The sequence below is a fragment of the Callionymus lyra genome, chromosome 15 (assembly GCF_982586985.1).
Source record: "Callionymus lyra chromosome 15, fCalLyr1.hap1.1, whole genome shotgun sequence".
Taxonomy (NCBI): Eukaryota; Metazoa; Chordata; class Actinopteri; order Syngnathiformes; family Callionymidae; genus Callionymus; species Callionymus lyra.
The window spans coordinates 4,235,037-4,307,125 of NC_141832.1; the positions used below are offsets into that span (position 1 = coordinate 4,235,037).

At 41.8% G+C, this 72,089-nt stretch overlaps 1 protein-coding gene and 2 long non-coding RNA genes across 3 annotated transcripts; all 3 read right to left on the reverse strand.

The window, feature by feature from the left end:
* Positions 1-5,446: 5,446 nt before the first annotated feature.
* Positions 5,447-5,868, reverse strand: LOC148064537 (uncharacterized). Its single transcript, XR_015713383.1, has 3 exons — positions 5,797-5,868; positions 5,546-5,709; positions 5,447-5,476 (listed from the first exon to the last, which is right to left on the reverse strand). It is a non-coding gene; the product is annotated as an uncharacterized LOC148064537 (long non-coding RNA).
* A 93-nt stretch (positions 5,869-5,961) lies between these two features.
* Positions 5,962-6,851, reverse strand: LOC148064538 (uncharacterized). Its single transcript, XR_015713382.1, has 3 exons — positions 6,790-6,851; positions 6,137-6,377; positions 5,962-6,034 (listed from the first exon to the last, which is right to left on the reverse strand). It is a non-coding gene; the product is annotated as an uncharacterized LOC148064538 (long non-coding RNA).
* A 39,375-nt stretch (positions 6,852-46,226) lies between these two features.
* Positions 46,227-63,026, reverse strand: LOC148064539 (NACHT, LRR and PYD domains-containing protein 3-like). The gene is made up of 13 exons (XM_087808551.1): positions 62,959-63,026; positions 60,054-60,132; positions 59,825-59,980; positions 59,628-59,741; positions 59,362-59,434; positions 58,862-59,081; positions 56,938-58,732; positions 55,711-55,887; positions 53,467-53,643; positions 47,965-48,141; positions 47,731-47,904; positions 47,376-47,422; positions 46,227-46,935 (listed from the first exon to the last, which is right to left on the reverse strand). The coding sequence occupies exons 1-13, from the start codon at positions 62,993-62,995 to the stop codon at positions 46,394-46,396; spliced, it is 3,768 nt and encodes a 1,255-aa protein (XP_087664677.1). The 5' UTR covers positions 62,996-63,026; the 3' UTR covers positions 46,227-46,393.
* Positions 63,027-72,089: the final 9,063 nt, after the last annotated feature.

The window sequence follows — 72,089 nt, forward strand, 5'->3', positions numbered from 1 at the left end:
TCACACCACCATTTGGAGAAAACCTGGTAAAAAAACATCTTAAGACTCTCACAGGTTCCAAAAGAGGGACTACAGCAGAGACGGCGTAGTTAAACAGGGGGAGTTTAGATTAAAACTAAAACTGAACTAGATTTAAAATAAACTGAAGAAGAAATAAAATATATATTAAAAGTAGAAATTAAAAAAAAAAATACAAAATATTAATAAGAACCAATATGGAAATAATAAAAATACAAAATAAACACGAACAACAAAACAAATGGGGTAAAAGAACATGTATTGTGGTCAGCTCATACTGCCAGATACAACACGTCCTCACACCCAAGGCGTCATACCGTCCTACGCCGTGCAATGTCCCCCTGGCGTCACTAAGGTAACGTTACAGGGGGGACAAAAACGGCGGTATTTGCCTACCCGGGTCACCCAGTAATATACAGAGCACCCCCCGACGTCGGATTCAAAACGACCCGGGTTACATTTCACGCGTCGCCCACCTCTTCGTTGCCATGGTAACGTGACGTGACTACCGTAATTCTACAACTATGAAGCGCACTTGAAATGTTTAATGTCAACAGTGCGATTCTAACCCTGATTGTGCTTACCGACCTCAAACCACTTTAAGGAGGTACAGAGTGAATATAAATCGGTAAAAATGCTTAATTTTAATTTTTTGAAGCTTGGATTGTTCACGCATCGCGGAAGTCAAGAGGCTCTCGCGGATTAATACATGCTTAAAAGGTCCTGTAAAAGTGACTATATTATATATTTGTAGGTGTTTCAACTCCATAATGTTGACATTGTTTTATGAATGAGTAAAATAAAGTATATTGCTATTTCGCTTGATCCTCTTTATAATCCGGTGCTTTTCTATGAAAATAGAACCTTTCATTGAGATTGCATGTATGGACATATGTTTTCTTTTTATTTAGCTTTAGTTTATTGAGCGTCTACGTGATGTTTGTCAACAGTAATCGCGATCCTGCAGAGGTGACGTAACACACCCTAATCAACGCCCCTTCCTCCAAACGCCGGATGATGACGTCACAATTGTTGACAAAGATCAATAGCATTTTGTCCACACGTTTGTTCAGTAAGTTGACGGAACCAGGTGCGCGTCACTCGTCTATTGAGGTAAGATATCATTATTGCTTTAAGTCGACTCAGAAATAAGGTTTCATTGCGTGTAATGTAACTTTCTGTGGTGCGTTAACACGAGAGCTAGTTCGCTAACACTTAGCTTTTTAAATTATAACGCAACTCACACACGTATTTTGTTTGTTATTTTGAAAGGACGAAAATATATTTAATATTCCAATAAAAAGTTTGCTATATTGGCAGGTCATGGTAGGCGATTTATTTTATTGATATTCAAGATATTGATTTCATTTATCACTTCCGCATATTAATACAGATAACATATTTATCGTATTTAAGTATATAAGTATACGTTTATTTTAACCCTTTTGGATGAGGGATTTGATCTTTTGTTGTTTTCTTTAAATGACAGAATATATATAAAATTATAATGAAAAGTATTTTAAATTCCAGCATAAATAGGTAAACCAGATGGAAACACAATCAAACAATGGATGAAGGAAACTTGGAGAGCTTATCTCTGAATGATCAAGTATACTTGCTTGTATTTATTGATTTATTATATTTAAAAGGGAGCACTAGTATGTTTTTGTTTTGTTTTTGCATGGAAGTGACCTGCAAGAACTGCCCAGAACTCCAGACCTGCTTGACATGAAACCTTTCTCTCTGTGGTTCCTGACAAATGATTTCAAATGTGAAGTAAGTGAGTAATATTTGTAACATAGTGAACACAAACTTGTAAACCTACAGCACATCCCATCATGGAAATAATCTAAAATGCAATTCTATGTTCTTTTCTAGGTGAGATGGAGTGCTGCATATCAGGTGCTGGACTAACCATCGGAGGTGGAAGGGGTCAACATGTCAAAAGCAGGTGAGGTGGTTTCATCATACACACTTTGGTCATTAAAATAGTCATGTTTGGTAATAATGATCAATACATTTCTGTGGCAGGACGCACTGACATGCTGACGCTTATGGTCAAGGTTTTCTGGCTTCTGTTGTTGGAAACACTTGGTCGTGCCTGTCAAGGTGGAAGGTACACTAGACTGAAGAGTCTTTTTCAATAGATTTTACACTTCAAATGATCAGAATCAAACGACTTCATTAATACAATGTTTTCCAGGTTCTGTTGACTTTCAGACAAAGAGCATTCAACGTTATTATGGCAGTAAGGAGACGGCAGGAAGTGTCAGATTCTTGAGAAGGAGATGAACCACCTCTGGTCTCTGTCAAGTCATTGTGATTCCCTGAAAGAGTTGTCTCGCATGGCAGCGTCACAGCAAGGTAAGAGTTCATTTAGCAAGTGAAGAACAGAAGTACAGCTGCTCATTCTTATTGTCTTATTCTTTTAAGATGCACCATGGGCTTGACTGGTGAGGCTTTGAAGGATCTTCAGAGCCTTTGAGGAGCAGCAGCAAGTCAGCATGACGTCACTCGAACCATGACTCGGACCAGAAACTACTACACACAAGTCTTCGATGAGGACGAGACCATCAACGTCGTGCAGATTCACTCTGATGGTTACTCGTGACATTTGTGACGATCTGTGAACAATTGTTTGATATGAAACCTGTAATAAAGCACAATTTGATTTAATTTTGAATAACATCCCATAGTATTCATCATCAGTGCAGGTAATGTGTTAAAAGTGTTAAAATGTGTTTGAGATCGACATAGAGTTCAACATGAACAATATTCAGGCAAAGCAGACATCATATGTTAATGAATCAATTAATTAATGCTTTATTTGAAACATGTTACATAAGAAAGTAAACTTAAGACAAACAAACAAAAACAATGACATTAGTCAAACAATAATTATAGTCAAAACAATAATATTTACCCAACATGTCCAAATTAAGAAGGATGAAGCATAAGCTCGTTTATACCTAACCCTTCACTACTCAATTATTAACCATCAACACCCAAAGTACATAAACAAAATACAAACATAAACAAACAAACATGCAGCAAAACACAGTGGAGATATTTAATATATAAATAGAGATAAACCACTGCTTTCTTGAAATCACCACACTTGCAATAACTTTCATAATGTTGTCATTCCATGTGATATGGGTAACAGTAAAAAATTGATTTAAATCATCAGTAATCATCATCGTTTAAAATAGAAACTGAAGAGCTATTTGTAAATTACACTCAAACTATGAAATAGAAGACAGCATGTCTAAAAGCTTTGTGAGACCCACAGTACATGTTTGAACTTTATAATATACATATTTATGTTATTGATAGGTGACTCAGGACTGCTGTTATACTATCAGAAAACTACACACACCAACATGATTCATTTGTTTGTAGTGGCCTGTGCTACATCAAAGGGTTAATTCTCTAACTTCAAGAGGCATGAAGGCCGTTGTAAAGCTGATATTTATATGACACATTCAGATGGTCTCCTACTATCCTGTGAGAAGTGTGGTTCAATGAGTCCAAAAATGAGGGAGAGGTTGTCATTCTTCTGTCAAGATGATCTCCAACAGAATGACGAGACCTGATCCTTCAGGAATGGACTTAGGCAACTTTTTTTCTAATCAGACCTCAGAGCTGATATTTGGATATGTTATTCTAGACTCCATTCTGAGTTGAGCTGTGGTGGTTTGATGTTGCTATGAACTTCCTGTGCCCCGTGGTATCATGGGAAACTTGGAGAAATCTGGACTTTGAAGCTCTATAAATCGACCATTGTTAATTTAAATGATCTGAAACTTTTAGAGGTTCTTCATGTTCCATTTGTACACATATATGTTCAAGAGTGTTTCTCTAGGTGCTTCCTGAAGCTACTTCCGGTTTGGGAGGGATTATCATTATGGTTCTACCAGTATATGATTTTACAGGTGTCAGAGGTCACACAGACCAAGTTTCATATAGCTGAGGGTCACAGAGGTCAAATTAGAGCAAAATAGCAACTGTTATGAAAAAATGTGCTTTTTGGCTCCTGTTTCTGGTTTGAGGCCCCTGGAGGTCTGAAAATTAGTGTGTGTGTTCACAATGAACTAAATATCAAACATGTAAATTTTGGTTTAAGTAGCTTTAGAAATCTCTGACCTATTGACCTATTTTGGCTATTGTGGCCTGTTGGACATGAAAGGGTTAATTCTATAACTTCAAGAGACTGTCACGTGGGCCCATGTGAAGCTAGTAAGATAAAATTTAATTTACAGAGTCTGACGGTCCCCTAGTATCTATGTAAGAAATCTGGTGTCCATTGGTGCAAAAATGAGGGAGAGGTTGTCATTCTTCTGTCAAGATGGTCTCTGAGTGTGACAGAATGACGAGACCTGATTTTCCAGGAATGGATTTGGGAACTTTTTTCTACTCAGACCTCAGAGCTGATATTTGGATATGTTATTCTAGACTCCATTCTGAGTTGAACTGTGGTGGTTCGATGTTGCTATGAACTTCCTGTGCCCCATGGTATCATGGGAAACTTGGAGAAATCTGGACTTTGAAGCTCTATAAATCGACCATTGTTAATTTAAATGATCTGAAACTTTTAGAGGTTCTTCATGTTCCATTTGTACACGTATATTTTTATTTTTCTAGGTGCTTCCTGAAGCTACTTCCGGTTTGGGAGGGGCTATCATTATGGTTCCACAAGCATATGATTTAAGAGGTGTCAGAGGTCACGCAGACCAAGTTTCATATGTCTGAGGGTCACAGAGGTCACATAAGAGCAAAAGAGCAACAGTCATGAAAAACACGTTTTTGGCCCCGGTTCATTCCCAGCGGCCCCTCGGGGTCTGAAAATGAGCATGATAGTTCACACTAGCCTCAATATCAAGCCTCTGTTAATTAATGTACATGTTATTGATTACTAATGTATGATTATGTTTGTACCTATGCAATACATATTATTGATTACATGTGATTATAGATGTACTTATTCCAATAGTAGTAAACTTTAAACTTTTGACACTGGATAAGCTATTAACTCCAATATGAATATTGTACATGAGCTGCTTTTCATCAACCTGTCATAATAAAAGATATGAACTGTTATCATAAAAACTTTATTTTAATTTTTTAAGCATTCATTGGTATCAATTATAGGCATATCTGAAGTTACAACTGCATTGATCATGTTGGGATGAATACTATGGGATGTTATTCAAAATTATATCAAATTGTGCTTTATTACAGGTTTCATATCAAACAAATGTTCACAGATCGTCACAAATGTCACGAGTAACCATCAGAGTGAATCTGCACGACGTTGATGGACTCGTCCTCATCGAAGACTTGTGTGTAGTAGTTTCTGGTCCGAGTCATGGTTCGAGTGACGTCATGCTGACTTGCTGCTGCTCCTCAAAGGCTCTGAAGATCATTCAAAGCCTCACCAGTCAAGCCCATGGTGCATCTTAAAAGAATAAGACAATAAGAATGAGCAGATGTACTTCTGTTCTTCACTTGCTAAATAAACTCTTACCTTGCTGTGACGCTGCCATGCGAGACAACTCTTTCAGGGAATCACAACGACTTGACAGAGACTTCCAGAGGTGGTTCATCTCCTTCTCAAGAATCTTTCACTTCCTGTCGTCTCCTTACTGCCATAACAACGTCGAATCCTCTTTGTCCGAAAGTCAACAGAACCTGGAAAATATTGTATTAATGAAGTCGTTTGATTCCGATCATTTGAAGTGTAAAATCTATTGAAAAAGACTCTTCAGTCTAGTGTACCTTCCACCTTGACGGGCACGACCAAGTGTTTCCAACAACAGAAGCCAGAAAACCTTGACCATAAGCGTCAGCATGTCAGTGCGTCCTGCCACAGAAATGTATTGATCATTATTACCAAACATGACTATTTTAATGACCAAAGTGTGTATGATGTAACCATCTCACCTGCTTCTGACATGTTGACTCCTTCCACCTCCGATGGTTAGTCCAGCACCTGATATGCAGCACTCCATCTCACCTAGAAAAGAACATAACATTGTATTTTAGATTATTTCCATGATGGGATGTGCTGTAGGTTTACAAGTTTGTGTTCACTATGTTACAAATATTACTCACTTACTTCACATTTGAAATCATTTGTCAGGAACCACAGAGAGAAATGTTTCATGTCAAGCAGGTCTGGAGTTCTGGGCAGTTCTTGCAGGTCACTTCCATGCAAAAACAAAAACATACTAGTGCTCCCTTTTAAATATAATAAATCAATAAATACAAGCAAGTATACTTGATCATTCAGAGATAAGCTCTCCATGTTTCCTTCATCCATTGTTTGATTGTGTTTCCATCTGGTTTACCTCTTTATGCTGGAATTTAAAATACTTTTCATTATTATTTTATATATATTCTTTCATTTAAAGAAAACAACAACAGATCAAATCCCTCATCCAAAAGGGTTCAAATAAACGTATACTTATATACTTAAATACGATAAATATGTTATCTGTATTAATATGCGGAAGTGATAAATGAAATCAATATCTTGAATATTAATAAAATAAATCGCCTACCATGACCCACCAATATAGCAAACTTTTTATTGGAATATAAATATATTTTCGTCCTTCAAAATAACAAAAAAAATACGTGCGTGAGTTACATTATAATTTAAAAAGCTAAGTTTTAGCAAACTAGCTCTCGTGTTAACGCACCACAGAAAGTTACATTACACGCAATGAAACCTTATTTCTGAGTCTTAAAGCAATAATGATATCTTACCTCAATAGACGAGTGACGCGCACCTGGTTCCGTCAAGTTATGCACAAACGTGAGGATAAAATGCAATCGATCTTTGTAAACAAGTGTGACGTCATCATCCGGAAGTTGCGTATGCGGCAATTTGAAAACTTTTTAGCTGACGCTAAATTTAAACTAAACTTAATTCGGTCTTTATACAAGCACGCATCTACTATTGTATTCATGGCGCTTTTAAACAAACAAGCACAATATCTCATTTTATTCCTGTGGTGTGACGTCACCGCTGCAGGATCAGTTGATTAGCATGTGTGACGTCACCACTGCAGGATCGCGATTAATGTTGACAAACGTCACGTAGACGCTTATAATCACAGCTAAATAAAAAGAAAACATATGTCCATAAACGCAATCTCAATGAAAGCTTATATTTTCATAGGAAAGCGCACCGGATTATAAAGAGGATCAAGCGAAATAGCACAGACTTTATTTTACTCATTCATAAAACAATGTCAACATTATGGAGTTGAAACACCTAAAAATATACAATATAGTCACTTTTCTAAACTTAGGAAAATGTTGTCGGAACATGATCTGGAGCTTGTAATCCATGCGTTTGTTTCTTCTCGTCTGGACTATTGTAACAGTTTGTTTTCATGTCTTAACAAGAAGGATCGTCTCGCCTGCAGTTAATTCAGAACTCTGCAGCGAGAATTCTGACCCGCTCAAGTAGAAGAACTCACATCTCTCCGGTCCTTAAAACTCTTCACTGGCTTCCAGTTTCTTTCAGGATCAACTTTAAAATTCTGGTTCTTACTTTCAGAGCTATTCATGGTCAGGCTCCTCCTTCCATCAGTGATCTGATCCAGCCTTACACCCCAGCTCGGGCTCTGAGGTCTGTGGACCATAATCTACTTATGGTTCCACGCACACGGCTCAGGACCAGAGGAGAGAAATCTTTTCAGGCTGTTGCTCCTAAGCTTTGGAACGATCTTCTCTCTCTTTGCGCTTGATGGAGTCTACTGACTCCTTTAAGAAACATCTTAAGACGTTTCTATTTGTTCAGGCTTTTCCTTGAATTTCTCGAACTCCTGTGTTGTTCTCAGTATTATCTTGATCTTTAAAGTATGTACTTTTTTGAGTATTGTTTTGATTGTTTAAGCGCTTTGTGACCCTGGTCTCGAAAAGCGCTATATAAATAAATATTACTTACTTACTTACTTACTTTTACAGGACCTTTTAAGCATGTATTAATCCGCGAGAGCCTCTTGACTTCCGCGATGCGTGAACAATCCAAGCTTCAAAAAATTAAAATTAAGCATTTTTACCGATTTATATTCACTCTGTACCTCCTTAAAGTGGTTTGAGGTCGTAAAGCACAATCGGGGTTAGAGTCGCACTGTTGACATTAAACATTTCAAGTGCGCTACATAGTTGTAGAATTACGGTAGCTAAAGGAGAAGAGCGACACGTCACGTCACGTTACCATGGCAACGAAGAGGTGGGTGACGCGTCAAATGTAACCAGGGTCGTTTGAATTCGACGTCAGGGGGTGCTCTGTATATTACTGGGTGACCCGGGTAGGCATATACCGACGTTTTTGTCCCCCCTGTAACGTTACCTTAGTGACGCCAGGGGGACATTGCACGGCGTAGCACGGTTGACGCCTTGGGTGTGAGGACGTGTTGGTATCTCTAGGTAATGTTTTTACATGTGTATCTCTAGGTAATGTTTATACATGTGTATCTCTAGGTAAGGTTTATACATGTGTATCTCTAGGTAATGTTTTTACATGTGTATCTATAGGTAATGTTTTACATGTGTATCTCTAGTTAATGTTTTTACATGTGTATCTCTAGGTAATGTTTATACATGTGTATCTCTAGGTAATGTTTATACATGTGTATCTCTAGGTAATGTTTTACATGTGTATCTCTAGGTAATGTTTTTACATGTGTATCTCTAGGTAATGTTTTTAACATGTGTATCTCTAGGTACATGTTTTTACATGTGTATCTCTAGGTAATGTTTTTACATGTGTATCTCTAGGTAATGTTTTACATGTGTATCTCTAGGTAATGTTTTACATGTGTATCTCTAGGTCTTGTTTTACATGTGTATCTCTATGTAATGTTTTTACATGTGTATCTCTAGGTAATGTTTATACATGTGTATCTCTAAGTAATGTTTTTATATGTGTATTTCTAGGTAATGTTTATACATGTGTATCTCTAGGTAATGTTTAACATATGTATCTCTAGGTAATGTTTATACATGTGTATCTCTAGGTAATGTTTTTACATGTTTTTACATGTGTATCTCTAGTTATTGTTTATACATGTGTATCTCTATGTAATGTTTATACATGTGTATCTCTATGTAATGTTTATACATGTGTATCTCTAGGTAATGTTTTTACATGTGTATTTTTTTCATTATTTTTTTTATTTTTTATTTTTTATTGATTTTCAGATATTAAGACATACATTTTGAAACACACACACAAAATAAGTAAAATAAAAGGTACAATACAAAGACAAAGGAAGATAACTCTTAAATGATGGTGGCTTGTCTGACTTCCACTGCAGAAGAACAAGTCTGCGTGCCATCAGTGAGGAAAATGCATTTGCGTTTGCATGTGCTGTATTTACAGAGAGGTCAGGTGGAGGTACTCCAAATATACAGATGTGTGGAGAAGGTGTTATTACTTTTTTACACATGTGGGAAATACATTCAAATATTGTACTCCAGAAACCTTTGAGTGATGGACAATGCCAGAACATATGACCCAAAGTAGCTGGGCTGTGAGAACATCTTAAACAATGTGGACTGACGTCTGGGTAGATTTTAGCAAGTCTCTCATTTGAATAATGCAAACGATGTAACACTTTAAATTGTATGAGACGTTGCTTTATGCAGTAAGATGACGAATGGATACACTCTAAGCTACGCTGCCAGAAACTTGCAGATCATTTAATGTTTAAATCTTGTTCCCAGGCTTAGTTTTGTCCCATGACAGAGGTTTGACATTTTGCATGATCCTATATATTTTGGAAATATTACCTTTTATGTGTGGATTTAAGGAAAGAATCTCATTGCATGTGTTGTTGGATTGCACAAGTGGAAATTTAAGATATTTATTGGCAAAACTCCTGACTTGGAGATATCTGAAGAAATTACTTTTATGAAGATTGTGTTTTTGTTGTAGATACTCAAATGTTAGAAAATGATTCTTTTGAATCAAGTCTTTTAGAAATACCAGTCCACTACTGTGCCAGACCTGGAAACCAGTGTCCATCTCGGACGGGGGGAAAAGATGATTATTCATTAAGGGAGAGAATGTAATTAAATCTTTTAAATAAAAATGTTTCCGAAATTGATTCCAAATCTTTATAGAATTTTTCACAACAGGGTTGAGATCTGGTGCTGGCATATTGGTAATGTAGCACTTAGCAGAGAAATGGCATTATTATTATTTATTTCCAAATTAGCCCAAAGTGGACCTCGTTTTTCCCACCATGCACCAACACAAAATGCAAATTTGCACACATTTGCTGCCCAGTAATAGAACATAAAGTTAGGAAGACCAAGTCCTCCCTCCAACCTCGGAATTTCCAGAAAACGTTTTTTCATTCTTGGCACAGATCGGTTCCATATAAATGCAGAAATTAAACTGTCACGTCCCTGAAAAACAGATTTGGGTAAATAATATGGAATAATTTGGAAGAAATCTTGGTATACATGTGTAATCTTTAAACCCAAGTAGGTACATTTGTTTGTTAACTGAAAGGGGAAGATATTATAGTCGATTGATTTTGCCAGATCATTGATTGGAAATACAGCACTTTTTGAAAAATTTAATTTGTAACCTGAAATGTGACCAAATATTTTTAATATTTCAATAACTCCAGGTATTGAAACTACTGGATTAGACAAATAGAGCAAAAGGTCATCAGCATATAGTGAACATTTATGAATTTCCTTGTTCCTCAACACTCCAAAGATTTCCTCCTCTTTCCTCAGAGCCAGAGGCTCAATAGCTAAATCAAAAAGAAAAGGTGAGACAACAACCCTGTCTTGTTCCTCTGTAAAGTTTAAAATACGTTGATGTTATTGAGTTAGTGTGTACTGCAGCCACTGGTGTGGAATAGATTATTTTGATCCAAGATATAAAGTTCGAACCAAAACCAAATTTTCCCAACACTGTAAATAAGTATTCCCACTCCACCGATCAAATGCTTTTTCAGCGTCAAGTGAGATAACGACTTCTGGCATTTCAGTGGAATGGGAATTATATAAAATATTAAGTCAACGTCGCATGTTAAAGAAAGATTGCCTACCTGGAGCAAAACCAGTCTGGTCAGGGTGGATTATTTTGGTCACTGTTTCCAGACGACGAGACAGAACTTTAGTGAGAATTTTATAGTCGCAGCAGAGAAGGCTTATGGGCCGGTAAGGTAAGGTAAGGTAAGGTAAGGGTAAGGTAAGGTAAGGTAAGGTGAGGTAAGATAAGGTAAGGTAAGATAAGGTAAGGTAAGGTGAGGTAAGGTGAGGTAAGATAAGTTAAGGTAAGATAAGGTAAGATAAGGTAAGGTAAGATAAGGTAAGGTAAGGTAAGGTGAGGTAAGGTAAGGTGAGGTAAGATAAGGTAAGGTAAGGGTAAGGTAAGGTAAGGTAAGGTGAGGTAAGATAAGGTAAGGTGAGGTAAGATAAGGTAAGGTGAGGTAAGGTGAGGTAGGATAAGTTAAGGTAAGATAAGGTAAGATAAGGTAAGGTAAGATAAGGTAAGGTAAGGTAAGGTAAGGTAAGATAAGGTAAGGTAAGATAAGGTAAGATAAGTTAAGGTAAGATAAGGTAAGATAAGGTAAGGTAAGGTGAGGTAAGATAAGATAAGGTAAGGTAAGGTGAGGTGAGGTAAGGTAAGGTACGAGCCACATTCTCGCGGATCTTTTCCTTTTTTAGGTATAACTGTAATAGTTGCCTGATTCATTGTTGGTGGTAGTTTTAAAGTTATAAGTGTTTCTTCAAATAATTTACTTAAAATAGGGGAAAGTTTATTGAAAACATTTTATAAACTTCAGTGGGGAATCCATCTGGACCAGGTGCTTTTACGCTTTGCATTGAGTTTATAGCTAGAGTTATTTCCTCTGTTGTTATTCTGGAGTCTATAACAGATTGTTCTTGTTTATTAATTTGGGGAATTTGCATATTTTATAAAAAGTCCTCAATCTCCAATGATGTTGCAGAAGTCTCAGAGGTATAAAGGTTGCTATAACATTTTCTGGTCATTAATAGTTTGTGGATGTACGGATGTCAAACCCTCAGCTGTATTAATTTCAGAAATGATTTGCTGCCGATTGTTTGATTTGGTGACAGTAGTCGAGCCACTTTGTCACTGTGTTCATAGTAGGTTTGTTTTGTTTTCAGGAGGAGTCTCTCAATTTGGACAGTGGTTAAATGATTGTATTCGGCTTGTAATAATTGTCTTTCATTGAATAAGGATGGATTAGGCTGAGATGCACATTTTTTATCCAATTGTAATAATTTCTGCTGTATCTCATTGAGGCGTTTAGTTCTTTCTTTCTTGACATTTGCTGAAAATGAAATAATTTGTCCCCTTAGATAAGCTTTGAGTGCCTCCCAGATTGAAGTGTAGGACATTCCGGGAGTAATATTGATGTCAAGAAAGAAATCAATTTGATCCGAGAGAAAATGTTGAAAGTTTTTGCTTGACAATAAGAGCGGGTCAAGACGCCATGTGCGTTGAACTGGTGCACTGTCTGGAAATGCTATGTCCAGTTGAACTGGTGCACTGTCTGGAAATGCTATGTCCAGTTGAACTGGTGCACTGTCTGGAAATGCTATGTCCAGTTGAACTGGTGCACTGTCTGGAAATGCTATGTCCAGTTGGACTGGTGCATGATGGGAAATCACAATACTGTGGTATTGGCATTTTGTTACACACGGCAAAATTCTGTTGTCTATCAGAAAAAAGTATATCCTCGAAAACGATTGGTGGACATGTGAAAAAAAAGAATATTGTTTGGTAGTGAGGTTTAATTTCCTCCAGGGGTCAGTAAGTGCATAAGATTGTTTAATGAGATTTACTGTATTTGCTGATTTTGATAAATTATTATGAAGTTTAGTGGAGGATCTAACGTTGGCTCAGGTACGAGATTAAAGTCACCTCCTAAAATGATGTTATATTTGTTAGGATCTGGAATAGTTGCTATTAGTCTAGAGAAGAAGTGAGGATCAGTTAGGGCCATAAACATTAACTAGTGCCGCCTCAGTTCCAGACAATCTACCCACGACTATGACATATCTTCCCTTGTTATCAGATGTGACATTGGTGAGTTGAAAACAGACTCCTTTTCTAATAAGTATGGCAGCTCCTCTTGACCTATCCCCATAATTAGAGTGATAAACATGTTCTATCATCCCCTCTTTAACTTTGAGTGTTCTTCTGGACGTAAGTGTGTCTCTTGTAAGAACATTATCTCTCCACTTAATGACTTCAGGTGTGTAAGAACCTTGTTACGCTCAATAGGATGTTCACTCCTTTTACGTTCCAGCTTATAAAAGGTGTTGAACCTAAAGACAGTGGGTTGTGACTCATATTTTAACATGGGTGTAAATACAGTATACAGTATACAGTAACTGTATGGAGTAAACAAAACAAACAACAACAACACATAATGCCCTTGAACAACAGAGAACAACACACACACACGTGACAATCTTCTCCAAAAAAAAAGGAGAGATCGCACAACCTACCGTAAAAGGTATCTGCACTAACATGCTCAGGAAGCTAAAGTTGCTCCAACAGAAGTTAATACAAGTAAGGCTCACTTCAATTATAGTATTATTTATCATAAACATCTAATGACAATAAGAAGGACTCACATGATTGGTATTTAAATAACCAGCATCAACAAGGATAAAGGAGAACATCAAAATAACATTAACTTGTATTAAACGTGTAGAAAAAGTTGAATCAGTTGCTATAATGTTGTTAAATCACTGTCTCACCGGAGTGTCTTCACGCGTCACGTGTCTCCACTGATGTTTTTGTTGACATACTCGCGCCTCTGCAGCAGTAGAAGGATTTCTACACGTTCTTGTACGTGATTCTGAAGCGCGCAGGATAAGCAAATCCGAACCGAACCCCGTCCACTCCACGTAGCTTTCATGGCGGAGAGTTCAGAGGTCGTGGACCTGTATTCTTTGAGCTGCGCTCGCGCTGCAACAATATCCGCTCGAATCACCGCCATCTCACTCTCCAACACTGCTCGAGCTTCTGTTTGAAGAAGCTAAATCCTTGCGCACCGAAGATAGTAGCTCCATCTTGAGCGACTCGGTGACGCGTCGGGTGTCGAGACACTCTTTCAGGAAAGCTACTTCAATGGAGCTCGAGGCTAAAGTCGAAGGCCTCGTGGCTTGAGTCGTTGTTTGCCTACCTTTGCTTGATTTACCAGCCATTTCGCAGTTTCCATTTTTAAGGTATATGGCTTAGCAAAGGTAAAATTCGAATATTTTCCAAAAAGTGCCCTGAAAAAATTACTTTTATTTACTCGTTCTGTGGAGCTCCAAAAAACTTGTCTAGTCCATTGCTATGCTCAGCAGCGCCCCAAAGGTTTATTTTTTAATATTCAATTATTTAATACAGTATTTATATAAAGGTTATTTTTTTTAATACTTTATTTATTTAAAGGTTTATTTGTTTAATATTCAATCAGTTAATACTTTATTTATTTAAAGGTTTATTTTTAAATATTCAATCATTTAATACTTTATTTAAAGGTTAATTTTTTAATATTAAATAATTTAATAATTTATTTAAAGCTTGTTTTTTTTTTTCATTTAATACTTTATTTAAAGGTTTAATTTTTAATATTCAATCATTTAATCCTTATTTTATTAAAGGTTAATTTTTTAATATTCAATCATTTAATACTTTATTTAAAGGTTTATTTTTTTTAATATTCAATCATTTAATACTTTATTTATTTAAAGGTTTATTTATAAATATTCAATCATTTAATATTTTATTTAAAGGTTTATTCTTTTAATATTCAATCATTTAATACTTTATTTAAAGGTTTATTTTTTTAAATTCAATCATTTAATACTTTATTTAAAGGTTAATTTTTTAATTTTGAATCATTTAATACTTTATTTAAAGGTTTATTTTTTAATATTTAGTCATTTAATACTTTATTTAAAGGTAATTTTTTTTAATATTCAATCATTTAATACTTTTTTATTAAAAGTTTAATTTTTAATATTCAATCATTTAATACTTTATTTATTTAAAGGTTATTTTTTTTAATATTCAATCATTTAATACTTTATTTATTTAAAGGTTTATTTTTTAAATATTCAATCAGTTAATACTTTATTTAAAGTTTTCTTTTTTTAATATTCAATCATTTAATACTTTATTTATTTAAAGGTTTATTTATAAATATTCAATCATTTAATACTTTATTTATTTAAAGGTTTATTTATAAATATTAAATTATTTAATACTTTATTTAAAGGTTTATTTTTTAATTTTGAATCATTTAATACTTTATTTAAAGGTTTAATTTTTAATATTCAATCATTTAATCCTTTTTTTTATTAAAGGTTAATTTTTTAATATTCAATCATTTAATACTTTATTTAAAGGTTTATTTTTTTTATATTCAATCATTTAATACTTTGTTTATTTAAAGGTTTATTTATAAATATTCAATCATTTAATACTTTATTTAAAGGTTTATTCTTTTAATATTCAATCATTTAATACTTTATTTAAAGGTTTATTTTTTAATATTGATTCATTTAATACTTTATTTAAATGAATCTCAGTGTGTGAAAGAACCACATTTCCCAGAGTGCACCAGCAGCAGCTGCTTCAGTCATTGTCACTAATGAGCAGCACCTGTGAACTGTGAGGTAATGGAGGGTCTCAGTCAGTCAGTCAGTCAGAGAGAGAAGACGCTCCAAGTTCACAACAATGGCTTCAGTCCAAAGACGCCAATGGTCGGTGAAATGTTTTCTTTACTTTGATTTAGTGCTTGTTATTAACAATAACATACAAACATATAGAACCTAGCTTCTCCACCAGCAACCACAGCAAGAGCAACACGAGGGACAGAAGTGTCAGAGAGCATAGAGAACCTTGTTCAGTAGTTAGTTCAGCAGCCACACCATCAGGACAACAAAAATGTCATCACAAGAGTCAAGTTCATGTTTGCGACCAGATCGTGCCATTTGTCTTCATCATCACGTTCATCATCATCCCAGACATAGTTCTTAGTGCAGTGTGGGGGGTCCAAAGGTGGATCATAGGAATGAAGTCTCATAAGTCTTTTCAAGATCAGAGAAATCAGATAATCATAATCATCTATAGACAGCCAGGTTTAAGCAGAATAAGTCAATGGTTTTATCTGACATGAGTTCATTAATTAGTGCAGCTTTTGAGGATCGGATATTCAACAATCCACACTTAATTCTCCTCTACAATGGTAGTGCAAGTATTTATTTGATTCAGATTTATTTGAATTTTCTTTAACAGCTCTTCTAGTGACATTTCTTCTTGTTTTTACTAAGTGGGTCAGATTGACCCTCTCTATGCGGTTAAAGGCAGGTGGCTGTTGTAGGAGCAGAAGAAGGTGAAGATGCAGTTCTTCTGATCTGTGCTCTGAGTCACGTTACACTAAAACTCTCAACACTGCTAGACAAGAGAGATGCTCCTTCCAACGTGGGATGGATCAGTCTCTCCTAAGCAGACCAGGTTTTCCCCAGAAGGTTTTCCAGTTGTTAACAAAGCCAACCCCATTTGCGGGGCAGCACTGCGACAACCAGCCATTAAATGATGAATAGCGACTAAACATATCATCATGTTGGGAAGAATCCAGAGAACACTACGGAGTCCGACATTGTTTGTGCGAACAAACACACCGACGCACTTCATCCAGCTGTGACGGAGAGAAACGAACGTGACGGAGCGAGAGAGAACGAGAAGGAAGACAGAAGAAGAAGTAAAGGAGGTCATTTAAGAACAAATAAAGAAGTGTTGAAGAAGAAATGACAAGAAAGAATGATAAGAAAAGAGAAGCAAGAATAAAAGAAAAATGAAGAATGATAAAGAAGAGAAATGGAACGAAGAAGAAGAAAAAGAAAAGGAGATGAAGAGGATGACGTCATAGAGTCTTCTCACCCTGGTTGAACTTTGACTGCAGCCTCCACACTGTTCCTCACGTCCTTCTCGCCTCCGTCAGGACAATACGCCACTGTGCCTGTGGCGCCCTCTGGTGCCTGCACCGCCACAGTGCAGCCGGACACGGACTGCAGGAATGACTTGGGAGCGCTGGAGAGAAAGTTTATTTATTCATTTTCAATCATTTAATACTTTATTTAAAGGTTTCTTTTTTAATATTCAATCATTTAATACTTTTGTTATGTCTTGTGTGTCTTTCTTGGTGTTTCCTGTTTTTATTTTGAAACCTGCTCCCTTCTGTGTCTTTGAGTTTCCTTTCCGGTCCCTTAACCTGCTGATTAGTTATTGTCTTCACCTGTCTTGTGTTCTCCTGCTGATTAGTTATTGTCTTCACCTGTCTTGTGTTCTCCTGCTGATTAGTTATTGTCTTCACCTGTCTTGTGTTCTCCTGCTGATTAGTTATTGTCTTCACCTGGTCTTGTGTTCTCCTGCTGATTGTTATTGTCTTCACCTGTCTTGTGTTCTCCTGCTGATTAGTAATTGTCTTCACCTGGTCTTGTGTTCTCCTGCTGATTAGTTATTGTCTTCACCTGTCTTGTGTTCTCCTGCTGATTAGTTATTGTCTTCACCTGTCTTGTGTTCTCCTGCTGATTGTTATTGTCTTCACCTGTCTTGTGTTCTCCTGCTGATTAGTTATTGTCTTCACCTGTCTTGTGTTCTCCTGCTGATTAGTAATTGTCTTCACCTGGTCTTGTGTTCTCCTGCTGATTAGTTATTGTCTTCACCTGTCTTGTGTTCTCCTGCTGATTAGTTATTGTCTTCACCTGTCTTGTGTTCTCCTGCTGATTAGTTATTGTCTTCACCTGGTCTTGTGTTCTCCTGCTGATTAGTTATTGTCTTCACCTGTCTTGTGTTCTCCTGCTGATTAGTTATTGTCTTCACCTGTCTTGTGTTCTCCTGCTGATTGTTATTGTCTTCACCTGTCTTGTGTTCTCCTGCTGATTAGTTATTGTCTTCACCTGTCTTGTGTTCTCCTGCTGATTAGTTATTGTCTTCACCTGTCTTGTGTTCTCCTGCTGATTAGTTATTGTCTTCACCTGTCTTGTGTTCTCCTGCTGATTAGTTATTGTCTTCACCTGGTCTTGTGTTCTCCTGCTGATTGTTATTGTCTTCACCTGTCTTGTGTTCTCCTGCTGATTAGTAATTGTCTTCACCTGGTCTTGTGTTCTCCTGCTGATTAGTTATTGTCTTCACCTGTCTTGTGTTCTCCTGCTGATTGTTATTGTCTTCACCTGTCTTGTGTTCTCCTGCTGATTAGTTATTGTCTTCACCTGTCTTGTGTTCTCCTGCTGATTAGTAATTGTCTTCACCTGGTCTTGTGTTCTCCTGCTGATTAGTTATTGTCTTCACCTGTCTTGTGTTCTCCTGCTGATTAGTTATTGTCTTCACCTGTCTCGTGTTCTCCTGCTGATTAGTTATTGTCTTCACCTGGTCTTGTGTTCTCCTGCTGATTAGTTATTGTCTTCACCTGTCTTGTGTTCTCCTGCTGATTAGTTATTGTCTTCACCTGTCTTGTGTTCTCCTGCTGATTGTTATTGTCTTCACCTGTCTTGTGTTCTCCTGCTGATTAGTTATTGTCTTCACCTGTCTTGTGTTCTCCTGCTGATTAGTAATTGTCTTCACCTGGTCTTGTGTTCTCCTGCTGATTAGTTATTGTCTTCACCTGTCTTGTGTTCTCCTGCTGATTAGTTATTGTCTTCACCTGTCTTGTGTTCTCCTGCTGATTGTTATTGTCTTCACCTGTAAAGGTAGTAGTATGTCTCAAATCAAACTCTGCTGCTACACACTAGCAGGAAATGACGCGACAGCTTCTTCTTCTTCTACTAATTAACGATGATTGCAATCAGCTGTTGGAACGATATCGACACCTGCTGGCAGCTTTGGGAGAAAAAGAAATGAAGAAAAATATGAATAACGAAATATTCAAGAGTTATTTACGCCGCTATCAGCAGCGAAGACGTCTCATCCTTCTACTGCTGGCAGAAAATGTACCTGTAAGTATATGAATATATATGCATATATAAATTTATATATAGATAGATATGCATATATATGAGATTTTCTTTTTTTTTTTACCTGATAAACTGTGTTCTTTGCTAATAAACTTTATGTGAAGGAAGGAAAGAAGGGAAAAGGGAGGACAGACTAGAGGTAGGGAACAGATCAATCGGATAAAAAAAAGAAAAAACGTAGGTCTGTGATAAACGGAAGGAAAAACTTATTGTGGATGGAAGAAGGAAACAGATTGGGTCAACTTGACCCAGAGGTATAACAGGTAAATATATTGTAAATAGGATATATAGATTTGGTTATGCTCAAGATGAAAAAATAATCATAACAGGTGTTGGGAAAACATCTTCTAGTCCTACAGCAGTGACGGTGTTAATGTCCTTTGAAAACCAACTAGACAGTAACGTATAACTGCTGCCCTACCAGTCAAGCATAATTGTAAAACACAAGAAGATTTACTTAATATAACTTTATTAAAACATGAACTTTTTTTCCTCCAACAGGCTCCAAACCCCAGGCAGTACTGCCAAATAAATGCCACTTTACTGTACTTCGATAGTGGAGACCTCCGTCCCGACTTCTGCCTCTCCAGGCCATCTTTTAATGCCCTGATGGTTGCCCTCGGCGAGGCGAGTGACCATGGCTGGGGACCCGTCATTGAGGCCTTAGTTTTTTTTTCTTTGGTTAGCCAGTGGGACCTCTTACCTTGTGGTGGGAAGAGCCTTTGGCATGCACCGAGCCACAGTCCACCGTGCCATACACAAAACGAGCACAAAGGTCCTCACCCTCCTCTCCAAGGTCGTCCGTCACCCATCAGAAGAGGAACTGCCACTGGTGGGAGCTGGTTTTGCCCGTTTGGCTTGGACAGCAGCCTTCCACAATGTTGTTGGCAGCGTCCACAACGTCCTCAACATCCTCAACGTCCTCAACGTCCTCAACATCCTCAACGTCCACAACGTCCTCAACATCCTCAACGTCCACAACGTCCTCAACGTCCACAACGTCCACAACGTCCTCAACGTCCACAACGTCCACAACATCCTCAACGTCCTCAACGTCCTCAACGTCCTCAACGTCCACAACGTCCACAACGTCCTCAACGTCCTCAACGTCCTCAACGTCAATCGCCTCATCCATCGAGGTGGACCACTTCCAGGATGCGGCAGTGACTTCACCCCCCTCTGTGCTGACCCCAGTTGACTTCAGCTTCTGTGAAGGAAAGAATTAGAGGGAATGATATTTTTTACATCTCTATCCTTATTGTCATATGAAGCCATTTAACTTCTAATAATGTTTCTGGGAGTAATGTGTTTGCCAGCAGCACATCTTAGCTTGAAAACCAACCTTGTATGCTTGCTTAAGGTTTTCCCACTTCTTTTTGACGTAGGCTGGGGTCACCTTCCCCCCCAGCTCCCGGGCCTTAATGAACACCCTGATTGAAATACAAGTTGACACAACTATGCAATGACACTCCTTACAGTAACATCAATGTCTACAAACATGTAAGTTATGAAAGGTGTCATTCATGTTAGCATGATCAAATATGTTGTTCATTCACTTCCTCATAGCCAGTGATGGCTGCATTGATCGCCACTCAAAGAGGGCCCTTGTGTCTTCATCGCCCCCTTAAAAATAAATACATTTTTAAATGAAAATAAATACAATAATATCTATACTCAGAACAGTAAAAACAATAACGTTTATATACTGTGTGCTGATACGCTAGCTTCAGCATTTCGGCTGTGAACACACATCTTATAGTACAATAAACGTAACGTACATGTCATGACCTATGTTTAGTGAGTGTTCGCTCACAAGCTAGCGAAATAACATTAGCATTCACGTTTTCATCCAAAATACAAATAAACAAACGTTACTGACGTTTCTATACAACAGCACTAGTGCAAACATATGAAATGAAAAACTTACATCGATATAAAGTTGAAAAATTGACCGAGGGGGCGTCGCTCTCAACGTGCTCTCTTGCCTCCATTTGACTGGTAGTGACGTAACTTCCGTTCACAACGTCAACGTCATTAATATGGCGGCCATTTAGGGTGGTTAGTGTCCATCGAACCATACTCAGTTCTGTGGGAATGTTAGTACGCCAATTTAGTGTGCATGGCGCACTTAATTTCGCATACTATGAATACTAACTTTGAGTAGCTAGTATGCGATTTGAGACACAGCACTGCTTCAGTCATTGTCACTAATGAGCAGCACCTGTGAACTGTGAGGTAATGGAGGGTCTCAGTCAGTCAGTCAGTCAGAGAGAGAAGACGCTCCAAGTTCACAACAATGGCTTCAGTCCAAAGACGCCAATGGTTGGTGAAATGTTTTCTTTACTTTGATTGTGTATTGATTGAATGCTTCTGAGATGTTCAAATGGATGTTTAACTGCGTTTAATATTAGTTAAGGAACACATTGCAGCATTATATGGATTTTGTGTGTGTGTGTGTGTGTGTGTGTGTGTGCGTCTGAATTGGGCATGTGTGTGTGCTATGAAGTGTGAAAAGTGTGCTAGCATGCTACATACACTCAGCATGAATGTGCAGGTTCAGACCAGTTATAGGCGCCGCCCTGGTTGAAAGCGCGCTAAAATAAATATGTTATACGGTTTCGTCTAGTTACACTGCAAAAGATATTCATTTTGTTTTATTTAGTGTACACTCCTCCAGCATTCTCAGCCTATAGCAGCTAAGATTAACAGTTAAGTTAGTTATAGCAGCTAAAGATAAACAGTTAAGTTAGTTATAGGCTTTATCGAAAAGCAGAGGGGCTTGAAAACTAAAGGCCCTGGCTCCAAATCTACATTTAGAGATTTGTGGTATAACTATAATATATATAATAATAATATATAAACTAATGTTTTCGTGTTGCCAGCATCTCTAACATATTCAGAAAGGTCTGTCCTCGAAGGGGGGTATTGAGAGGCGCGCCCCCAAAAAGTAAGTGTGTGTGTGTGTGTGTGTGTGTGTGTGTGGGTGTGTGTGTGGGGGTGTGTGTGTGTGTGTGTGTGTGTGTGTGTCTTTTAGAAGTCCTTCTTAATGCACGCCTGCACACCAACACATGACACAGTCGCAGTAGAAAAAACATGAAGGAAGTTTACCGGCGATATGAAGAAGTGATCTATCACCACGGTTACGAGGTATTATACCTGTAGGCCTTTATTTTCTAAAAATATAGAGCCACTCGATCCGTCCTTGAATTTGAAACGTTGTTGATTATTGTCGACCGTCTCAACATCTTCATGCTGGTCATCTGCATATTCAGAGGCAAGACCGTCAACTGCTGAACCCACATGGTCGGCATAATCGTCAGCAGTTCCCCCAGGAAGTTGGTCAACGGCGATGACATGAACATCTTTTGTGGGGCTCACTGGCGATGAGAACACCTTCCTGGGTCGTGGCATCAAACGCGACTGTGATGTCTTTGGTCTTCATGCACATGTGTGAAGCTTGAAGATCTGCAACGACACCTGATCCACGAGCATCTGTTCAACAGTCTTGAAACAAAAGTATCATTTGTTTAAATGTAAAACAGTGGATACATGAAGCAAAGTGACGTCGTATTGAATTGATGAACTTCATGAAATCAGGCGGAAGTGACGGAAAATGTCAACATGACTCGTGCGACTCCAACAGGAAACGGCTCCAAAAAAAACCACGTGCGAATCGATCGATTCAGAAGATACTTGGCAGACTGACAGGTAAATATGTAATTTATACCTGTCTGACCTCACATCTACCCGTCTGACCTTCTTTCTAACCTTTTATTGTGAAGTGACCTTGAGTCTCTTGAAAGTTTTAAACCAAATGTTTTATTATATCATGATGAACATCATAAGTGACACTTGCTCCACTGAACTTCAAGTCTTCAGTCGACTCAACAAGTGATGAAAGAGTTTCTTCAACAACATTCAGATCAACACGTTTGTTTCAGGAGCAGATTTCTTCCATCATCACTGTCAGCACTTTAATGATGATTGACAGCAGCAACACACGTGTGTTGGAGGAACACACTCACACACTCAGGTCACACACACACACTGAGGAACCAGAACCAGGAACCTCTGTGACTCCAAATCCCAGGTACAAAGGTTCAGTGGAGGTGAAGAAGGTGTCGAGGTGTTTCTTTCCATCAGAGGAGACACTGTAGAAGATTAAATATCCAGGTTCACTAAAGTTCATCAACATTCCTACTCTGTGAGAAACTTCTTGACTCTTGATGACATATTCGTTCTTATCGTGACAGAATTTATATCCATCATCATCAGAGCAGCTCAGACTCCAGGAATAACGGTTCTGTCCAAACTCAGACTCGTCTTCTTTCCCTCCGTCTCTTCTGAGAGTCAGTGCGATAGAAGCTCCTCCTCTCCACTCCAGCTCCCAGTAACATGGTCCAGTCACAGCTTCTCTGCTCATCACCTGAAGACACCGGTGGAAACTGACGGGATGGTCCAGATAATCCTGATCCTGCGTCACAAGTTCCACCGTCCTGTTGTCGTTGGACAGTAGGAGGCGCCGGTGTGCTGTGTCCGGGTCCAGTGAGAGTGGACGGAAGTCTGAGAGAAGAAGACACGAGAGGTGATGATGGTGGAAGAACTTTCTCTTCAACACAATCATGGACTCAGTGTCCCAGCAAGCTAGGGAGGGCTGCTCTGTTTGTTGACATCTAGTGGAGATCATCTTCAAAGTGAAGTCAACAGTCTTCTGAGACTGGGACCACCTCCAGAGAAGAACCAGGAGGAACATCCCAGAATCATCTTGTCACATTTGATTGACACCAGTGTGTCCATATCAAGTCAGCAGCTAAACTAGCATGTAGCTAACATGATGTTTCTTCATGTTCTTGAAACATCTCTGCGTTCATCTCCACCATCATCCTGGACTTGATGAAGCTCCATCAGCAGATTCAAGTGTAACAACATCTCAACATCACAACTGCTCCACTAGAAGCTGACAGAGTCAAGGAGTTCTCATCCATCAATCAAATCAAACTTACACTTCTTCCATCCAGATGTTAACCTCTGTGGTCCACAGTGATCCAGCCTGGAGGAGGAAACATTGAGAAGATCAGATTCATTTGACTTCAGATGCTAAGTGGACGTTCTTTCATGACTGTGTTGACCACAACAAAGATGGATCTAGAAACACTCGCTCAGTCTCCACTGTCTCCTTGTTCTTCCACTGGTGTCCAGCAGGAGAACATGGAGAAGCTCTGAGAGTTGGATTCATGTGCTCAGTTCAGATGAAGAGTCTGAGCAGCGTCACACACTCACATCTCTCTGCTTCTGATCACATGTTCAGTCTGAAGATCTTTGGAGCTCAGTCAGTGAGTTCTGCTGCTCCGTCCATACCTGAGAGTCTCCAGCCTCCAGTCTGGACTCTCCAGTCCAGCAGACAGCAGCTCCAGTCCTGGTCCTCCTGGATGATTGAAGCTCAGGTCCAGCTCTCTCAGATGGGATGGGTTAGATGTCAAAGCTGAGACCAGAGAAGAACAACCTCCTGCTGAGATCTGACACGCTGACAGACTGTAATGAAGGAGAAACAGTTTCATTAAATCAGAAGAACTGAAGACATGATGTTCTGACCTGAGAGTCTCCAGGTGACAGTGTGGACTCTTCAGTCCAGCAGCTCCACTCCTGGATCCTTCAGGTCGTTTCTACTCAGGTCCAGTTGAGTCAGACTAGAGGACGGAGAGCTGAGGACTGAGGACAGAAGTGAACAACTTCTCTCTGACAGTCGACACCTGATCAGCCTGTGAAAGAGACGGAAACGTCAACAAGAGATTTTTTCTCTATTTTGACTTGAAAGCCTTGATTGGAGGAAACACTGAACTCTTGACGTTCATAAGATCATCACATGATTGTGTGAACATTTGAAGACTTTGATTTCAATCAGGATCAACTTGATCAAACACATGAAATAATGAAGTTTTCATCAGTTCAACACTTGATGTATAAATGATCACATGACTCACTGTTGTGAGAGGATTGATGTGTGTTTGGATGACAAACAAACACAAGAGAAGAAAACATGAGAAAAACACAAGTGTTTGTGTTTAATGTCAGTGTTAGTGTTAGTGTTGTGTAACTCCACTCACACTGTTGTTGTGTAACTCCACTTAAGCCTCATTATATTTCTGTCAATCTGTTTGCATAACCTTATCACCTGTATTCGTTCATTATCATTGAGTGTTCTATTCAATAAAGGTCAAGCCCGAACACTCAGGAAACGTGTCAATAACTTCTGTCTGTAACTTTCACCCCATTAGTCAGACATAACACCAGCTGAATGTTACCTTATAAGGACTTGTGTGCAACAGTAGACAGACAACGGCCTTGTAAGATAACGGCCTTGTAAGAATATATGTGCGTTTGTTCACACTCGTAACTCAGAGCTCTGCGCACCTCTCGTTGTTATACATCTTGTGTAACTTCTTAATAAACCTTTTTGCCTGACTTCACAGACCGGACTCTGTCTCTCTACCCAAAGGATCCAACGAATCTGCTCGACTACTTCAATTGGCGTCACGAACAGGATCCTTTGAGAGAGAGGGTTCGGAGGAGCCGGATCCCATTCTGGGGGAGGTGGACTCGAGGCGCCGAGTAAGATAGTTGTGAAAATTTCTTGTGTTTTTGAAAAATACTACGTCCTCGTGTTGGAGTAGTGAGAATTGTGAAATTACTATATCCTCGTGTTGGAATAGTTGTGAAGACTTCTTGTGTTTTTGAAAATACTACGTCCATGTGTTGGAGTAGTGGAAATACTATATCCTCGTGTTGGAATAGTGGTACAAGTGTTGTTTTAACAGGTTTTAAAGAAAATACTATATCCTCGTGTTGGAATAGTGGTACAAGTATTATTGTGGCAAGTTTTTAAAATTTTTAGAAGTCCTCGAGGTGAACAATTGTTGAAAAATATTGATAGAAGATTAGAGGTGTTGGCTTGTTCCGTAATTCTCGTGTTGAATTCCGTCGTGCTCGGAGGAAAAGTTAACTGGTCCCATATTCTCGTGTTGAATACCGTCGTGGTCGGGGGACAAATTGATAAATAAAAGGTTTTTAAATATTGTATTGTTGTATGTGAAAATAATTGTAGGATAAATATACAATTTTGAACATAAAAAAAACAAAAAAAAAAACAGGAACTAGGGCGTAGTCCGGAAATACTGGTCTCATTGGTATCATAACTAGACTAAGAAAAACTGTTAAAATTTTAGAAGTACTATAAAAATAAATCCAAACTAAAATGTTGAGTAAATTACAGAAAGAATTTAATCTTTCTACAAATTGAATTGATTGGTCGAGATGTGTCCCGCATCCTCAAAAAATGTCTTTGTCAGATCAGTTACAGGCCGCAGTTCAGGTCTATAGTGTAAATTTTGCGCCAAATGAACGAGATGAAAAAAAAGCAAAAATGGTGAAATGGTTTACAGAGACTCAAAATGCAGGTTACCTTCCCCAAAATAGTTCCATTCATCTTCTAACTGATGTGTTGAATAGAGTAGAACACAAGCTTATCGGAAGAATAAACGAAATGGAGGCGGAAGGCACTTCGAAATTAACATTGAAAGGGAGAAATAGAGCAGGAAGAGTGAAAAATCTTCAAGACACATAATGTTTGGTAAGATGGTTGCATCTGTCCACTGCTCTGCTTGTGACTAAATCAGTTACAGGAAGTACAGCTGCTGGTATCAAAGGGGTGGAGTCAATCCCGCCCTCTGAGAAAGAGGCGGGGGAAGATTGGAAAGGAAAGTTGAAACAAGGCCTTTTCGATTCCGAGACGAACTCTGAGCTGATTGTTCTCCAGGCAACCAGGGATCCCACTATACCTTACTTCAAGAATCAGGTGAGAAAGATTTTATCTTATTTTCCTCATAGATTTATAATCTAAAATTAAGTTTATATTTGGTTAGGAAAAGATTACATATATATTTTATATTAGTTTTGGTTGCCTGGAAGAATAAACGTAAGTCTCTGGTTCTGTCACAAATTTAGATTATATTTTTCAATAGTGCTTTCTCAAGCTGATGCTCGTTTTTTGGGGTATTGCATGGTCAGGATTTTATAATGGATTTTAATTAGTTAATTTAAGTTTTGGTTCTTAATTTAGATTTTTAAATTCTTCCTCTTTTATATTTTAATTTAATTATTTTTTGATAATCGCTTCTTTACTTATTATTATTATTATTATTTTTAGCATTATTATTAATATCATTAATATTATTATTAATTTGTTCTATTCATTTATTGACAAGACAAAAGTAACTATTACTACAGGTGACAAGTTAAAGCTCCTGACAGGGAAGAAAAATAAGAAACTTTAAACTCTGTTTTAACTTAATGGTAATTAATTACACAAAGTGCCCTTATTGAGCTCTTGAGCTAGCCAGATACAGCTAATTAGGATTCAACTTAAAGACTTAAAAGAGCTTCTCTAAAAATAGAGAGATGATAGTTGATGATAGTTCTAGGGTCCTATCATAGCTCCCTATTGGCCACTGGCTGGAGTGCATGGGTGTGGCAGGAGAAGAGGACGAGGGTATGGAAACAAACAAAGAATTTTGTTCAACAATGGCGCATTTTTGGCTTTTAGTCCAGGAACTTTGGTCCAGTTCCCTATTGATGACACCTACAGTTGAAGAAATCTTTCTGAGCTGAACAAACAAGAACTCAACCTCAACAACTCTCCACCAAGAATGAACTTCTGCTCCAGAGAGGGAGGAGCTGTACTGGTTCAACGTGATTGAACATCTGATTTCTCTGATCTTGAAAAGACTTTTGAGACTTCATTCCTATGATCCACCTTTGGACCCCCCACGCTGCACTAAGAACTATATCTGGGATGATGATGAACGTGATTATGAAGACAAATGGCACGATCTGGTCGCAAACATGAACTTGACTCTTGTCTGCGTGACAATTTTGTGGTCCTGATGGTGTGGCTGCTGAACTAACTACTGAACAAGGTGTTCTCTATGCTCTCTCTGACACTTCTGTCCCTCGTGTTGCTCTTGCTGTGGTTGCTGGTGGAGAAGCTCGGGCCCTGAGATAAATGATTAAGAAATGCAAAGTTGTTTGTGATTTGACGAAAAAGTACACAAATCTAGCCTGTAAGAGACATATCTTCCTGAGTCTAAAATGTAACAGTAAAAAAGTAAATCCCAGAATAACATACTCTGATTGCTCCACTCAGAGCTATGAAGAAAGCAGCCATAAGAAAATTAAACAAAAACTTGTGTGGTCGACTGATGCAGAATTTTATTTAAACTAATTAAAAGTGACTCTGTCTAGAGCTGCTGACTTGTCACCTCCAGAGACTAGACTATAGAGACTAAAATACTGTAGGAGGAAAGGTCAAAGAAAAAAAATAATAGATTAAGAGATAAATTAAAAGAAACACTGAGAAATTTAAATATGACATTCTTCTCTCTAGAAGAATAAACCAAATAACTATAGACTAATAGGAAATCTCCTTGAAGTGAATATTTGAAACTAGTTAAGATAAGCAAAAGAGTAATCTAGAATAGATACTGTATTTCTGTTGTGGGTAAATAATTAAAGAGCTATGACTGACACCTGATCTAATTAACCATTACATTCATAAAACACATTTGAACTCACACAATACTCTCGGACATTCACATAGATATTACAAATAACACTGAGCTCAGAGATAAACAACCAAACACATGATGTTTTCAATTTAAATTGAATAAGATAAAGAGGTGTCTCTGCTACGACCTGCTCCCTGTGTGTGTGAGAGAAGAAAGAATTCCCTCGAACCTCCGCCTCGGTTTCTCTCTTCACCATGAAGTCAAAACATACTGATAATTTGAACTCTCTGCTAACTTCAAGGTTTATTAAAAAAAAAAAAACACATGACAAACTTTAACAGACATCCACAGATCGAAGTTATGACTACACAACTCGTGACACACACACAATATCCTCATCATCACCTGAATAGATTCAAAACTGACCTTCTCATAACTTCTGATCATTCTTATCCTGTTAGAGGTGGTGTTGAGAAGCCCTCCAGAGAGGGAGAAATAAGAAGCCACTGTCCACTGCAGACTTAAATATATCATAGAAGGTAAACAAGAAATATGAGCCAGCATGAGTAAAGCTAAAACTTGCCTAGCAAGTTTAAATATAGTTTAGGAAACTACTCTTTGGACATGTGGTGATATAGTTAAGATGTGTAAATTACCAAACACAAGAAATCATGATTTAAGATAAATACAACTTCCCTCAAACTAATAAGACTTTACTTAATGCTAAAAGAAGGAACATAGTGGTGTTATATATTTAAAAGGACATTCAATCGGACTTGACAAAATATCAAAAGGTAATCGTGCGGCAGATGCATTGGCAAAACAAACCGCGGGTTATCAGCCACAAGGGCAAATGATGGTGGTTCCAGCTGAAGAAATGGATGGGCAGTCATCTTGGTCAAAAATTCTTCACATTCAATCTCAAGCATCACCTGAAGAAATTTCAATGTGGATAAATCAAGGCTTAGGGAAAACAGAAGAAGGTGTCTGGTGTAAAAGGGGACGCCCGGCTGCACCAGTAGCCTATCTGAAATCTCTAATCCTTGAGGCACATGGTCCTACACATGTAGGCAGAGAAGAAACAATTCGAAGATTGGACAATTGGTGGCATCCATTTAAAAACCAAATGGTGAAACAAGCACTTATCTCGTGTAATGTTTGCAATCAAGCTGCAATTAGGCCTACTCTCAAACCATTACCAGGACTAACACACCCTTCAGTTTTCTTTCCAGGACAAATGGTTGTTATCGACTATACTGACATGTTGGTCCCAGTTTCTGGATACAGGTACCTGTTGGTGATGGTGGACGCCTACTCAGGATGGCCAGAAGCATATCCTTGCCGGAAAGAAGATGCAAAAAGCGTCTCTAAACATTTGGTTAACCATTACATTCCAACTCATGGTTTTCCCCATTGTCTGAAAAGTGACAATGGCACGCATTTCAAGAACACCCACTTACAACAGGTGGAGCGCCAATTGGGCCTCAAACACAAGTTTGGTTCTGTTTACCACCCCGAGTCACAGGCACAGGTGGAGAAAATGAACAGGACGTTGAAGGACAACCTCAACCGAGTCATGATAAGTACCGGAGTCAACTGGCTCGCGGCACTACCAATGGCACTGATAAGTGTTCGAATGTCTGTTAATACCCGGACGGGCTACTCTCCATTCGAACTCCACACAGGTTGCTGTTTTCCAGGACCCCACGCTCCATTACCAATATCAAACCTAAGGGGTTCTCCAAGCAGACTGAAGAGGACCCCAAGCAACCCGTCCCACTGCAGGTCACCCCGTGTGTCTACCTGAAGGTGCTCAAGCGAAAGTGGACAGAACCACGCTGGACTGGTCCTCATCGCGTACTGGAAAGGACGTCTCACGCCCTCCGGCTGGAAGGCAAAGGAGACACCTGGTTCCACCTGACGCAGTGTGCATAACACCATCTGGATGTTACCTTATAAGGACTTGTGTGCAACAGTAGACAACAGCCTTGTAAGAAAATATGCGCATGTTTTCACAACAGTAGATAACGGCCTTGTAAGAATATATGCGCGTGTTTTCACACTCGTAACTCAGAGCTCTGCGCACCTGTCGTTGTTATACATCTTGTGTAACTTCTTAATAAACCTTTTTGCCTGACTTCACGGACCGGACTCTGTCTCTCTACCCAAAGGATCCAACGAATCTGCTCGACTACTTCAGGACTCATCATGTATGTGAACAATCGTTGTTGTAACCCTGGACATATCTCTGTGAAGAAAGTCTCATGTTGCCGTAATCTCGAGCTACTAGCTGTTAGCCTGCGGCCATATTATCTGCCGAGGGAAATCAGTCACGTAATCAAGCTTTGTGTCTACATTCCCCCAAACACTGACGCAGCCACTGCCTGTGAGAAAATCCACTCCGTCACATCCAGGCTTCAGACACAGCACCCTGATGCACTTGTGATCCTTTCTGGGGACTTTAATCATGTAACTTTGGACAGTACATTGGCTGTGTTTAATCAAGTTGTTGATTGTCCCACACGGAACAACAGGACAATAGATCTCCTGTATGTTAATGTTAAAGACGCATACAGAGCGACTCCCCTCCCCCCACTAGGGAAGTCTGATCACAACTTGGTTCACCTACAGCCTTTGTACACCCGCCTGGTCCAAAAGTTGCCTGCTGCAACGCGATCCATCAGGAGGTGGTCCCCAGAGATGGAGAATGCCCTGAAAGACTGTTTTGACACCACGGTTTGGGATGTGCTGCTGGACCCGCATGGAGAGGGGATGACACACTGCCTGACGGATTACCTGAACTTCTGCACTGACGTGGTCTCACCTGTCAGGACTGTTCGCTGCTACCCTAATAACAAGCCCTGGGTTACGCAAGAAGTCAAGGCTGTTCTCAACAAGAAGAAAGTTGCCTTCAGGAGCAGAGACAAGGAGGCCATGAAGGCTGCACAGCAGGAGGTAAAACTCTGTGTGAGGGAAGCTAAGGACACCTACAGGAGGAAGGTGGAAGAAAAGCTGAGGGAGAACAACATGAGGGACGTCTGGGAAGGTGTGAGGACCATCACTGGTCTTAACACAAAGACCAAAGCCACAGGGGGGGACTACTGAGAGGGCTAATGAACTTAACACCTTCTTCAACCGCTTTGACCAGTCCCTACCCCCCACGCCCTCATCCCCACGGCAGCCACATCTCCTTCTTCCCTCAACACACCTCCCCCCAGACACCTCATCACCCCACCTCGTCTCCCCTATTCCCAAACAATCCCCGCCTCACCTCACCACAGACCAGGTCAGAGGACAGCTGAGGAAAATCCGACCCAGGAAAGCAGCAGGCCCAGACAAGGTGTGTCCAAGGGTACTGAACACATGTGCTACTGAACTGGGTGAACCAATCCAACGCGTGTTCAACCTTAGCCTGAAGCTAAGGAGAGTGCCCACCATTTGGAAGACATCATGCATCGTCCCCGTTCCAAAAAAGAACCGGCCCAACGAACTAAATGACTTCCGACCAGTGGCACTCACTTCGCATCTGATGAAGACTATTTCTCAACCCCAGGTACAACATGCCCAGGACAACCTTCAGTTTGCCTACCAGCCAGGTGTTAGTGTGGAGGATGCCATCCTCTACATGTTACACCGAGCCCACTCCCACCTGGACAATGGAAGCGGCACAGTGAGGATTCTTTTCCTGGACTTCTCTAGTGCCTTCAATACCATCTGGCCAACCTTACTACGGGACAAACTGGGCGGGATGGGAGTGGACCCCTTTCTGGTAGACTGGATCTCTGACAACCTCACTGGCAGGCCCCAGTACGTCAGGCTAAAGAACGCCACGTCTGACACGGTGGTCAGCAGCACGGGAGCACCCCAAGGCACAGTTTGGCTCCTGTTCTCTTCACCCTGTACACCTCAGACTTCTGCTACAACTCGGAGCTATGCTACATACAGAAGTATGCAGATGACACAGCCATTGTTGGGTGCATCAGGGATGACAGAGAGGAGGAGTATAGGAGACTGGTGGATGACTTCGCTGCATGGAGCCACACAAACCACCTACAGCTTAACACCTCAAAGACAACGGAGCTGGACATTGACTTTAGGAGGTCTACCGCACTAAATTCGCAAGACACGCCCCTACCGCGCGAAATTCGCAAGACACGCCCCTGCCGCGCTGAAATTTGCAATACACGACCCTACCGCGCGAAATTCGCAAGACACGCCCCTACTGTGCGAAATTCGCAAGACACGCCCCTACCGCGCGGAAATTTGCAAGACACGCCCCTACCGCGCGTAATTCGCAAGACACGCCTCTCCCGCGCGAAATTTGCAAGACACGCCCCTACCGCGCGAAATTTGCAAGACACGTCCCTACCGCGCGAAATTCGCAAGACACGCCTCTACCGCGCGGAATTTGCAAGACACGCCCCTACCGCGCGAAATTCGCAAGACACGCCTCTACCGCGCAAAATTTGCAAGACACGCCCCTACCGCACGAAATTTGCAAGACACGTCCCTACCGCGCGAAATTTGCAAGACACGCCCCTACCGCTCAAAATTTGCAATACACGCCCCTACTGCGCGAAATTCGCAAGATACGCCCCTACTGCGCGAAATTCGCAAGACACGGCCCTACCGCGCGAAATTTGTAAGACACGCCTCTACTGCGCGAAATTCGCAAGACACGCCTCTACCGCGCGAAATTTGCAAGACACGTCCCTACCGCGCGAAATTTTCAATACACGCCCCTACCGCGCGAAATTCGCAAGACACGCCCCTACCGCGCGGAAATTCGCAAGACACGCCCCTACTGCGCGGAAATTTGCAAGACACGCCCCTACTGCGCGAAATTTGCAAGACACGCCCCTACCGCGCGAAATTTGCAACACACGTCCCTACAGCGCGAAATTTGCAATACACGCCCCTACCGCACGAAATTCGCAAGACACGCCCCTACCGCGCGGAAATTCGCAAGACACGCCCCTACTGCGCGGAAATTTGCAAGACACGCCCCTACCGCGCGAAATTTGCAAGACACGTCCCTACCGCGCAAGACAGGCCACTACCGTGCGGAAATTCGCAAGACACGCTTCTACCGCGCGAAATTTGCAAGACACGCCCCTACCGCGCGAAATTTGTAAGACACGCCTCTACTGCGCGAAATTCGCAAGACACGCCTCTACCGCGCGAAATTTGCAAGACACGTCCCTACCGCGCGAAATTTTCAATACACGCCCCTACTGCGCAAGACACGCCCCTACTGCGCGGAAATTTGCAAGACACGCCCCTACTGCGCGGAAATTTGCAAGACACGCCCCTACCGCGCGAAATTCGCAAGACACGCCCCTACTGCGCGAAATTCGCAAGACACGCCCTTACTGCGCGAAATTCGCAAGACACGCCACTACCGCGCGGAAATTCGCAAGACACGCCTCTACCGCGCGAAATTCGCAAGACACGCCTCTACCGCGCGAAATTTGCAAGACACGCCCCTACTGCGCGAAATTCGCAAGACACGCCCCTACTGCGCGAAATTCGCAAGACACGCCCCTACTGCGCGAAATTCGCAAGACACGCCCCTACTGCGCGAAATTCGCAAGACACGCCTCTACCCCGCGAAATTTGCAAGACACGCCCCTACTGCGCGAAATTCGCAAGACACGCCCCTACTGCGCGAAATTCGCAAGACACGCCACTACCGCGCGGAAATTCGCAAGACACGCCTCTACCGCGCGAAATTCGCAAGACACGCCTCTACCGCGCGAAATTTGCAAGACACGCCCCTACTGCGCGAAATTCGCAAGACACGCCCCTACTGCGCGAAATTCGCAAGACACGCCACTACCGCGCGGAAATTCGCAAGACACGCCTCTACCGCGCGAAATTCGCAAGACACGCCTCTACCGCGCGAAATTTTCAAGACACGCCCCTACTGCGCGAAATTCGCAAGACACGCCCCTACTGCGCAAGACAGGCCACTACCGCGCGGAAATTCGCAAGACACGCCTCTACCGCGCGAAATTTGCAAGACACGCCCCTACCGCGCGAAATTTGTAAGACAGGCCTCTACTGCGCGAAATTCGCAAGACACGCCTCTACCGCGCGAAATTTGCAAGACACGTCCCTACCGCGCGAAATTTTCAATACACGCCCCTACTGCGCAAGACACGCCCCTACCGCGCGGAAATTCGCAAGACACGCCCCTACTGCGCGGAAATTTGCAATACACGCCCCTTACCGCGCGAAATTCGCAAGACACGCCCCTACCGCGCGAAAATTTGCAAGACACGCCCCTACTGCGCGGAAATTTGCAAGACACGACCCTACCGCGCGTAATTCGCAAGACACGCCCCTACCGCGCGGAAATTTGCAAGACACGCCCCTACCGCGCGAAATTCGCAAGACACGCCCCTACCGCGCGGAAATTTGCAAGACACGCCCCTACCGCGCGAAATTCGCAAGACACGCCTCTACCGCGCGAAATTTGCAAGACACGCCCCTACCGCGCGAAATTTGCAAGACACGTCCGTACCCCGCGAAATTTGCAAGACACGTCCCTACCGCGCGAAATTCGCAAGACACGCCTCTACCGCGCGAAATTTACAAGACACGCCTCTACTGCGCGAAATTTGCAATACAAGCCCCTACCGCGCGAAATTCGCAAGACACGCCCCTACCGCGTGAAATTTGCAAGACACGCCCCTACCGCGCGGAAATTCGCAATACACGCCCCTACCGCGCGAAATTTGCAAGACACGCCCTTATTGCGTAATTAGATGACCTGTGTGAGACAGATGGAGAGGATGCAAGGAGGAGAAGGTAAACTTTTGAAGAGGGCAACTGACACCTGATGACAGCGAGCAACTGTCACCTGATGACAGCGAGCAACTGACACCTGATGACAGCGAACAACTGACACCTGATGACAGCGAGCAATTGACACCTGATGACAGCGAGCAACTGACACCTGATGACAGCGAGCAACTGACACCTGATGACAGCGAGCAACTGACCAAACTGCTTTTGGCAGTGGAGAAGGGGACTCTATCACAGTATCAAGATCTTACTCTTGGTGACATCGATATTGACCCTGAAGGTATGGATACATCTGTGCATGTTGGTGTATATTTGTACAATATATTAATTCAGATGCTGGGGCAACCCATGCTTTTTTACTAATGATAAATGCATCACCAGTACTCTTTAACATTAAGGTAATGTTTATGCTGTATTTGGTAATTGAGGTCTTGAGATGAAGAACCTTTTCAATCAGTTTCAATTTGGAAGAATGGAAATGCAGTGTAACAGGTTGAATATAGATTACTTTCTCCTTAGATAGTGATAAATTGATGTATAACACTATACCTAAACATTTTGATTTAATGTGGGCCATCAGAATCAGAATCAGAATCCTTTATTTGTCCCGCGAGGGGAAATTCGGTTCAACAACAGCCAGAGTAATATACCAAGAAAATAAAACACCCAGAAATAAAAAAAAATAGGTCCAGGCGGTTCTCGAGGTGAACACCCAGGAACTTGTAAGACGTGACAATCTCAATGTCCTGTCCCCGGATGTTCAGTGGTGGGGGGAGATGGAGGGACACCGCCGGAAATCCACAATCAACTCCTTAGTTTTGCTGGAGTTGATCTTGAGGTGGTTTTCCAGGCACCAGTCAACAAAGTCCTGGACAAGTCCCCGGTACGACCCGTCATCCCCGTCCTTAATGAGGCCGACGATGGCGGAGTCGTCCGAGAACTTTTGCAGGTGACTGGTGGGAGACAGGTGTTGGAAGTCTGTAGTGTACAGTGAAAAAAGGAACGGTGCCAACACTGTTCCCTGGGGGACCCCTACACTGCACAGTAGAGTCTTCGAAACACCATCCCGGGTCCTCACGAACTGTGGACGGTTGGTGAGGTAGTCCACAATCCAGTCCGTGAGGTGAGTGTCCGCTCAAGACAGCTCCAGCTTGTCCCTCAGGATGTCTGACCTGATGGTGTTGAAAGCACTGCTTAGATCCAGGAAAAGGATCCTCACAGTGCCTCCAGGCGACTCCAGGTGAGAAAGTGCTCGGTGGAGAAGGAAGATGATGGCGTCCTCCACGCCGATGTCAGGTTGGTAGGCAAACTGCAACGGATCCATGGAGGAGCGCACCAGAGGACTCAGGTAACTAAGGACCAGCCGCTTCAGAGCCTTCATAAGGTGGGATGTCAAGGCCACAGGTCTGTAGCAGCTGGGATCCTTAGGGTGCTGAGTCTTCGGCACCGGTACCACACAGGACGTCTTCCACAGTAGTGGAACTCTTCCCAGGGTCAAGCTCATGTTGAACAGAAGTCCAACAATTTCACTTAACTGGTCAGAGCACGTCCTGATTACTTTGCCACCGATGCCGTCTGGTCCAGGGGCCTTTGTTGTCCTGGTTCTCCTGAGCTGATTTCTCACCTGGAGAGGTGTGAGGGACAGGTTGGGATGGGGGGGCATTGTCCCCTGTGGAGTCAGCGGGGGGGCTGAAACAATACAAGCTCGGGGGGGAGGAGAAGGTAAAAGAAGAGGTGTGAATGGTGTAATAGCGGGGCGGGGGGAGCCGACACCTCAAACCTTGAAAGATAACTGTTTAAGTTGTCGGGCCAATTTTTATCCCCCGCCGCTACAGAGAGCCTGGTCTGATGTCCGGATATGGATTTCAAACCTCTCCAGACATCTCTGGTGTTGTTGCTGGCCAGACTCTCTTCCATCTTCCTCCTGTACCTCTCCTTTCCCTCCCTGATCTTTCTTCTGAGCTCCTTCTGAACTGCCCTCAGATCCTCTTTGTTTCCTGACCTAAAGACTCTCTTCTTCTCCTTTAAGAGAGCCTTTATATCAGGATTAATCCAGGGTTTGTTGTTGGAGAAGCATCGTACAGTTCTGGTTGGTACAATGCTCTCCACACAGAAGTTGTAGTCCGTGACACAAGTGGTTAGACCGTCAATATCCTCCTTGTGGGACTCACTGAAGATGCTCCAGTCCGTGGTCTCAAAGCAGACCTTCAGAGCTTCCTCAGCTTCTTCAGACCACTTCTTGACCGAGCGAGTCACTGCTGGTTGCCTGCTCACAAGTGGCATGTAAACAGGTAGGAGATGGACCAGACAGTGGTCATCTCGTCCCAAAGGAGGAAGGGGGGATGATGAATAAGCGTCTTTAGTGTTCGCATAAAAAAGGTCCAGTGTGTTATTGTCCCTGGTGGCACAAGTGACGTACTGCATGAATTTGGGAAGACAGGAAGAGAGAGATGCGTGATTAAAATCACCGGAGATGATAAAGAGGGCCTGAGGGCTTTGAGTCTGTAACCCGTTCACCACTCCAGTGATGACGTCACATGCTGCCTCCGCGCTCGCCGACGGTGGAATGTACACAAGCACCGCGACAACATGTGAAAACTCCCGTGGCAAGTAGAAGGGTCTCAGACTCAGCGCCAAAAGTTCAATGTCAGGAGAGCAGTGTTGATCCTTTAAAGTGACGTGCCTGGAAAGGCACCACTTCTCGTTAACGAACACCGCCAGTCCTCCGCCCTTTCTCTTCATTTATATTTGACTGTTGGTTTTTCTTCTTAAGGCTAAAACTATTGAAGCTATGCTATATTTGTTTTATTTTCATATTTTCTTCCATTTTCACATCAGAAAGAGTTGATTCCTCACAAGAACATGTCAAGTGATGAGGTAATATTGAGTCGTCTACTGAGGCAACAGGTGAAGGACCAGGAGCCACCAGACACTACAGCTTTACTTCCGACCACGGTCTCCAGTTCCACCCAGTGTTCTTTGCAATCAAGGTTAGTCTTGGGTTGGATTTTCTGCAATATGAATCTAACCTAATAAACCTGGGGCCTCATGTACTGAGGAGTTTTACGCACAAAAAAGCATGCTGAGCAACATTTCCAAGTCAATATGTATTAATACTGCAAAGAGTGGTACAACGTTCATAATTCCCTCCAGGTCTGTAGGTACGCAAGGATCAGGTGTGCAGATGCACGTCTCACTAGTCAGGTTGAGATGTTTACATCAGTTACATTAACCATCAATATTGATCATAAATTAACACACAGTAGTTACTTATTCAACTAATTAATATGTTCTCATTCACCAAATTAATGATCCGTATTTAAGAAGACAACATCCATCATTTTATAATGAATATTTTAATCCGGTATTTTACTGTATTCAGGAAAAAAAGAAAGAATTATGAGATTGTTTTTATAATATAACAAAGAAAGTTATTCTGATGCTTCAAGTCAACGAATTCAAAGTCTTGAATATTTTTGTGAAACAACGTCTGATCAAAGTGAAGCTGACGAATGAAAGCAGCTGAAGCTGTGATCACGTGATTTGAGTTTCCGGACATATTTAGTAGAAGATCTACGAACTTCTTAGTACATGAGGCCCCTGGTCTTACTGCTCAATACTGACCCCTTCAAGTAATTGTGCAGCAAAACCATCCACTCTTGTACTGTGGATATGTTTTAAATTGTGGTAAAAATAAAGATGCATATTCAGAGCTTCCTTTTTCCACTTAGGCAATTTAATGATCAATGGAAATGATGGCTTCATGATGGCCTTCATGATCTTGTACTTTAACAGTACTACTAAAAGAAAGAAGAGCTTGTGAAATCATTTTTGGATGGACTTTAAAAATTGATTTTTGTAATCAGACACGTCTATTTTTTCCTCCCAGATGACGGAGGTCTTGCCTCCAGATGAAAGTGTGAAGACAGCGAGGTGCCTGCAGTGAACGACACAAGTGAAGGTTCCTCAAAAGATCTTCTGCAGGAACTGCATCGATGCAGAGCCGTCACTCGAAGAACCTGGACTGGAGTAAAGAATGATGTCAGGAATCGTGTCACTAAAGAGACAGACTTGTTCTAAGAACTCACTATAGCTACTGGTTGTGTTTCTTATTTTAGACGCTTATGTTACTTTTGTTTTTTTTCCCAAAGCCCTTGTTTGTTATGTAGCCGGGTCTTGTTGTAGATTAGATCACTTATCATGTTGTTAGCAAGACCATGAAAAAAAATGTTAAAATTGAAACCTGATCGTTCTCAAGTCAATATGTCGACTGAATGATTCGCATTATGTTCCTAAAACACAAGTGAAAAGCAAAAGTGTGTTTGTTATTATTTCATGCAGATGTTCATTGTGGTGCGACTGAGACATGTTGAGTCTCTGGACCTGCATCACTGGTCTGGAGAGTCTTTTGTGATTGACAGGTATTCGTGATACAATAGGACAGACGTTTATCACGGTATGTTGGGATCACGACTGACATTGTTGAAGTTATCAATATATAACTTTGTGAAACGTCATCATAGGACAGATGATGCTACTGTAGACCAGTGTTACTCCATCAAACATCATACTGTAGACCAGTGTTACTCCATCAAACATTATACTGTAGACCAGTGTTACTCCATCAAACATCATACTGTAGACCAGTGTTACTCCATTGAACATTTTATGTAGACCAGTGTTACTCCATCAAACATCATACTGTAGACCAGTGTTACTACATCAAACATCATACTGTAGACCAGTGTTACTCCATCAAACATCATACTGTAGACCAGTGTTACTCCATCAAACATCATACTGTAGAACAGTGTGACTCCATCAAACATCATACTGTAGACCAGTGTTACTCCATCAAACATCATACTGTAGACCAGTGTTACTCCATCAAACATCATACTGTAGAACAGTGTGACTCCATCAAACATCATACTGTAGACCAGTGTTACTCCATCAAACATCATACTGTAGAACAGTGTGACTCCATCAAACATCATACTGTAGACCAGTGTTACTCCATCAAACATCATACTGTAGACCAGTGTTACTCCATCAAACATCATACTGTAGACCAGTGTTACTCCATCAAACATCATACTGTAGACCAGTGTTACTCCATCAAACAGCATACTGTAGACCAGTGTTAGTCCATCAAACATCATACTGTAGACCAGTGTTACTCCATCGAACATCATACTGTAGACCAGTGTTACTCCATCGAACATCATACTGTAGACCAGTGTTACTCCATCAAACATCATACTGTAGACCAGTGTTACTCCATCGAACATCATACTGTAGACCAGTGTTACTCCATCGAACATCATACTGTAGACCAGTGTTACTCCATCAAACATCATACTGTAGACCAGTGTTACTCCATCAAACATCATACTGTAGACCAGTGTTACTCTATCAAACCTCATATTTCATCACTAGGATCTGAATGTGCAGGTCATGACCTTGAATGTCCCCAAAGGACAGCGAGGACCCCAAAAGGGACATTTATCAGTCTGTGTTTGTGTGTGTAACTGAAGTCCCCACAATGGACGTTAACATTATTTTGTCCTCAATCTCAAGGTAAAAACACTGATGGGACAAAAGAGGCTGAAAACAAAAATCTCAACTGATTTTCATAGTCAGGAATTTTTTTGTAATGTTTTCGTGTTGCCAGCATCTCTGTAACACATTCAGAAAGGTCTGTCCTCGAAGGGGGGTATTGAGAGGCGCGCCCCCAAAAAGGACACAAGTAAGTATATGTGTGTGTGTGTGTGTCTTTTAGAAGTCCTTCTTAATGCACGCCTGCAAACCACCACATGACACAGTTGCAGTAGAAAAAACATGAAGGAAGTTTACCGGCGATATGAAGAAGTGTGATCTATCACCACGGTGACGAGGTATTATACCTGTAGGCCTTTATTTTCTAAAAATATAGAGCATCCCTTTGGGTCACCCTTTCTGTACTTGTACCTTATTTATCTGAAGTACTAGATCACCTGCCAGACAGTCTTTACCAAAGAACTTTGTTCACTTCCAGGGATTTTAAAGTTGATAGACATGAACTGGTATCAAGAGGGTGAAGATGGCAGTTTAACTCCTTGAGAGTTTTACCCCATCTCTCGTGTACTGGTTTACTGCCACTCGATCCGTCCTTGAATTTGAAACGTTGTTGATTATTGTCGACCGTCTCAACATCTTCATGCTGGTCATCTGCATATTCAGAGGCAAGACCGCCAACTGCTGAACCCACATGGTCGGCATAATCGTCAGCAGTTCCCCCAGGAAGTTGGTCAACGGCGATGACATGAACATCTTTTGTGGGGCTCACTGGCGATGAGAACACCTTCCTGGGTCGTGGCATCAAACGCGACTGTGATGTCTTTGGTCTTCATGCACATGTGTGAAGCTTGAAGATCTGCAACGACACCTGATCCACGAGCATCTGTTCAACAGTCTTGAAACAAAAGTATCATTTGTTTAAATGTAAAACAGTGGATACATAAAGCAAAGTGACGTCGTATTGAATTGATGAACTTCATGAAATCAGGCGGAAGTGACGGAAAATGTCAACATGACTCGTGCGACTCCAACAGGAAACGGCTCCAAAAAAAACGACTTGCGAATCGATCGATTCAGAAGATACTTGGCAGACTGACAGGTAAATATGTACTTTATAATATAACGGGGGTTCAGAATAATATCTTACCCACCTAAGAAGATTCGTGGCACGTGTACTGGACCAAACCGAAAGTTTTAATATTCCACAGAAACCATGTCTTCGACGTCATCAGCATCAATAAATATTGGTGAACGAAGCCGTTTGACGCGAATACATGATCCTGCAGATCTTCAGGTCAAAAGTGACACGTGGACGATCGTTTGAAGAATCTTTGCAAACACACTATTAAAACTAACTTCTCCTCCTTTTTTCAGATGAATGTCATTGGAAACCAAGAAATGGTTGATTAACGTAAGGTTGACGAATGTGTAAAGTGTAGTTCCTCCTCAGGTGTGACACGTGGTAATGTTGAGCTCAATATTAATCCTCACAGTAGAGGATCTTAGGATCTGTGGGAGACACTGTGAAAAAAGGGAGTTGATAGAAGAAAGTGATTCTTTCAAATGATTTCATATGTTGAACATGTACTTTATAATTACTGCAGTACTTTTGACAAGACATCAGGCAAACTTCACTCTTAGTACACACATAGAAACTACATGACAAAATTCACAAAAACACATTAAAACGTGTTTTGAAATTGATTTGTCCAAATAGTTTGACCCCTGACCCTTCAGAAGTGCACCAGTGTGAGGAGATCCTGGAAGTAGGAAAAAGAGACAAAGAGAGGGTTAGAGTTCGGCTTCTGTTATGAAAGAGAAATGAATGACAAAGAGACGAATGAGACGCACCTGCCGCCAATCAAAGTGGTCCAGAGGAAGCAGTCCAAGGAGCTCCCGGGTCCACAGGTGGGCGCTCCTCTTCCTGAGATCCTGCCGATGCTCTTAGTCTCACCACCTTCTCTTGGCTCACCAGGGCACCAGGACGGTTCCTTGGGTCGACCCCGAGCACTTCAGTCAGCGGCAGGAGTGCATCAACACCTTCAGCTGGTTTGGCTACATGCCTCTGGTGCACTCGCAGCTGCGCCTGGACCCGGTGCTCTTCAAGGACCAGGTGTCCATGTTCCGCAAGAAGTACAAGGACCTGGAGAGAGCGTGAACATGGGAGACAGGACTGGAGGCTGGACCAGACGACAGACCCTGGAGGACTGTCTCTGGAGCCACGAGTCCAGATGAAGAAGAACTTCTAGAACTTTCTCTGAAGCCTCGTGACGGTTCTGATGACAATGAAGAGAAGAGTGTGTGTGTGTGTGTGTGTGTGTGTGTGTGTGTGTGTGTGTGTGTGTGTGTGTGTGTGTGTGGGTGTGTCAGAAATGATGGTTGTCGATCAAAGGAGGTGATTCCACAAAAGGTTCAATGAATAAATAGATTCTAAAATCAACTCAATAGATTCACAAAATCATGGTGTTTGATTTAACATCTACCTGTCTGACCTCACATGTACCCGTCTGACCTCACATGTACCCGTCTGACCTCACATGTACCCGTCTGACCTCACATGTACCCGTCTGACCTCACATCTACCTGTCTGACCTCACATGTACCCGTCTGACCTCACATGTACCCGTCTGACCTCACATGTACCCGTCTGACCTCACATGTACCCGTCTGACCTCACATCCACCCGTCTGACCTCACATGTACCTGTCTGACCTCACATGTACCCGTCTGACCTCACTTGTACCCGTCTGACCTCACATGTACCTGTCTGACCTCACTTGTACCCGTCTGACCTCACTTGTACCCGTCTGACCTCACATGTACCCGTCTGACCTCACATGTACCTGTCTGACCTCACATCTACCTGTCTGACCTCACATGTACCTGTCTGACCTCACATGTACCTGTCTGACCTCACATGTACCTGTCTGACCTCACATCTACCCGTCTGACCTCACATGTACCTGTCTAACCTCACATGTACCCGTCTGACCTCACATCTACCTGTTTGACCTCACATCTACCCGTCTGACCTCACATGTACCTGTCTGACCTCACATGTACCTGTCTGACCTCACATGTACCCGTCTGACCTCACATGTACCCGTCTGACCTCACATCTACCTGTCTGACCTCACATGTACCCGTCTGACCTCACATCTACCTGTTTGACCTCACATATACCCGTCTGACCTAACATCTACCTGTCTGACCTCACATCTACCTGTCTGACCTCACATGTACCCCTCTGACCTCACATCTACCTGTCTGACCTCACATGTACCCGTCTGACCTAACATCTACCTGTCTGACCTCACATCTACCCGTCTGACCTCACATGTACCTGTCTGACCTCACATGTACCTGTCTGACCTCACATGTACCCGTCTGACCTCACATGTACCCGTCTGACCTCACATCTACCTGTCTGACCTCACATGTACCCGTCTGACCTCACATCTACCTGTTTGACCTCACATATACCCGTCTGACCTAACATCTACCTGTCTGACCTCACATCTACCTGTCTGACCTCACATGTACCCCTCTGACCTCACATCTACCTGTCTGACCTCACATCTACCTGTCTGACCTCACTTGTACCCGTCTGACCTCACATCTACCCGTCTGACCTCACATGTACCCGTCTGACCTCACATGTACCTGTCTGACCTCACATCTACCTGTCTGACCTCACATGTACCTGTCTGACCTCACATGTACCTGTCTGACCTCACATGTACCTGTCTGACCTCACATCTACCCGTCTGACCTCACATGTACCTGTCTGACCTCACATGTACCCGTCTGACCTCACATCTACCTGTTTGACCTCACATATACCCGTCTGACCTAACATCTACCTGTCTGACCTCACATCTACCTGTCTGACCTCACATGTACCCCTCTGACCTCACATCTACCTGTCTGACCTCACATGTACCCGTCTGACCTAACATCTACCTGTCTGACCTCACATCTACCCGTCTGACCTCACATGTACCTGTCTGACCTCACATGTACCTGTCTGACCTCACATGTACCCGTCTGACCTCACATGTACCCGTCTGACCTCACATCTACCTGTCTGACCTCACATGTACCCGTCTGACCTCACATCTACCTGTTTGACCTCACATATACCCGTCTGACCTAACATCTACCTGTCTGACCTCACATCTACCTATCTGACCTCACATGTACCCCTCTGACCTCACATCTACCTGTCTGACCTCACATGTACCCGTCTGACCTAACATCTACCTGTCTGACCTCACATCTACCCGTCTGACCTCACATGTACCTGTCTGACCTCACATGTACCTGTCTGACCTCACATGTACCCGTCTGACCTCACATGTACCCGTCTGACCTCACATCTACCTGTCTGACCTCACATGTACCCGTCTGACCTCACATCTACCTGTTTGACCTCACATATACCCGTCTGACCTAACATCTACCTGTCTGACCTAACATCTACCTGTCTGACCTCACATGTACCCCTCTGACCTCACATCTACCTGTCTGACCTCACATGTACCCGTCTGACCTAACATCTACCTGTCTGACCTCACATCTACCCGTCTGACCTCACATGTACCCGTCTGACCTCACATGTACCCGTCTGACCTCACATCTACCTGTGTGACCTCACATGTACCCGTCTGACCTCACATCTACCTGTCTAACCTCACATCTACCTGTCTGACCTCACATGTACCTGTCTGACCTCACATATACCCGTCTGACCTAACATCTACCTGTCTGACCTCACATCTACCTGTCTGACCTCACATGTACCCCTCTGACCTCACATCTACCTGTCTGACCTCACATCTACCTGTCTGACCTCACATGTACCCGTCTGACCTCACATCTACCTGTCTGACCTCACATCTACCCGTCTGACCTCACATCTACCTGTGTGACCTCACATCTACCCGTCTGACCTCACATCTACCTGTCTGACCTCACATCTACCCGTCTGACCTCACATGTACCCGTCTGACCTGACATCTACCCGTCTGACCTCACATCTACCCGTCTGACCTCACATCTACCCGTCTGACCTCACATGTACCCGTCTGACCTCACATGTACCTGTCTGACCTCACATCTACCTGTCTGACCTCACATCTACCCGTCTGACCTTCTTTCTAACCTTTTATTGTGAAGTGACCTTGAGTGTCTTGAAAGTTTTAAACCAAATGTTTTATTATATCATGATGAACATCATAAGTGACACGTGCTCCACTGAACTTCAAGTCTTCAGTCGACTCAACAAGTGATGAAAGAGTTTCTTCAACAACATTCAGATCAACACGTTTGTTTCAGGAGCAGATTTCTTCCATCATCACTGTCAGCACTTTAATGATGATTGACAGCAGCAACACAAGTGTGTTGGAGGAACACAATCACACACTCAGGTCACACACACACACTGAGGAACCAGAACCAGGAACCTCTGTGAGTCCAAATCCCAGGTACAAAGGTTCAGTGGAGATGAAGAAGGTGTCGAGGTGTTTCTGTCCATCAGAGGAGACACTGAAGAAGGTTAAATATCCAGGATCACTAAAGTTCATCAACATTCCTACTCTGTGAGAAACTTCTTGACTCTTGATGACATATTCGTTCTTATCGTGATAGAATTTATATCCATCATCATCAGAGCAGCTCAGACTCCAGGAATAACGGTTCTGTCCAAACTCAGACTCGTCTTCTTTCCCTCCGTCTCTTCTGAGAGTCAGTGCGATAGAAGCTCCTCCTCTCCACTCCAGCTCCCAGTAACATGGTCCAGTCACAGCTTCTCTGCTCATCACCTGAAGACACCGGTGGAATCTGTCGGGATGGTCCAGATAATCCTGATCCTGCGTCACAAGTTCCACCGTCCTGTTGTCGTTGGACAGTAGGAGGCGCCGGTGTGCTGTGTCCGGGTCCAGTGAGAGTGGACGGAAGTCTGAGAGAAGAAGACACGAGAGGTGATGATGGTGGAAGAACTTTCTCTTCAAGACAATCATGGACTCAGTGTCCCAGCAAGCCAGGGAGGGCTGCTCTGTTTGTTGACATCTAGTGGAGATCATCTTCAAAGTGAAGTCAACAGTCTTCTGAGACTGGGACCACCTCCAGAGAAGAACCAGGAGGAACATCCCAGAATCATCTTGTCACATTTGATTGACACCAGTGTGTTCATATCAAGTCAGCAGCTAAACTAGCATGTAGCTAACATGATGTTTCTTCATGTTCTTGAAACATCTCTGTGTTCATCTCCACCATCATCCTGGACTTGATGAAGCTCCATCAGCAGATTCAAGTGTAACAACATCTCAACATCACAACTGCTCCACTAGAAGCTGACAGAGTCAAGGAGTTCTCATCCATCAATCAAATCAAACTTACACATCTCCAATCCAGATGTTAACCTCTGTGGTCCACAGTGATCCAGCCTGGAGGAAGAAACATTGAGAAGATCAGATTCATTTGACTTCAGATGCTAAGTGGACGTTCTTTCATGACTGTGTTGACCACAACAAAGATGGATCTAGAAACACTCGCTCAGTCTCCACTGTCTCCTTGTTCTTCCACTGGTGTCCAGCAGGAGAACATGGAGAAGCTCTGAGAGTTGGATTCATGTGCTCAGTTCAGATGAAGAGTCTGAGCAGCGTCACACACTCACATCTCTCTGCTTCTGATCACATGTTCAGTCTGAAGATCTTTGGAGCTCAGTCAGTGAGTTCTGCTGCTCCGTCCATACCTGAGAGTCTCCAGCCTCCAGTCTGGACTCTCCAGTCCAGCAGACAGCAGCTCCAGTCCTGGTCCTCCTGGATGATTGAAGCTCAGGTCCAGCTCTCTCAGATGGGACGGGTTAGATGTCAGAGCTGAGGCCAGAGAAGAACAACCTCCTGCTGAGATCTGACACGTTGACAGACTGTAATGAAGGAGAAACAGTTTCATTAAATCAGAAGAACTGAAGACATGATGTTCTGACCTGAGAGTCTCCAGGTGACAGTGTGGACTCTTCAGTCCAGCAGACAGCAGCTCCACTCCTGGATCCTGCAGGTTCCAGTTCTCACTCAGGTCCAGTTGAGTCAGACTAGAGGACGGAGAGCTGAGGACTGAGGACAGAAGTGAACAACTTCTCTCTGACAGTAGACAGTTGATCAGCCTGTGAAAGAGACGGAAACGTCAACAAGAGACTTTTTCTCTATTTTGACTTGAAAGCCTTGATTGGAGGAAACACTGAACTCTTGACGTTCATAAGATCATCACATGATTGTGTGAACATTTGAAGACTTTGATTTCAATCAGGATCAACTTGATCAACACATGAAATAATGAAGTTTTCATCAGTTCAACACTTGATGTATAAATGATCACATGACTCACTGTTGTGAGAGGATTGATGTGTGTTTGTGTTTAATGTCAGTGTTAGTGTTAGTGTTGTGTAACTCGACTCACACTGGTGTTGTGTAACTCCACTCACACTGGTGTTGTGTAACTCCACTCACACTAGTGTTGTGTAACTCCACTCACACTGGTGTTCTGTAACTCCACTCACACTAGTGTTGTGTAACTCCACTCACACTAGTGTTGTGTAACTCCAATCACACTGGTGTTGTGTAACTCCAATCACACTGGTGTTGTGTAACTCCACTCACACTAGTGTTGTGTAACTCCAATCACACTGGTGTTGTGTAACTCCACTCACACTGGTGTTGTGTAACTCCACTCACACTAGTGTTGTGTAACTCCACTCACACTGGTGTTGTGTAACTCCACTCACACTAGTGTTGTGTAACTCCACTCACACTAGTGTTGTGTAACTCCAATCACACTGGTGTTGTGTAACTCCACTCACACTGGTGTTGTGTAACTCCAATCACACTGGTGTTGTGTAACTCCACTCACACTAGTGTTGTGTAACTCCACTCACACTGGTGTTGTGTAACTCCACTCACACTAGTGTTGTGTAACTCCACTCACACTGGTGTTGTGTAACTCCACTCACACTGGTGTTGTGTAACTCCACTCACACTGGTGTTGTGTAACTCCACTCACACTGGTGTTGTGTAACTCCACTCACACTGTTGTGTAACTCCACTCACACTGTTGTGTAACTCCACTCACACTGGTGTTGTGTAACTCCACTCACACTGGTGTTGTGTAACTCCACTCACACTAGTGTTGTGTAACTCCACTCACACTGGTGTTGTGTAACTCCACTCACACTAGTGTTGTGTAACTCCACTCACACTGGTGTTGTGTAACTCCACTCACACTGGTGTTGTGTAACTCCACTCACACTGGTGTTGTGTAACTCCACTCACACTGGTGTTGTGTAACTCCACTCACACTAGTTTTGTGTAACTCCACTCACACTGGTGTTGTGTAACTCCACTCACACTGGTGTTGTGTAACTCGACTCACACTGGTGTTGTGTAACTCGACTCACACTGGTGTTGTGTAACTCCACTCACACTGGTGTTGTGTAACCCGACTCACACTTGTGTTGTGTAACTCCACTCACACTTGTGTTGTGTAACCCGACTCACACTGGTGTTGTGTAACTACACTCACACTGGTGTTGTGTAACTCCACTCACACTTGTGTTGTGTAACTCCACTCACACTAGTGTTGTGTAACTCCACTCACACTGGTGTTGTGTAACTCCACTCACACTGGTGTTGTGTAACTCCACTCACACTGGTGTTGTGTAACTCCACTCACACTGGTGTTGTGTAACTCCACTCACACTGGTGTTGTGTAACTCCACTCACACTAGTGTTGTGTAACTCCACTCACACTGGTGTTGTGTAACTCCACTCACACTGGTGTTGTGTAACTCCACTCACACTGGTGTTGTGTAACTCCACTCACACTGGTGTTGTGTAACTCCACTCACACTAGTTTTGTGTAACTCCACTCACACTGGTGTTGTGTAACTCCACTCACACTGGTGTTGTGTAACTCGACTCACACTGGTGTTGTGTAACTCGACTCACACTGGTGTTGTGTAACTCCACTCACACTGGTGTTGTGTAACCCGACTCACACTTGTGTTGTGTAACTCCACTCACACTTGTGTTGTGTAACCCGACTCACACTGGTGTTGTGTAACTACACTCACACTGGTGTTGTGTAACTCCACTCACACTGGTGTTGTGTAACTCCACTCACACTAGTGTTGTGTAACTCCACTCACACTGGTGTTGTGTAACTCCACTCACACTGGTGTTGTGTAACTCCACTCACACTGGTGTTGTGTAACTCCACTCACACTGGTGTTGTGTAACCCGACTCACACTTGTGTTGTGTAACTCCACTCACACTTGTGTTGTGTAACCCGACTCACACTGGTGTTGTGTAACTACACTCACACTGGTGTTGTGTAACTCCACTCACACTTGTGTTGTGTAACTCCACTCACACTAGTGTTGTGTAACTCCACTCACACTGGTGTTGTGTAACTCCACTCACACTGGTGTTGTGTAACTCCCCTCACACTGGTGTTGTGTAACTCCACTCACACTGGTGTTGTGTAACTCCACTCACACTGGTGTTGTGTAACTCCACTCACACTGGTGTTGTGTAACTCCACTCACACTCGTTTTGTGTAACTCCACTCACACTGGTGTTGTGTAACTCCACTCACACTGGTGTTGTGTAACTCCACTCACACTGGTGTTGTGTAACTCCACTCACACTGGTGTTGTGTAACTCCACTCACACTGGTGTTGTGTAACCCGACTCACACTTGTGTTGTGTAACTCCACTCACAATTGTGTTGTGTAACCCGACTCACACTGGTGTTGTGTAACTACACTCACACTGGTGTTGTGTAACTCCACTCACACTAGTGTTGTGTAACTCCACTCACACTGGTGTTGTGTAACTCCACTCACACTGGTGTTGTGTAACTCCACTCACACTGGTGTTGTGTAACTCCACTCACACTGGTGTTGTGTAACTCCACTCACACTAGTGTTGTGTAACTCCACTCACACTGGTGTTGTGTAACTCCACTCACACTGGTGTTGTGTAACTCCACTCACACTGGTGTTGTGTAACTCCACTCACACTGGTGTTGTGTAACTACACTCACACTGGTGTTGTGTAACTCCACTCACACTAGTGTTGTGTAACTCCACTCACACTGGTGTTGTGTAACTCCACTCACACTGGTGTTGTGTAACTCGACTCACACTGGTGTTGTGTAACTCCACTCACACTGGTGTTGTGTAACTCCACTCACACTGGTGTTGTGTAACCCGACTCACACTTGTGTTGTGTAACTCCACTCACACTTGTGTTGTGTAACCCGACTCACACTGGTGTTGTGTAACTACACTCACACTGGTGTTGTGTAACTCCACTCACACTTGTGTTGTGTAACTCCACTCACACTAGTGTTGTGTAACTCCACTCACACTGGTGTTGTGTAACTCCACTCACACTGGTGTTGTGTAACTCCACTCACACTGGTGTTGTGTAACTCCACTCACACTGGTGTTGTGTAACTCCACTCACACTGGTGTTGTGTAACTCCACTCACACTGGTGTTGTGTAACTCCACTCACACTGGTGTTGTGTAACTCCACTCACACTGGTGTTGTGTAACTCCACTCACACTGGTGTTGTGTAACTCCACTCACACTGGTGTTGTGTAACTCCACTCACACTGGTGATGTGTAACTCGACTTTGACTCGATGTGTGACTTGTGTAGTGTGACTTGGGTTGTGTGACTTGTGTTGTGTACTTGTGTGACTTGTGTTAGTTGTGTTGTGTCACTTTTGAGTTGTTTTGTGTGACTCATGTTGTGTGAGTTGTGTTGTTCGAGTCGTGTTGTGCGAGTCGTGTTGTGTGAGTCGTGTTGTGTGACTTTTGTTTTGTGACTTGTGTTGTTTGAGTTGTGTGAGTTGTTTTGTGTGAGTTGTGCGAGTTGTGTTGTGTGAGTCGTGTTGTGTGAGTCGTGTTGTGTGACTTGTGTTGTGTGAGTCTTGTTGTGTGACTTGTGTGAGTCGTGTCATGTGAGTTGTGTTGTGTGACTTGTGTTGTGACTTGTTTTGTATGACTCTTGTTGTGTGAGTTTTGTGGTGTGATTTGTGTGATCTGTGTTGTGTGACTCGTGCCATGTGACTTTTGTTGTGTGACTTTTCTGGTGTGACTTTTGTTGTGTGCCTTTTTTGCGTGACTTTTGTGGTGTGACTTTTGTCATGTGACTCGTGTTGTGTGACTCATGTCATGTGACTTGTGTTTTGTGACTTTTGTCGTGTGACTTTTGTCGTGTGACTCGTGCATTGTGCCTTGTGTTGTGTGCCTTGTGTTGTGTGATTTGTGTTGTGTGATTTGTGTTGTGGGACTTATGTTGTGTGCCTTGTGTTGTGTGATTTGTGTTGTGGGACTTATGTTGTGTGACTTTTGTTGTGTGACTCGTGTTGTGTGACTTATGTTGTGTGACTTGGGTTGTGTGACTTGTGTTGTGTACTTGTGTGACTTGTGTTAGTTGTGTTGTGTCACTTTTGAGTTGTTTGTGTGACTCATGTTGTGTGACTGTGTTGTTTGAGTTGTGTTGTGTCAGTTGTGTGACTCATGTTATTTGACTTGTGTTGTGTGAGTCGCGTTGTGTGACTTTTGTTGTGTGACTCTTGTTGTGTTATGTGACTTGTGTTGTGTGAGTAGTGTTGTGTGACTCGTGTTGTGTGACTTGTGTAGTGTGACTTGGGTTGTGTGACTTGTGTTGTGTACTTGTGTGACTTGTGTTAGTTGTGTTGTGTTACTTTTGAGTTGTTTTGTGTGACTCATGTTGTGTGACTGTGTTGTTTGAGTTGTGTTGTGTGAGTTGTGTGACTCATGTTATTTGACTTGTGTTGTGTGAGTCACGTTGTGTGACTTTTGTTGTGTGACTCTTGTTGTGTTATGTGACTTGTGTTGTGTGAGTAGTGTTGTGTGACTCGTGTTGTGTGCCTTGTGTTGTGTGATTAGTGTTGTGGGACTTATGTTGTGCGACTTGTGTTGTGCGACTTGTGTTGTGTGACTTGTGTTGTGTGACTTGTGTTGTGTGACTTGTGTTGTGTGACTTGTGTTGTGTGACTTAAGTTGTGTGACTTGTGTTGTGTGACTTGTGTTGTGTGACTTGTGTTGTGTGACTTGTGTTGTGTGACTTGTGTTGTGTGACTTGTGTTGTGTGACTTGTGTTGTGTGACTTAAGTTGTGTGACTTGTGTTGTGTGACTTGTGTTGTGTGACTTGTGTTGTGTGACTTAAGTTGTGTGACTTGTGTTGTGTGACTTGAAATGTTATACATGACCTGAAATATTCTTCACCTTCCTGTTGTGTTCATGAAATATCAACTTCTAGAACCAAGTTCATGAGTCGAGGAAAAGTCATTCAAATCCTTCTCAGAGTGAAAAAAGTTTCATGAAGAAACATGAATCCATTCACTGTTTACATCCATGTGTGTGTTTGTGTTTGTTTGAAATGATGTTCTGACCTGAGAGTCTCCAGGTGACAGTGTGGACTCTTCAGTCCAGCAGACAGCAGCTCCACTCCTGGATCCTGCAGGTTCCAGTTGTGACTCAGGTCCAGTTGAGTCAGACTAGAGGACGGAGAGCTGAGGACTGAGGACAGAAGTGAACAACTTCTCTCTGTCAGTCCACACCTGCTCAGCCTGTGAAAGAGACGAGTGTCGTCAACAAGAGGATTGATTTGTGTTTATATGAGAAACAAACACAAGATAACATAAGGAAAAATAAAAAGAGTCACAAAACAAACAACAATGACAAATGAAAATAAAGGTTGTTACATGTATATTGATCATAATAACACTGTCATGAGTCTACATGTTCCTCCTTGTGTTTCTGGTTTTATTGTGAAATCCGCTCCCTTCTGTGTCTGTGCTAGTCTTACTTCCTCCTGTCTGAGTAGTGATTGGTCCAGCCGTGTCTTGTTAGTCCCGCCCCCAGCTGCTGCTGATTGCTGCCCTGTGTTCTTAAGCCTCCACTCTCTGTCACGTCCTTGTCTTGTCGTCACCGTTTTCCAGTACCTGTATCCTGGGTTTCTCAGTTCCATCGTGATAAACACATCATTGATTCTTTTTCTATTCACTTACTTATCTCAGTGTTTTTGTGTGTTTTCTCTCAATTGTTGTGTCTAATTCTTTTCCAGAGTAAAAATAGGGTTCAGTTTTAGGACCACTGTTATTTACACTGTACATGAACAGCCTTGGACAAAATGTCCAGAAATGACCGAAATTTATTGTTTTGCATCCTCACTTAATAAGGCTTTTGAGTTCATGCAACGTGCTTTTGATCAAGTGCAGGCTCAGCTTTGTCAACTGAAGCTTGTTCTTCATGCTGATAAGACCAAACTTATGGTATTTTCAAATTACAAAAAGATTGAGATAAATCACAATATTTTAACTTCCCAAGGTCCTGCAATTGAGGAGTATTTTCACAAATACTTGGGTTTTGTGATTGATGACCACATCTCTTTAAAATTCACATACAAAACCTGGTAAATAAACTGAAGCTAAGGTTAGGCTCGACGACGACGAGTCGAAGCTACCTTCCTGACCGTTCTTGATTCTGGAGATGTGTTGTACATGAATTCATCAGCTCACTGTCTAAAGATGTTGGACACTGTGTAACATGGAGCCTTGAGGTTCATGACAAACTGAAGACCCTTAACCCATCACTGCACACTATACTCAAGAGTTCACTGGCCTTCGCTCTCTTGGCGACGACTTAGTCATTGGCATGTTTGTATCTACAAGGAGATTATAGGTTATGAATGTTCCTCCAGCTCGTACTGAACTGGGTAAAACAGCTTTTAAGATTTCTGCGCCGTCATCGTGGAAGAAGCTGAAGAAGCAGCACAAGTTTGAGACTCAAGTGACTTTTAACAAATTCAAGGCTGTTGTCAGGAATTTGACGTCGAACTCTATCAGCAAGTGTGAATGTTTTTAGTCAGTAATCTTTTATCTTTTTCTGATATTGTACCAATGGACTTAATACTGTATGAAATATTTTTATGTGTAACTGTTTTGCTGTCCATCCTGTCCAGGTCTCTCTTGTAAAAGAGATTTTAATGTCAATGAGACTAACCTGGATGAATAAAGGATAAATAAATAAAATAATAATACAGAGTTATTCATTCACTGTTTGTGTGTTTGTGTCCACGTCACATGTTCAAGTGTTTGCTCATGAAATTCAAATGAAAAGTTGATGTTATTTCAAAAAGTGACTTTAGAAAAGGATGGATTTACAAAACAAGGTGAAAGAAAAACCATGAAGAGAGAAAGAAGGAGTGAGTTGGTGACACAGAGATGAGTTGAAATGAAAGATATGAGCAGGATGTGAGACGACACTGATGAATATTGTCATGAAGAAGAACATGTTTGACTTTTCATACAGTTGCTGATGTGTTCATCACACATGCTCACATCACCATGAACATTACCCTGCATTGAAATCTAGCAACAGAACAAGTGATGACATCACAAGAGTCTCTCAAATGTGTTTGAATGGATCTGAGATCAGTAAATATGTGTCAACATACTGAACAGCACGACCCAGCAGAAGAACAAATCAAGTTCAAGTGTGAGAACCTGCTGAAGACTGAGGTCACTTAGAATCATCTGCTTCATTGAAGAACTCACTGGAGACTCAACTTTGACTCTCTGGAGTCTCACCTCTGACTTTCACATGTTCTGAAGCTGAAGACATGATGTTCTGACCTGAGAGTCTCCAGGTGACAGTGTGGACTCTTCAGTCCAGCAGACAGCAGCTCCACTCCTGGATCCTTCAGGTTCCAGTTGTGACTCAGGTCCAGTTGAGTCAGACTAGAGGACGGAGAGCTGAGGACTGAGGACAGAAGTGAACAACTTCTCTTTGACAGTCGACAGTCGATCAGCCTGTGAAAGAGACGAGTGTCGTCAACAAGAGGATTGATTTGTGTTTATATGAGAAACAAACACAAGATAACATAAGGAAAAATAAAAAGAGTCACAAAACAAACAACAATGACAAATGAAAATAAAAGGTTGTTACATGTATATTGATCATAATAACACATCATTGATTCTTTATCTATTCACTTACTTATCTCAGTGTTTTTGTGTGTTTTCTCTCAATTGTTGTGTCTAATTCTTTTCCAGAGTAAAAATATCTTCAATTTAATCAAGACACTGATTCAATCGTGAAGATTCACTTCAGTCAATTTATTCTATTTGTTTTTTAACCTTCAATTCAATATGAACAGGTTTACAAAGTTATTATTCATAACAGTGTCAGGTGTGAGTGTGAAGGTGTTGCAGGTAATACAAGCTCAAACAATGTGTGTGTGTTTGTCACTCACACTCCTGCACTCTCTCAACATTGTTGTCTTCATTTGAATGTTTACAGTTAGAAAATTCAAGGTGAATTCTCTCCATCTTTGGATCCAGTGGATCTATGTTGTGACACAGATGGAGTTTCAATCATCCTCCGTCACATTCACCTTCATTTCTTCTCCCATGTTTGCTTCACATGCACTGAATTACTTTCAACTTTTGAGTCAAGTTTGGAGACTATTTTTGAAGGAGGTTGTTTCTGAATGTTATTTTCTGTTCTATTAACACTGGTTAAACTTTTCATTTTCTTCATTTATGTTCAGTTTTCACGCTGGATTTTGGGGACAATCCTAAAATAAACCCTGTCTGTGCCTGAGGGAGAAACATACAGTTGTTCATTCCCTGTTTGTGTGTTTGTGTCCACGACACATGTTCAAGTGTTTGCTCATGAAATTCAAATATAAGTTGATGTTGTTTCAAAAAGTGACTTTAGAAAATGATGGATTTACAAAACAACGTGAAAAAAAAACCATGAAGAGAGAAAGGAAGTTGGAGTTTCTCAGCCTGAATAAAATGAAGAAGGAAATCAAACATTCATGGTTCATATCAGAGATGTTTCAATGATCCACTTACAGAACTTCATTTGAAGCTTGAACCACCGGCAGAAGCCTCTCAAGAACCTCCTCTGAGGTAGAGTATTTCTTCAGGTCAAACACTTTCAGATGTTCCTCTGAGGACAGTAAGATGAAGGCCAGGCTGGACCATTGAGCAGGAGACAGTTGATCTGTGAGGAGACGTCCTGATCTCAGCTGCTGTTGGACCTCCTCCACCAGAGAAGTGTCCTTCACTTCATTCAGACAGTGGAACAGGTTGATGATTCTCTCTGGAGACACATTCTCACTGATCTTCTTCTTGATGAGCTTTGCTGTGTCCTGATTGGTCCAAGAGCTTCTTCCTGTCTGTGTCAACAAACCTGTCAAGAGACTCTGGCTGGTCTGCAGAGAAAGACCCAGAAGGAAGCGCAGGAACAAGTCCAGATGTCCATTTGGACTTTCTACAGCTTCATTGATGGTTCTCTGGTAGAACCTTTCGATTGGAAGTTTGTTTCTAAACATTCTTGACAGTCTGGATGGTTGTTGTGAATCAAGCAAGTTGACTCCAGACTTGATGAAGTTCTGGTGAACATGAAGAGCAGCCAGAAACTCCTGAAGACTCAGGTGGATGAAGCAGAACATCTGGTCCTGGTAGAGTCCTCTCTCCTCTCTGAAGATCTGAGTGAACACTCCTGAGTAAAGTGAAGCAGCTGTGATGTTGATGTCACACTCTGTCAGGTCTGATTCATAGAAGACCAAGTTTCCTTTCTTAAGATGCTCAAAAGCCAGTTTTCCCAGAGACTTCATCATCTTCCTGCTCTCAGGATCCCAAACTGTGTCTGTCCCAGCTGCTCCATGGTACTTCATCTTCTTGACTTTGGACAGAACCACCAGGAAGTGGATGAACATCTCAGTCAGGGTGTTGGGCAGCTGTCCTGTCTCTCCTCTCTTCAACATGTCCTCCAGAACTGTGGCAATGATCCAGCAGAAGATCGGGATGTGACACATGATGTGGAGGCTTCGTGAGGTCTTGATGTGAGAGATGATGGTGCTGGTCTGCTCCTCATCACTGGACCTCTTTCTGAAGTACTCCTCCTTCTGGAGGTCAGTGAACCCTCTGACCTCTGTCACCATGTCCACACACTCAGGAGGGATCTGATTGGCTGCTGCAGGTCGTGTGGTCATCCAGAGACGAGCTGAGGGAAGAAGATTCCCTCTGATGAGGTTTGTCAGGAGGACGTCTACTGAGGTGGACTCTGTAACTGCTGTCAGGACCTGACTGTTGAGGAAGTCCAGAGGGAGTCGACACTCGTCCAGACCATCAAAGATGAACAGGACCTGGAGTCCTTCAAAACTGATGAGATCTTTGGTTTCAGGAAAGAAAAGATGAACAAGTTCCATCAAACTCAACTTCTTCTCTTTCAGCAGGTTCAGCTCTCTGAAGGTGAAAGGAAACATGAGGTGGAAGTTCTGGTGGGCTTTGTCTTCAGCCCAGTCCAGAGTGACCTTCTGTGTCAGGAGGGTCTTCCCAATGCCAGCCACGCCCTTCGTCAGCAGGCTCCTGATTGGTGTGTCTCTCTCAGGTGAGGCTTTAAAGAGGTCTTCTGTTCTGATGGTAGTTTCTGGTCTGGTCTGGTTCCTGGTGGCTGCTTCGATCTGTCGGACCTCGTGCTCCTGGTTGACCTGGTCTGTGCCCCCCTCAGTGATGTAGAGCTCCGTGTAGATCTGATTCAGAGGAGCAGAGTTTCCTGCTTTAGCGACCCCCTCAGACACACTGTGGAACTTCTTCTTCAGGCTCCTCTTCAGTTGTCTTTGACGCTTTCCAGCACGACTTCCTGAAGAAGAGAAGTCACATGAAGCTCAAGATTCTAGAAGATCAATCTTCTCATCAGCTGCAGGAACTTCCATCACAAATTGACTTCAAGACGTCATATTCAGCAGGTTGAAGGTTCAAATCCTCTTACTTCCCCACAGGCGACCAGCAAGCTCCTCCTGCTTCATGCTCCTCAGGAAGTTCAGGATGATATTCAGGAAAGCTTCTCTGCTGCTCCTCATCTGCTCCTCTTCACACTTCGACTCCTCCTCTTCCTCATCATCAAGGTGTTTCTGCTCACCTGGTCTGAGAAACTTCTTCACTCTCTCCAGTTCCTCCTTCACCAGGGTCATGACCTTCTCCTCCAGCAGCTGAAACACACACAGACACATGTGACTAGAGGCAGGTCTGAACTTTCTTCACGAGCAGGACGTGATATTACGTCTCTTATTGACGTCATAGAAGGAAAAATTCAATTTAAATCTCATCTTCTCTCCAGAACCAAACAAGAGTCTCAGCCACACCAGACCTTCTGGTTCATGTAGGAACAGCTCAAGTGTGAAGCTGACAGATGCAGGTGTCCAGTACTCAGAGCTTCATGAAGCAGCAGAAGCAGCTGCTGTAGTTCGCAGGTGAGGCTGAAGAACGTACCTGAATCGTGGACTCCACATCTGTCTGATGCTGCTGGACACACTGGAGAACATCTGAGACCTGCTGATCCTCTCTGTGAAGAACATCAGGTAGTCGATAAGTTCTACTATTACAATGTCACCAATGATCTGAGCAAGACTTCATGGCTTCAGTTTGTTGCTTCTTCTCTTGGATGTTGACTTTCTTTCACGACTGTCTGCAGCACTTTTGACTAACAGTTCATGAGCAGTTGGTATCAGTGGAGAAAAGAGAGAAGAAAACCTCACCTGTCTCCTGAAGACTCTTGTCCACCTTTGAAATCAATAGGATTTGCCATTGATGCTTCACTCTTCAGAGACTCACAGTTGAGTTCAGACTCTTCTTGTTTCTCCTGGTAGATCCTGAAAGAGACACAACTCTGATCAACACTTCTGTCGTTCACCATCTGACCAGTAGATGTCATGTTGCTCCTGTTGTCTCTCACCTCTGATGCTTCTGTTCACCTCTGAAGTTAATCAATCTTCCCATAGACCAGTCACTCTTCAGAGACTCACAGCTGGGAGCAGGTCCTGGTCCTGGTCCTGGTCCTGGTCTTTGTCCAGGTCCAGGTCCAGGTCCAGCAGATGTACGTAGCTTTGATCTGAACACACACAAGTTTCAGTGAGAAGAAGATTCCGGTATGTGTTGGTGTGACAGAGACGTGATCTTCTCACCTCTGAGCTCTGGTCTGACTGTCATGGTCTTCACCCAGAGGAGGTTTAGAGGCAGGATCTTCCTCCTCTGTGTCCACACCTGCACACAAACACAACAGCATCATCACTCGTCATCATTGTGTTGTTGATACTATAATAAAACCTCATCAGTACAAACAACATATTGTTGCTCAACCACACATTCATGTGTTCACTCTCTGATACTGACTGATGTAACAACTTGTTCAGTAACAAGCCTGAGAGGATCATTGAATCTTATTATCTCCTCACTGGCTTGTCGGATCACAATATGACTCATGTTGCAAGGAAGTAGACAAAAAACAGGTTTACTTACCAGCAAGAGATAATTAAACATTCCTATGGAATAAGGAAACGGGACATGAATGCATTTAAGGAAGAAATAAGCCAAACTGATTGGAGTGATGTTCTACTCACAGATGATATAGAGGCCTCTTGTGAATCATTGTTAGGTGCCATAAATAGAATTAAAGAAAAATACACCAAAACGTTCAGAAATGGACACCCCAAGGTCAACCTGCCTTGGTTTAATGACAACTTGTGAAAACAGCACTAAATCAATTAATGATGGACGAGTTTTTACTTCGTAACAAATTAGTGAATGATCCAAAGAAGGCAAAGGCCAACTTTTTTTATGGACATTATCAAAGAAGGAAAGGGAATAGACTGATGTGGAGGAACATTAATGAATTCACAAAGAGAGAGTCGGATCAGGTAACTGGACATGAATTGAAAATACATGGAAATTTAACCAGTGATTGTAATGAAATTACCTCTGCATTTAATAATTATTTTATTGAGTCAGTGCAGAATCTATCACATACATTTGGTGCAAGAATTAAAGACATAGCAGCACCAAATTATACCAAACCTGTTTTTAAGATAATTAAAGTACTATGCTAAGCTGTGCAGTGTCCCTGTTAAATAAAGGAAAAAATCGAATGTATTCACATTGATTCATTTATTCACCTCACTCTTGATTCATGTATTAACTTCACTCTTGATTCATTTATTCACCTCACTCTTGATTCATTTACTCACCTCACTCTTGATTCATTTATTCACCTCACTCTCGTATCATGTATTCTCCTCACTCTTTATTCACCTCACTCTCGTTTCATGTATTCACTTCATTCTTGATTCATTTATTCACCTCACTCTTAAATCATGTATTCACCTCACTCTTGATTCATGTTTTCACCTCACTCTTGATTTATTTATTGACCTCACTCTCGTATCATGTATTCACCTCACTCTTGTTTCCTTTATTCTCCTCACTCTTGATTCCTTTATTCACCTCACTCTTGATTCATTTATTCGACTCACTCTTGATTCATTTATTCACCTCACTCTTGATTTGTTCATTCACCTCACTCTTGATTGGTTTATTCACCTCACTCTTGATTCATGTATTGACCTCAGTCTTGCTTCATTTATTCACCTCAATCTTTATTCATGTATTCACCTCACTCTAAATTTGTTAATTCACCTCACTCTTGATTCATGTATTCACCTCACTCTTGATTCATTTATTTACCTCACTCTTGATTCATTTATTCACCTCACTCTTTATTCATGTATTCACCTCACTCTTGATTCGATTATTCACCTCATTCTTAATTTATGTATTCACCTCAATCTTTATTCACGTATTCACCTCACTCTTGATTGTTTAATTCACCTCACTCTTTATTCATGTTTTCACCTCACTCTTGATTCATTTATTCACCTCACTCTTGATTCATTTATTCACTTCACTATTGTATCATGTATTCACATTACTCTCGATTCATTTATTTACCTCACTCCTGATTATTGTATTCACCTCACTCCTGATTATTGTAATCACCTCACTCTCGATTAATTTATTCACCTCACTCTCTTTTCATGTATTCACCTCACTCGTGATTCGTTTATTCACCTCACCCTCGTATCATGTATTCACCTCACTCTTGATTCATGTATTCACCTCACTTTTGATTCATGTTTTCACCTCACTCTTGATTTATTTATTCACCTCACTCTCGTATCATGTATTCACCTCACTCTTGATTCATTTATTTACTGCATTCTAAATCCATGTATTCACCTCACTCTCGATTAATTTATTCACCTCACTCTCTTTTCATGTATTCACCTCACTCGTGATTCGTTTATTCACCTCACTCTCGTATCATGTATTCACCTCACTCTTGATTCATGTTTTCACATCACTCTTGATTCATGTTTTCACCTCACTCTTGATTTATTTATTCACCTCACTCTCGTATCATGTATTCACCTCACTCTTGATTAATTTATTTACTGCAGTCTAAATCCATGTATTCACCTCGTTCTTGATTAATCAATTCACCTCAGTCTTGATCCATGTATTCACGTCAGTCTTGATCTATGTATTCACGTCAGTCTTGATTCATGTGTTCACCTAAGTCTTGATTCATGTTATCACCTCACTCTTGATCCATGTATTCAATTCACTCTCGATTAATTTATTCAACTCAGTCTTGATTAATTTATTCACCTAACTCTTGATTAATTTATTCACCTCACTCTTGATTCATTTATTCACCCCAGTCTTGATTCATGTATTCACCTCACTATTCATTTATGTATTCACCTCACTCTTGATTCATGTATTCGCCTAACTCTTCATTTATGTATTCACCTCACTTTCGATTCATTTTTTCACCTTAGTCTTGATCCATGTATTCACCTCACTCTTGATTCATGTATTCACCTCAGTCTTGATTAATTTATTGACCTCACATACTCTTGGTTAATCTATTCACCTAACTCTTTATTAATTTATTCACCTCACAAACTCCCTCTTGACTCATGCATTCACACTCTGGCTGGGGAACATGGCAGCATGAAAAAAGTCACTGACCTGTGAGCAGCTCTCTGCTCTGAAGACTTGTGTCCATGTTTGTAGGTGAAACTTCCAGGTGAGCTGAGCTGCTTGTGATCCAGACTCAGGGAAACACTGATCAACCGTAAGTGAGGAGGTGTGTCCTGTCAGAGACATCAGTGCAACATGTAGTTGACTCACACTTTTACGACATCGTTCAACAACAAAACATGTTCTGACAAGTTCAGACACGATCTTGCTCTAGAAGAAGGAATGCAGTCTTGTTCACCTGTCGCTGCCACACCTGTCGCGATCACAGCTTTATCTCTTTCACTTGTTTATTATCCAGTTTCATCTAGTTTTGTACTTTTCATCCAAACAAGTCTTGGTTCTGATCCGGGTGGTAGTATATCACCATTATACGTTGACTGAGTTGGTAGTCGGCCATCTTGTTCGTGTTTATGGCGGTGGTTGGACGTTAATCCCGTAGTTGTAACGGCTCAGGAATAAGTGCTACCCAGGCCCCTTTCCAAGTTTGGCGAGCCAAGCTTAGAGGTCAATCACCGTATCGATCCACGAGCCTGTCGAACTGGGAGGTGGAGGCCCGGTGAAGGTGAAGGCGGCTTTCAGGAGCAGGGACAGAGGGGCCATGAGGTCAGCAAAGCAGGAGGTGAAGCGATGCTGGGGAAAGTACCAACGCTGTAGAAGACTTCCTGTATAGTTCCAGTCCCGAAAAAGATGCGGCCGAGCGAGCTGAATGATTACAGACCGGTGGCGCTGATGAAGACACTGGAGCGACTGGTCCTCAAACATCTCAGGCCACATGTCCAGCACGCACAAGCCCCCCGGTGTAGAAGATGCCATCCTTCACCTCCTGCATCGGACCTACTCCCACATGGATAAAGGAAGTGGTTCAGTGAGGATCCTGATCCTGGACTTTTCTAGTGCCTTTAACACCACCCAGCCCACTCTGCTGCAGGACAAACTGACAAAAATGCATGTAGACCCTGGTCTGGTCACCTGGATCTCGGACTATCTCACTGATCCACCACAGTATGTCAGGCTGGAGGACATCACTTCTGACACTGTGGTGTGCAGTACAGGAGCACCTCAGGGGACAGTACTGGCCCCTCTCCTCTTCACCATCTACACTTCAGACTTCTGCTACAACTCTGAGCTGAGTCTCGTCCAGAAGTATGCTGACGACACTGACATTGTTGGATGCATCAGGGACAACAGCAAGGACGAGTACAGAAGTCTGATACATGACTTTGTGGACTGGAGTGAGAGGAACGGCTTGCAGCTGAACACCTCAAAGACCAAGGAGCTGGACTTTGGGAGGTCCAGGACAAAGCCATGTCCAGTGACAGTTAACTGACACAGACCATGTGTATAAGAAAGTTCAGAGTAGACTGTACTTTCTGAGGAGGCTCCGTTCATTTAAAATCTGCAGGAAACTGCTCTGCATGTTCTACCAGCCTGTGGTAGCCAGTGTTTTGTTCTGAGGTGTGTTGGGTTGGGAACAGAAGTGTCAACAGGTTGGACAGGTTGATCAGGAGGGCTGGCTCTGTGGTTAAAGCTAGACTCACTAGTAAACTCCTGTGCATCATGTTCTATTTGTAGTTTTACGACTAATTCTACTTCTACTTTTACTACTCATTCTACTACGCCTTTTACTATTTATACTACTTATACATTTACTACAAATTCTACTTGTACTTTTGCTACTAATTATACTACTGCTTTTACTACTTATACTTACCCTACTTTAAATAAATAATAAATAAATAATATAATATAATAATAAAAAATTAAATAAAGAGATGTTTGGAAATGTCTGTCAATGGTACAAGAACAAAAATTCACAAAGGGGTCCAAAATCACATTAATAGGACGAGAAAGAAAAAATTAAGCATACCAAAAGTTCAAAATTAAATAAATAATACCTGACCTACATTATAACTACAGTTAGACATTTCTCTAAAACTTCCATACACCATACCACCTCTGAGTTCAAGCCCAAACAAAACTATCTATTTACTTTTTTTTTCATTTTTCTCAATTTTATTTTTCATTTTTGTTAAAAAATATTTTCTTTTCACAATTAAATTCTTTTTCTTCTCCCCTTTGTGTGATTTGTTTCTTCTCTGTCAACTCTTTCATCCCTTTCATTGCATACTTTCAGTCGTGATGCAAATATTTTTATTCTTTTTTTATCTGGTTTTAGACACACCCCTGTCATTGGCCCGGATGTAGAGAATTGACCAACATGATGTTCTGAACTCCATTCCACGAACCATATGGTCTTTACCAAATGTTTGGTTAATGGTAGGAAAGGGGGTGATAAGGGTGAAACACATCAATCTGTGTATCAGTGACTCTATTGCCAGGAACCCTATGGACACCGTGGGACCATCTTAGATGAGTTGGATGACATTCAAGGTCGTACAACAACCTTGGTCTTGATAAACATCGACGGTTTCCCCACATTGACCAAAGGGGGATTTGTATGTAAGTAAGTTAGTAAGTAATATTTGTGTAGCGCTTTTCCTTCATGTTTGATGTTGCTTCCACTAAAACACCAAAGTAAATTATAATAATTATAATATTATCCATGTAATTTTAATAGTTTCCTTTGGACTAAGACTCAAAGGTGGTGCTCCATTATTCCAGGTATATTCTTAAGATATTACATTGTAATTTCATTCTGCAGCTTCACTTTGATCAAACGTTGTTTCACAAAAATCTTCATTTTTTGTTGACCTGATCATCATCATTTTCTTTGTTATATTATAAAAAAAATAAAATAATCATTATTCATTTCTTTTCTGAATAGTGTAAAATAGCAGATTAAAATATTCATTATAAAATGATCTATGTTTTCTTAATTAATACTGATTATTAATTTGGTGAATAAAAACATATGAATAACTTTAATAAGTAACTACTGTGTGTTAATTTATGATCAATATTGATGGTTAATGTAACTGATGTGAACATCTCAACATGGTCACTGAGGGCCGCCACATGGTCGAACCAGCTGAATCGGGCGTACGCCACCTTGCGGGAATTCTGAACGTTGCACTGCTCTTTTCAGTGTTGATACATATGGACTTTGAAAGGTGAAGAGTTTTACGGATCGAAGAAATGGGAGTTCTTCGACGAGAGCGAATCAGAGTTTTGTTTGAACTGCAGGTGAGACAGATCCTTCTTGTTCAGACACCAACATAAACTCGAGTAATAAATAATAGACTCTTATAACCTGAGTTTTCTGGGATGTTATTGAACGTCGACATCATTCCTGCAGATCATCATCATCTGGAACAGTGAGAAAGCTCAGCCCAGTCGGAGCAAGTGGCCGCCCATGCTGGTTCCTCTCACGGTGACGGACGGCAGACGGAAGGTAAGAATCTCGTCCTCTCTGTGACAGGTGTGTCGCTCATGTCCTGACTTTACCCGATGGCTCATGTTTGTGTCGCAGGCCTCCAGTTGGTTTCTACCTGACGTTGCCATAGAAACGGAAGCTGTGCTGAGCCTGGACGAGGACACGGTTCTGCTGACCAGTGAGGTTTGTGGACACGATGGCGAGAAGGAGGAGCTTCAGGATTGACTCTTGTCGTTCAGGTCAACTTCGCCTTCCTGGTGTGGAGGAGCTTCCCCGAGAGGATCGTGGGTTACCCGCCCAGGAGCCACTTCTGGGACCCCCTTCTACCACAGGTGACCACCTGAAGAACTTCTTCCATCTGAGGCCGACGTGGAGCTGTTGTTCGTCCAGAAAAGTCTCAATAGTCTCCGTTACAGACGCTCGGCATGTGCTGCTGTCAGCTCGACCTCCATCAGAGCCACAGAGTTCAAAAAAGGCTGAAAGTAAAGTCGCTCCAGCTCAACGTGTGGTTCTCTCTTCACCATGTCGAGGGTGAACATCTCCTGAATCCAGGGTTCCATCATCTGAGCTCTAGTCCATCATCACGTCATACTCTGACATGAAAGAAGCTCATCACGGAAGGAATAAGATCCACGACTGACACATCAAGCGTTTTATAAACTGTTCAAACACTTTAACATCATCATTAACAGAAGAATCTCAAGAATAAACCTTGATTTCACATATAATTCAACAGAAGAACATAAATAAAATAAAAAATAAATAGAAATAATGACACAAACTGTTTACTAACATTAAAAAGTCAATCAAACACATCAGTTGCACAATGAGAAAAATAAATAAAAGAAAGTGGATTTTGATCAAAAACAATATAATCAATACAAAAAAGTTTTTTCAAAACAAAATATTTAGTTCAAGAAAAAATGCATCTAAAGATTTTTCCTTTATTTGAACCGTTTTCTTCTATTGAATCATCTTTTTTTTAGTTTAAGCCTTAATATCGTAAAACATTAATTCTTTAATCCTAAAGTTTCTATAATAAAAAATATATCTTTTTAAGTTCAAACGGTTGGAAGTAGTTTTGTATCGATTGCTTTTATGGTTTACTGAATAATAAAGAAACAAATGTTCAGACGTTAAAGGTTGAACTTCTGATGTGACACGACAAGAAGTCTGTGAGTCTGAAGCGACCTCTAGTGTTCGCTCTGAGAACAGCAGTTTCATAGGACTGTGGTAACATGTTTCAAACTCTGGATATGTTCGCAGGTACTACCACTACCTGTTCACTCATTACCTGCCCCAGTCCCTGAGAACTCTGGTGGACCGCTGGTGCAACTGCGAGGACATCCTCATGAACTTCCTGGTCTCTGCTGCGACGCACCTGCCGCCAATCAAAGTGGTCCAGAGGAAGCAGTCCCAGGAGCTCCCGGGTCCACAGGTGGGCGCTCCTCTTCCTGAGATCCTGCCGATGCTCTTAGTCTCACCACCTTCTCTTGACTCAGTGTGTATGTGTGCATTGGTGTGTGTGTGTGTGTGTGTTTGTGTGTTTGTGTGTGTGTGCTTGAGTGTCTGCTGTGTCGGGATGGTTGCAGAGCAAAGGAGGTGATTCCACAAAAGGTCAGATAAATAAATAGATTCTAAAATGCAACTCTAGTGTAGTGAAGTCCTTCATGTTTGATTTTGCTTCCACTAAAACACCAAAGTCCTCGTTTTACGACTTTTGAATGCAGACCCTCCCCCATCTATCTTCTGCTATCTAAAGGCCGGACATTAGCCACACATGGCCGGAGAACCAGAATGACCTCAGAGAACCACAAGATGTCTTTCAGAAGATTAAATGTCATCTTCTTGTTCAATAACATATTTTCATACATCATACATCTCAATATTGTGTTTTCATAAGAAGTAATGTTTGACATCATACTGATCCTTAGAAAGAGCTGGAAAGTTAGGATAAGTTAGCATTATGTGTGAGCCTCAGATCTTTCAATAACGTCAAATAAAAGAAGTTTTAAAGTCAAGACCCAAGAGCACCCCAACGTCAGCGCTTCCAGCCGCCACGCCGTCTGCACCGTGGTCCCTGCCAAGTCACTCCAAAACGCAACTGGATCCAGGGCCTCGGCTTCTTGAGCCTGCTGCTGCTCATCTTCCTCCTCCTTCTCACCTTAACCTCCTCGTCATCATCACTCCTTCCTCTCTCCTCTCGACGACGTAAGAAACTGTAACATTGTCACTCATGCATTGGTTGATGTGTTTGGATTTTTCAAACTGATCCGAGGTCGTAAGATTAGCTTAAGATAAATTGTAAAGCTTTCCCAGAAGTTGACCATTATCAAAGCCTTCAAGTCCGTTACGTTCTGAGTAATTATTATTGTTCCTTCCATGATATCAAAGTAAGCATCATCGTTCCATTCCATTGTTCTTAACTGTTCTTCCTCTTCTCTTTGTTTCTGTCAATAAATCCTATAAAAAGTACGTCAGTTGCCTTTAAAACTTTTCATATTTTTGTATAATCAATTTAGAAGCCTCTTACTCAGTAAAGAACATTAATCACGACAACAAGTAGTGACTTCAGTAAATGAGATTGATTTAAACAAGTGTTTCATAATTATTATTAAGGCCACTTAATTAATTATTATCCACGTAAATGTAATAGTTTCCTTTGGACTAAGACTCAAAGGTGGTGCTCCATTATTCCAGGTATATTCTTAAAATATTACATTGTAATATTTGTAATAACCAGAGTGCTGGTCGTTCTGTTAAAATGTAACCCTATATTTACTACACTTCAATACTATCAATACTATCAATACTACACAGTTCTCGCTTAAGTTATTTCTAGAATTAACCAACAGTTTTCCAGTAAAAAACATACCACTCACAGAGCAACATTGAGACTAAATGAAGATTCTGGGAAGTCAAAGTCAAAGACTTTAGAGATACAGGTCTACCATCAGGGGAGAGCAGTCGAATATCAACGAGCGAGACGTCTCCCTGAAGGTCAGAGGTCACAGACAGCAAGGGTAGGACATCTTCACTACACAAACGCTTATGACCACCTGTTCAATGTTTCAGAAGCTTTTTTTACATTTTTTTAAACTTTAAAAAAATAATTTTACAACAAACTATTTAAGAGTAAATGATGTAACCTGTTTTTTTTTAGTTGCAATTAAACCTACGACCTCTATATGGCAGCAGTCGTTACATCCTCCACAGCTAATGGAAGAATGATGACTGAGGACGAGAGGATACAGTGAGTCCAGCAGCTTTTAAAGCTGATGTTTGTACATATTTTGGTTTGAAAACAAATGAAAGCAGTTACGACTTTGTCAAGAGTCATGTGGTCTGTAAATACTACAACACCAGAGTCAAGTACTGGACAATACTACACATATAAACTTGTTACTACATTATCACAACACCAGAGTTACTACACTATCACAACACCAGAGTCAGGTACTGGACAATACTACACATATATACTTGTTACTACATTATCACAACACCAGAGTTACTACACTATGACAACACCAGAGTCAAGTGCTGGACAATACTACACATATATATTTGTTGCTACACTATCATAAAACCAGAGTGAAGTACTGGACAATACTACACATATACTTGTTACTACACTATCACAACACCAGAGTCAAGTACTCAACAATACTACACTTTTTTCCTTTCACTACACTATCACAACACCAGAGTCAAGTGCTGGACAATACTACACATATATATTTGTTACTACACTATCACAACACCAGAGTCAAGTACTCAACAATACTACACATATATACTTGTCACTACACTATCACAACAGAGTCAAGTACTGGACAATACTAGAAATATATACTTGTTACTACACTATCACAACACCAGAGTCAAGTACTGGACAATACTACAAATATATCCTTTTACTACACTATCACTATATATCACTTTATATCGTATCCTTGTATCGTGATACGTATCAACACAATCTTGACAAAGACACACTCATACTTACAGGGACATCCTCAGATGTGTGTAGTACTTCAGGGATACATGAGTAAGTCGTACTTTCTGTGGACTCATTCAAGTGTCAGGTTTATTTACGGTGCAGCAAAATAAGTCTCAGAAGTAACTTTGAGTGATACAGTAACTTCCAACATATATTTTTATTATAATTCCAATAAATATACATACAAAACATTATATATAAAAAATAAAAAAATATATAAATGTTGTTATAATAACATAATAATCTTGTCAGATTATTCGATTTGAATTTAAATTCAAGCTGTGAAACTACCACTAGAAGGAAACTAAACACTGTTTCTTGTTGATCATAACCACACGCACTCTGCTGTGATTGGTCAAGCACAGAGGTTTGCATGGAACCTTTGTTTGTAGTGAAAAACAAATATTATATGATCGGTAGTTTATAAAAGTAAACCAACCAAATGTTTCTGATGAGACTCACCTACAAACATGGATATGTGTTTGTGTGTTGTGTTGTGTTGTTCCGGCTGTGAAGAGATTTTCTGCCTCCTGGACGGAATCGTTTCATTGTTCCTCGTCAAAGTGACTGTAAATCCTTCAGTGACGGAGCGAAGGCGACACACTCGGCTGCTGCTTATTTACATCCACATCCTCTAATCTGCTGGACGCTCCGCACTCTGGCGCAGCGGCGTCAAGTGTTGCTGTGTGAGGGTCACACTGGCCCTGATGTCACGCTTTCATATTCCCTTTGTTGCGGCAGAAGCTCTCAGGGATTGTGTGACCCAGCAGTGACCCTCGCACACTTAAGTTTTTTAACTTTACCTTCACTAAGAGTTTAACTTCAAGTAAATGTTCTTCTCTCCAAGACGCAGTAACTTCTCATCATGACCATGTTTTACACTCATTACTTTATAAAGTTGCTCTGAAATCTGGACGAACGAGAGGTTACGAGAGTCCATTATGACGTAATAGCCAGCTTATACAAACACACACATACAATGTTTGAATAATACAATAATATAAATATATAATATAATATAAAACAATAATATGAATGTTTGTAGAACCAACACAGACCCAGACAGTCCCACTTCATCCCTCAGTCTACTTAGCAGGATCTGGTGATCAACTGTGTCAAAGGCTGAGGACAGATCCAAGAGAACCAGAACAGTGGATTTACCCGAGTCAGCCGACATCATGATGTCACTGGACACTTTCAATAAAGCTGTCTCCGTAGAGTGATGTTTACGGAAGCCAGACTGAAACTTCTCATGGATGTCGCTCTGATCCAGGAACAGCTGCTCAGACACCACCTTCTCCAAGATCTTGGACAAGAAAGGGAGCTTAGAAATAGGCCTGAAATTACTGAGGTCAGTTGGGTCTAAGCCTGTTTTTTTGAGCAGAGCCTCCACAATGGCATGTTTAAATGCATTGGGAAAAACCCCTGAGGAAAGGGAGAGGTTCACCATATTGGTAACCCAGGGGCCAATTACATCAAATACTTTGATAAAAAGCCTACAAGGAAGGACGTCATCTGAGCAAGAGGAGGGTTTCATCTTGTTCACTAGTGCCAAAGATACAGCAGTGAAGGAGGACCAAGAGGAGGAGAGGGGCTCAGAGACAGTAGGGGTTCCAAATAAAGGGGGAGAGATTTTCTCTTTGATCAATTTAATTTTGTCAATGAAAAAATCTCAACAATGCATTGCTTTCAGCTTCACAGAAGAAAGGCGGGATTTGAGGAGCAGGAGAGAATTAATCGTGTCAAACAACACTTTGGGGTTTTTCTTATTTGCTGCTACCA

What these genes read in the sequence shown, in the direction of transcription:
- LOC148064539 (XM_087808551.1), bottom strand. Translation starts at nt 62,995, where the DNA reads ATGGACACAAGTCTTCAGAGCAGAGAGCTGCTCACAG. An exon ending in AGTCAGACCAGAGCTCAGAG is followed by an intron (nt 59,981 to 60,053) that starts GTGAGAAGATCA and finishes GTGTGTGTTCAG; the next exon opens with ATCAAAGCTACGTACATCTG. An exon ending in GGTGAACAGAAGCATCAGAG is followed by an intron (nt 59,742 to 59,824) that starts GTGAGAGACAAC and finishes TGTCTCTTTCAG; the next exon opens with GATCTACCAGGAGAAACAAG.